At 38.8% G+C, this 72,089-nt stretch overlaps 2 protein-coding genes and 1 pseudogene across 3 annotated transcripts; 2 read left to right on the top strand and 1 right to left on the bottom strand.

Annotated features, from left to right (window-relative positions):
* The first annotated feature begins 20,497 nt into the window (after nt 1-20,497).
* Nucleotides 20,498-34,235, top strand: kars1.L (lysyl-tRNA synthetase 1 L homeolog). Of its 2 annotated transcripts, NM_001087164.1 has the most exon segments (15): nt 20,608-20,661; nt 25,324-25,500; nt 26,031-26,154; nt 26,253-26,415; nt 27,310-27,403; nt 27,805-27,991; nt 28,603-28,728; nt 28,826-28,945; nt 29,024-29,186; nt 29,284-29,457; nt 30,602-30,687; nt 30,770-30,855; nt 32,080-32,206; nt 33,807-33,950; nt 34,035-34,233. In NM_001087164.1, coding segments are annotated over 14 exon segments (1,818 nt in total). In that variant the 5' UTR covers nt 20,608-20,661; nt 25,324-25,363; the 3' UTR covers nt 34,122-34,233.
* A 6,723-nt stretch (nt 34,236-40,958) lies between these two features.
* Nucleotides 40,959-48,382, bottom strand: gabarapl2.L (GABA(A) receptor-associated protein like 2 L homeolog). Its single transcript, NM_001096281.1, is given in 4 exon segments — nt 40,959-41,518; nt 43,142-43,314; nt 45,898-45,953; nt 48,348-48,382. Coding segments are annotated over 4 exon segments (354 nt in total). The 5' UTR covers nt 48,382; the 3' UTR covers nt 40,959-41,427.
* An 8,675-nt stretch (nt 48,383-57,057) lies between these two features.
* Nucleotides 57,058-67,167, top strand: LOC108713646 (annotated as a pseudogene).
* The last annotated feature ends 4,922 nt before the right edge of the window (nt 67,168-72,089 follow it).

The following is a 72,089-nucleotide window of genomic DNA, read 5'->3' as shown; positions in this document are numbered from 1 at the left end:
GCAAATTCATTGATACTCAAACCTCTTTTTCTAATTCTGTACAAGTGTCATGAATATCCTCCAGAAATCATACATGGCGTGGGACAAGTTTTAATATTTCTAATAGAAGTACATTGGCGATGTGTTTATTTATGTGTGGGGACCCAAACAATTATTTTTGTTTTTTGACTATAGCTTCCCTTTAATTACCTTTAAATTAGGAAACGTTTCAATTTGTCTTTATAATTAATTTTTTGTATAGTTATTAAAAATATTTTTCTGCCTTCGCACTCTCTCCAGCTTTTCAAATGGGGGTTACTTTGTAGTCCCAAATTTGCATCCTGATATAATATTTTTAGGAGCACATGACCTCCAAAACTCCATGTACATGTGAATGTTCCAGTATTTTTGAAGATACCACATTACAGGATTATGAAACTGTGTCCCAATTTCCCTTAAATCTACATTTATTGTCCTCCATGACCTTCAAAGTTGTTATATATAGAATCATACATATAGAATCATTCCTGTCACGTGACAGGATTAATTTCCATGCATATGAAAGGTTCAATAACTTTGAGGAAACTGCCATTTGCCTGAGTCCTGCATTGGGTCACCCACAGATTGCAAGTAAAAAAGCAGGTTGGGTAGATATATCAACTAACCCCCATGTCATTTGGGAGATAATGAGCCTGTTCCAAGAAGTGGATCCTAATCACCTTAATGACATAGGACTGGTTGGCGTATTTGCAAAAAATTGTAATTTAGCAAAATGTTATTGCCAATAGATGGGTGTACCTCATTTGTTGGCATTACTAAATGCTAAATACGTGTTAAGTGATGTTGGTGTTATATAGGCCTATACTAGGCTGAGGTCCAAATGTACACAGACACTAACTGTCTTTTAGAACTATAACTCACACACAAAGCTTTTGAGAAAGTGTGATTCCGGATTAAAAACGTGGAGATTTTGAATGAAATCTATCCTTAAACAGAAATTTATAACAACTGCTTGGTTGCCTTGATATATAATATGTGACAATTATTTTTACTACTTCTATGAATTTATATTGATTAATTTGGGGTTCTGGCCAGCCAGGTTTTAAGTTATTAAGTGTTTTATAAGGGGTAATAAAACTATTGTGTATACAGTATATATCAACTCCGTTTTTTAATGACACCTTTTAATTATTTATAAGAGAGCACAGTGCCATGTCTGTGGCAGTCTAATCTTGATTACCACTTCCAGAATTTTCCTCCTCTCATCCAATAGAGTACAGGCCTCTATACTACTGAAGATTTAGCATGGCTTCCCATAAAACATAGAATAAGTTGCATACGCCTTCTCATAACCATCAAGGCCCTTCATTCCTCTGTACCTCTTTACATCTCTTGTGTCTTCATATGATCCTGACAGACTCCTCCACGCTTGGTTGCATCTCCCACTACTACCGTTGTTTCCTACCCTAAACCTTTCTGCCTTGTTGTTCTTTACATTTTGAATGTCATCCCTGAATTCCTCTAGAGAGAATCTTCACTCAGCCTCCTCAAAAAAAAAAACCTCAAGCTCCCTCTTGGAGCTCCTGCATAACATTTGCCTGGGGGACGTTGGGACCAAACAGATGGGCCACTTTCCTCTACAGAAATCCCTCCTCCCCAGTTGCTTTCCTACTTAAAAGCAAACCCTTTACCTGCCAAGCACATAGCTATATTGGCTTGAAAATATATTCTGTGGGGAACTTCTGGTGCAAAATATTCAGATAAGTATGTACTTAGTAAAAAGTGCAATTAACACATCCATGTCAGTATGGTAACCCCACTAATAAAGGTAATATAAAACCTCTCTGGAGAGAAAACCTACTCACCAGATTTAAGAGGTATATAGGCCAAACACAGTAATTTCAATCTTCACAACCTTGGATAAAACAAAGATAGGAACACCATATAGTGAAGTATAGCTTTTTAATTGTTGATAAACTGGGTATACTCACAAGATTCAAAATTAAAACAGCATTGAACAAATGTTCAGTCCAAATCCACAATAATAATTCCTCTACATGTTTCACATGGTGCACCACACTTCCTCAGGAGGACATAGCTACAGTATACTGGCATTTTAAGTAATGAGAGGAGGGTCCTGGGGGACAAAAACTCAGGAAAAACAGACGGCACTTCTGAAAAATTGGATTTATTGGGTCCTGGGGGACAACTCCAGGGGCCTCTGTGATCAATCCTTGGACACGTCCATGCGAGGAATGATCACAACAGCAGACACGTGGCAATGTTTTGTCTGCTGTTTAGTGTTTAGTGAGCTTTCCAAAAATATATTTATTTTTGGTTCTTCTCACTGTTATGACACATAATATTAGGGATGCACCAAATCCAGAATTTGCCCGATTTCAGCAGGATTTGGCCAAATCTTTGTGCCTGGTCGAACCGAATCCTTAAAATCATGTGACTTTTCATTGCCAAACGCGTTTTTCCCTCCACCTTTGCATATGCAAATTAGGATTCAGATTCAATTTGGTTTTCAGCCTAATCTCTCACAAAGGATTTGGGGGTTCAGTCAAATCCAAATTAGTAGATTCGATGCATCCCTACATAATATACATACAGGGTGCTTATTTGACAAAAGCTAGTGTCCATAATGAAAATATTAAATGCACTATTTTGATTATAGCGACCATATATGTTTGTATGCTATGCGCATTGGGCATCAAACTGTTCAATAGAGCACTAGTTTTCATATTTTATGTTGGTACCTAATGATATGTAGGAGATCAGATGCTAAAAAGTGAAAGCTTTGAGGTGATATACAGAAATTTCATCAATAGTGCTAACTTTAGGAAAGCTTTTGCGGTTTGGGAGTTTGTAGGAGAAAGAGATATTTGCCCCTTTTGGATTTGGGAGAATATGTACTTTCCAAAAAATATATGACTTTTTGGGGTGAAAAAAGTGTGGCTTTACCCCACATAAAATGCAGTAAATGTGTTGATTTTTCCGTAGGTGACATGACAACAAAGAGAGAGCATACGGGGATATTTTGATTTTGGGGCTCCTTCGTGCCACATACTCAGGTAAAACTATGCAAAATAACTTTAGTAAAGCATTACAGTTGGGTAGTATGGGGTAGACATATACACCCATTTTGGATTCTTCGGAACGTGTTTTTTCTAAATATATATGCTTTCCTGGAGTAAAACCAATTTTCTGTCACTATAGTTACATAGTTAAGTTGGATTGAAAAAAGACCAGAGTCCATCAAGTTCAACCCCTCCAAATGAAAGCCAGTGCAAACACATAAGCTCAAACGACCTCTCCACACATTCACATAAACTATATTTACCAATATCAATACTATTTGTAGATTTTAGTATCACAATAGCCTTTGATATTATGATTGTCCAAGGAATCATCCAAGCCTCTCTTAAAGGCATTAACTGAATCAGCCATCACAACATCACCCGGCAGTGCATTCCACAACCTCACTGTCCTAACTGTAAAGAACCACCAACACTGTGTCGTGGGAATTCACCAGAAACAGGTAAAGAGTGAAGTTTATTGACATGAGCTGAGTGGATTCTGTACTCGCGAAAGAGGCAGAATACAGAAGAATGAACAAAGTGGAGTTTTTTTTACCCCTTCACACAACATGCTGTTACAAGATAGAAAAACAGTGATGATGAAACAATGGTGTGGGAACTGTACATAGGGACCTTGAGAAAACTTGTAACATGCTTCCAATCTAGCCCACAACCATAAAACAATGAAACCATACACCGTACTGAAAATACCCCACTGAGATGTTACACCAGTGGTGCAGCAATCAAATTTGTAACCGCTTCACTGTGTCCTTGATGATTGACCTGGAACAGTACTGACTACTGCTGGTGGACTCTTCGTATACTGAGTCAGGCCTGCTATACAACTTTAACCCTTAAAGTAAATTTAACCATTACAGCTGATTCAAATGAAAGTCCTTTTCCTCTAGTCTAAAAGTCTGGCCTTTGGTGCAGTGATCCTCTTTATGAAATAAATGTTCCCCTGCTATTTGTCTATAACGTTCACTAATGTACCCCGCTCAAGCAAATTTCTTTCAGAGAAAACAACTCCAGCCTTGACAGTCTACCATCATAATTTAAGTCTTCCATCCCTCTAACCCAGGCATGCCCAGGATGTCAATCGCGGTCTAACAATAGATCCGAGTAATGTTCCTGGTAGACCGCAATCATGCTGGGAGCAGGGCCGTATTTCAATCTGAAGCCCCCTAGGCCACTTGCAGCTCCATCCCCACTGCGTGTGCACTGTGCCTGCAACCCTACATATCTATCTGATGCTCCAAATCACAAGTATGCACGCTTAGTTACTAAGTTCATGCATGAGTGGGAGTTAGAGAGAGTGTAATACTCAGTAAGTCAGGCAGAGGGAAGCCACTTAGGTAAAGCAAGAGAGCGGAGTTTGGCCCAGACTACAGCCTCTAGCCATGCAGGAAAGTCACTTTCTTATGTCGACCCTGCAGCCACACAATGAAATTACCTTGCTGGCTCTCCCCACCTATTCCCAAATGGAATCGGATGCATGAAGAGGGCCTGGTGCTGCGCAATGCGTGGGTGCAAGAACAGGCCTGTATCAAGATGATGCAAAAGACGCAGGTGAGCAGCAACAGCAACAACAACTTCTCTAACTATGGAGGTAAGTGACCTTCCTTCTTCACCTGATGGGTCTCCATCCTGCCAAAACTGCTTTGAAAACCTTTGGAACATTTAAAAAAAAATAGTTTCTTACATTTACTTACAAAACAAAAAGTTATGGGTAGAGTTCCCCTTTATGTGTGTATTATGTCACAAGAAAACCTTTCCTCTCTGCACTGTATACCTGTTTTGGCAGTTAACTCTTTATGCACCTACAGGAACCTGTTATTCCTCCAGCCTCCCCAGCACACACAGGGTTATACTATATTAGCACTGATAGTCTCAATGTATCAGACCTTGCTCCTTACTCACTGTTCCCTCTTTTTACTAAACACAAACAGTCATTCGTGTAAAAAAGGCAAGGTGTGCCAACAGGGCAGGCCTACCAAACCTTAGAAACAGGAGTGCCATCAATAAATGCCTGCTCTTGGTAGTATTATAACCATTTTATGGGCTTTAGGGGCTTGGTACTTGCTCTTGTGCCTTACGGTAGACGCAGGGGCGATCCTGGCCCCTTCGCTGCCTGAGGCAGCAGCAGTTGCTGCTGCCCCCCCTCCCCCAGAAATTCGCTCTTAAAGTACCAGGAGCAGCATTTTTGCTGCCCCTGGTACCTAGTGGGGCGCTGCCGCCTGAGGCGACAGCCTCAACTCGCCTCATTGTCGAAGCACCCCTGGGTAGACGGCCCACTATTTTTATCAAGGTAGATCTCCTGATGGGGGCCAGGTGTTGAGAGTAGATCCCCACTCTAACCAGTTTAGTTGCACGTCTCTGCACTCTCTCCAGCTCACTTATATCCCTCTTGAGGACTGGAGTGCAGGCCCGGATTGGCAACCTGTGGGTTCTGGCAAATGCCAGAGGGGCTGCTATAAGGTGCCATAGAAAATCAGTATTTAGTGGGCTGGTGGGGGCTGTTTGGGCCTCTGTGAGGGCTGATTAGGCCTCTGTGTACCTGAAGTGGCAGAGCCTATTTTAATTCTCAGTCCGGACCTGCTGGAGTGCAAAATGGCACTGCATACTCCAGATGAGGCCTTACCAGGGACCTATAAAGAGGCATAATTATGTTTTCATCCCTTGAGTTAATGCCCTATTTTATGCAAACAGAACTTTATTTTCTTTAGTAGCCACAGAATGACACTGCCCGGAATCAGACAACTTGTTATCTACAAAAACCCCTAGATCCTTCTCAGTTAAGGAAACTCCTAACACACTGCCATTTAGTGTATAGCTCACATTTATATTATTTCTGCCAGGTACAAATACTATGTTTCAGGCGAACATTCCTAAATTTAACCAGTAATCTTCTGTATGGCACTGTATCAAATGTTTTAGCAAATTCTAAATAGATCACAACCACTGTCATCCCAGAGAGAGTCGAGGTCCCTGCTTACCTTCTCATAAAAAGAAGTTAAATTAGTCTGGCAAAATATATTATACATAAAACCATACTGGCACAATCTCATAGTATTATTAGTTGCAATGAAGTCAAGTATATTATACCTTAATACCCCTTTCGAAAAGCTTTCCTACCACTGACGTCAGACTAACCAGCCTATAGCTTGAGGCTGAGAACAGGATACCCTTTTTGAATAGTGTCACAACATAAGCAAGTCACCAATCTCTCTGTACCATGCAAACCTCAATGAATCCTGAAAAATAAAAGAGGTTGTTTACCTTCCAAACACTCTTTTTCAGTTGAGTTGTTTTCAGATTGTTCACCATAAACAAATATTTTTTTCAATTGCTTTCCATCTTTTATTTTTTACCGTTTTCCCAAAATTTATGTTGAAAGTTTAATATTCTTGTCTCTAGTGTTTCAGTGTGGCAGCTCAGTGATTCAGGAGCATCTGAACTGTTACAATTTGCTGCATTAAGTTGATACAATTAGTTGATACATTTATCAGCAGCATCTGTGGAATATTAGCAACTATTGTATCAATTATAACAATTTCAGAGATTCTGCTCAGCAGGGACAAAGAAAACAAATGTATCAATTAAATGTATCCATTTAGAACAGTTAAAGTGTCGGCCATCCACCCATCCCAGAGCTGCTTTAGACAGTGGAAAAATGAAACTTTACACTTCAATATTAGAAAAACAGCCACAAATAGAAAATAGAAAGTAATTGGAAAAAGTCTTTATTTCTTGGGAACTGTCCGAAACCAACTGAACTGAAAAAAGTGTTTGAAGGTGAACAACCCCTTTAAGTAAAGAGTTTTGGCAATTACAATCTAAGGTCGTTTAGAAACCCTGGGATGAAAACCATTTCGGTCCCAGATCTTTATTTAGCTTACATGTTCTGTTCTCTTTTGAATTTCCTCTTGCGTGAACTATGTATCATTTGTTGTATTACTAGAATTGGGACTACTAAGAAGGAAGCCTTCATTAGCTGGTTCCTCATTTGTGTCAGATGAAAAATAGCAGGTCAAAATCTCTGCTTTTTCTCGGTTCTCAGTTAACTGACCCCACTCTGACATTAAGGGGCAGATTTATTAAGGGTCAAATTGCAAATTTGAATTCAAATTATGGTCAAAACTGTCAAATTTGACCAGGGAATTATCCAAACGCGATTCGAGTTTTTTTTAAAAATTTGAATTAGATTTTTCGAGCTTTATCATACTCTGGCTCTTTAAGAATTCAAATTCGACTATTTGTCACCTACAACCTGCAGAATTCATGTATAAGTAAATGGGAGAGGTCCAGTGATCAATTTGGAGATGTTTGTAGCCTTCCTGACATTGAAGGTTTTTTTTTGGATAAAAAACTTGAATCAAGTTATTTCGATTTTTCGGGTCGGTGAAATTCATTCTAGTTTTATATATTTGATTTTTTTTCTTAAATAACCCCCCAGTCAGATTTTGAGTATATTCAAATTTAAGGGAATTTAAAAAAAAAAAAACACCCCATCCTGCTTTAATGTTTTACTATTTACATATTTAAAAATAATTTTAGATTATTTTTAGCTTTTCCATATCAATTTTAGCTTGTCTGACATAAGGAGAGGGAGTATGGTTGCCACCCGGCTAGTATTTGACCAGCCCAGCCAGAAAATCACCAGCTAGAGTTGGGGCTGGAATTACAAATTCACCTACAATATAATTGCTGGAATATTTCTTATCTATCTCTAAATCACTCCCTTCCCTGACCCTCTCCACTGACAGATAACCCCTTATATGGATATGCCCGCCCATTTCTCCATCCACCCCACCCTGCTCAGTGATGTTGTAGCCGCACCCCATATGACATCACCGTCTACACCAGCCTTAAGGCCAGTTTTATACATGGAAAATAGTGGCAACCCTACACAGGAGGGGGGCGTCTAAGTGCCTCCTTTTGCCAACCCTTCTTGAATACAGTGTTGCTGAACGCAGATAACAATGTATTCACAGGGAAGACGCAAGAAAAACTAAGGAGGCTCAAGCAGATGCGAGACCATTTGATCACAATTACCTATAAAAATACTGAATCTGAACCACCTTTTCAAAATGATTTTGTTGTCCCTAGCTGTTCACGTGATACTAAATGGCAAATTCACTAACCTCCGAAAATTCACAGCGCAACACTTCGCCAGGCGTAGATTCTCCAGGATAACGCTAATTCACTAAAATCCGAAGTTGCGTCCAGGGCTCCAAACGCTGGCGAAGTTGCGCTAGTGTTACTGCGCCAAGCGAAGCGAAGTTTCGCTAGCATTGCCTAATTTGCATACAGAGGGAAGTTAAAGTTCAATGGACGTATATGTTGCAGCAAATACATTACACTACACAAGCCCAGGAAACCTTAATAAAATAAAGTTGTTATAATGCCCTACACACAAGCCCAGTGTATAGTTTATGTGCCATATGTTAGGAAATGTAGGGGGAAGCCGGTTACCCCCCCCAAAAAGTACACTCTTTTTCAGCCGGTTACCTTGAAAAAGGAAAAGACGCCAGCGTTTTTTGGGACTTAGAAAAATTTTCAACAATTTTTTGAGGAACTCCTATCTACTCTATTGCACTTCGCCTGATCTGAGGTGGCTAAGGCAAGTCTGGCACAAGAGGTAAAATTCAGTAAAATCCGCATCTTAGTGAATTTGCGTAGTTAAGTCCATTCGCCAGAGCGCAACTTCGCCAGGCGCTAGGGAGTGAAGTACCGCTAGAGTCTATCTCCTACGCTAGTGAAGTTACACCAGCGACCGTTAGTAAATCGGTGAAGTACCAAAATGATGTCACGTTGGCCGAATTTCCACCTACGTTAGTCACTTCGCCCTCTAGTAAATTTGCCCCCAAGCGTTTGCTGTTTGTCCATCTACATATCTAGCACTATATACAAAGTTCATGAAATCAACGAAAAATGTAAGGAAATTTTTAAAAAACAAATTAGATGTAACAAGTCCCCACTCACCAGATAAAAGCCTACTAAATAAAAGCCTACTTAGAATGTAGTGTTCTGACTAGGAATGGATCTCAAGTTGGAGATATTGTTTCAACCATACTTTATACTTATTATACAATTAGCAAATATATAATTATGGATGGCGCTGTTAAGAATTTGAGTATCTGATTAATCGGCTGAAGTTATGTCAGCACAATTCTTTGCTTGTCATTGCACAGCTATATATCCTTTCTCATATTACTTGCCATAAAATTAAAAGGGTGCGTAATACTAGATAACTACATGCTATAGCTTTCTATTTGTTGTTTTATCTACAAGCAGCTATTTAATCAGCAGGAAATGCTCATTAAACTCCCGATAGTAGATCCAGAGATCTACATAATTATCATCCATATCTTTCATCAGATGAGAGGTTGTTCACCCAGAGCTACTTTAGAATCTGAACTATGAAACTTTATACGTCAATATTAGAAAAACATTCACAAATAGAAAATACAAAGTAATTAGAAAAAGGCTTTATTTCTGAACTATCTGAAAACAGCTGAACTGAAAAAAGTGTTTTAAGGTGAACAGCCCTTAATTGCTCTTCTCTTGCAATAATGTCTCTTAAAACCAAAAGTGCTTTTTCTAGATGTGGCTTTATCAGTATTCGGTGGAAAACATATTCTCTCTCCTCTCTTATATGAATATAAGGACTAAGGACTAAGGATGTGATCTCTTAAAGCTTTGTAAAGTTTACAAAGCAGTAACACTAGTTTTAGCTCAGCAACACTTCGCGAAGCCTTTTAGAGTGATCAATTTACTTTCCGAGTTGGAACAATTTCCAGTACCGCACATAATTGTCTGAATCCTCTTTTCCTGACATGAAATGGATCTGAAGTAGGGAGAGAGGGGTGCCCTGTGAAATGGAGGCCCAGCAAAGACAGATGGGAGAGTTTTCTGCTAGTGTGCGTCACAGGTTTTGTATGGAGCATTTAGCACCAATGGATCATTTTGAAATTATTGTACTATATTAACAGACCAGTTTGAACCTAATGCTGGATGTCTGTGCATCGAACCTTAAAGTGGCCATACACAAGCTGACCTCATACAGTATGTGACCAAGTAAATTCTAAATGTACAGTAAGTTCAGCCCAGTCCTTTGCATGCCATTGCATCATTCTACAGTCTCTTCCATATTACTAGGTATGCAATTAGAAAAGTAGTGGATGTAATAACTCTTTATTGTTTTATCTACAAGCAGTGGTGCAATCAGAAGGAAATGCTTATAACACTGCTGATAGCAGTTTTTTTTATGATAGCAATTTTATTTCACTAAGGAAACCTAAGATGTCAGATTAGTGGTAGATTATTTTAGAGAATTCGCTCACTTCAGCTCACTGTTGTGCATTGTCCTATTAGAAATGGGATGCCAATTACTCCCCCCCCCACCCTGTTGCCCACCTCTGTGGATGCCTATCCTGCCATTAAAAAAAAACTTTTTTATTTTGGCTGCCATATAAATGTAATTCATACAGCACTATATATTAATGTTTGGTGTAATGCCCCCAGTAATGACTGTAATGTTACAGTTGTACTGCCTGTACCCCCCCTCCCAATCGCTGTCCTCAATTGGGTCCTGATGAAACTGACTCTAGCGTTTGTTGTGCTAATGTTATAGAGAACCTTAGATCGTAAGTTCCACTGAGGCACAAAATTTGCAATACCCTCTCTCTCTCTATATATATAATATATACATAGCGGCTAATAATCTGTGGTTAAGTGGTTGTTGCATTTGCATTTGTTGTTGCAAGCACAGTATATTTGTGTATACAGGTTGCAGCTACAGTATACATGCTTGATGAGAGATATTTAGAGAGATCCAAGTCACATACATTACCGATCAGCCCCTTCTCGTACACCATCTGCAAGGGGGACTTAGGAGGTGTCCTTCATTTTTTACTTCATACATCATGCGATTCAACCAATCCATGCAAAATGTCTGTTTTACTTACAATATGTGGTATTAAAGGACATCTAAACCCCCCACACAAAAAATGTAATCACTAAAGAGCCTCTTTGAAATCTCTAAATACCTGCCACTCGGGTTGTTCAATGGTTAACAGTAAGTCTGCAGCTTCCTCTTAAAGGAGAATTCAACCCCTAGGCACAAAAATCCCTCCCCCCTCCCCTGCGTAGGCCACCCTCCCTCCTCCCCCCAGGCAAATGCCCCTAACTTCTTACTTACCCCTCCATCTAGGTCCTCTCCAGTGGAGTTCACGGCAGTCATCTTCTCCCGAGCGCTCTTCTTCCTGTATTCAGTGGCGCATGCGCAATAGGAGGCATTTACCTGTAAGGATCTACTGCGCATGTGCCGAAAGTCGCAAAGTTTCCGAAAAAAGAAATCGGAAACTTCGTGACTTTCAGCGCAGTAGATCCGTACCGGCAAATGCCTCCAACTGCGCATGCGCCCGAAAGTGTGCCTAGGGGGTTGAATTCTAGGATTCCTTCTACTCCTCTAACCCACTCAGCCCCCTCCCTCAGGAATTTACTTTGGCTGTTGGCTCATGAGCATGCTCAGTTCTTCTCAATGCAGATTAATAAACACACCCTCCAGTCTAGCAGCCAATGAAGAGATGGCATTGCTGGTTCCCATAGAACTTTTGATATGAAGCATAACAAAAGTGGTGTAAATGTGATACCTTTATTGGCTAACTAAGATGATAATCACAGCAAGCTTTCAGAACATTGCATCAGCTTTGAAGAAGGAACTGCAATGTTCTGAAAGTTTGCTGTTAGCCAATAAGCATCTTAGTTAGCCAATAAAGGTATCACCTTAACACCACTTTTGTTCTGCTTCATATCAAAAGTTCTACCCTATAACTTGCTCTATATGTCTGCTCCTATTTTTAAATCCTAACCCCTTCTCCTGAGCTTGGCTTAACCATTACAGTGCTCAATCCAAGCAGAACTTGTCATCATAGTAAATTATGCATGTGCACGCATTCTTCAATTGCGTGCACTTTACATCACATATGTGCTGTTGGCAGATATAAATGCACTGATGATGTGTTGAAGGGAAAATGGCCCCCGGGTGAAAGCTGCTGTGATGGCGCTGGAAAATGGAGGGGATGTATGCAGTAAAAATAATGCCATTTTGGTGGGGAAGATGTGCCCAACTTACATACATGGTAGGAAAATGTAGACTTTACATGTCCTTTAATAAAATGCATATGTGCAAATTGTTTACGTGTTTATAATCTGAACAATGTTTAAACAAAACTTTCCTGTGCAATAGGTTAAAGGAAAACTATACCCCCCAAACAATGTAGGTCTCTATTAAAAGATATTGAGTAAAACAGCTCAAGTGTAAAACCCTGCTTCATGTAAATGAACCATTATCATAATAATATACTTTTTTAGTAGTATGTGCCATTGGGTAATCATAAATAGAAAATTGCCATTTTAAAAAATAAGGGCCGCCCCCTGAGTTCGTAAGATTCACTGTGTACACATACAAACCACATGTAAGGTCACATGAGCCAATTAACAGACAGAGTTCTGCCTTTTGCTTCAACACTACTTGCTGTTACAGTTAGTGTTGTAGTATTTCTGGTCAGGTGATCTCTGAGGCAGCACAGATAGAGTCAAGAAATGGTGGTTCAAGGCAAGAGATGTAAAAGGGCAATATTTATGTAAATATATATGCCAGTTTGGTAAGATTCTTTACTATGTCATTCAATTTGATATAAACTATCTGTTGCTTAAGTATTCATTTTGGGGGTATAGTTTTCCTTTAATCAGTGAATTGGGGTCCCTCTGGAGGAAGGCCCTGATAATGCAGCGTGTGTCGGCGCACCACGTTTGTGCACATGCACGAATGCAAAGAAGCCTTCATATCGTGGATGTGGGTGCGTATCTGGGCCCACCAGGTTTTTTCCTGGTGTCCCGCCAGCCCAGTACTGTTCACACCTGAGATCCAGACTGCTTGCCCTATGCTACCTGTGGAATGTAAGCCTGTTAGGGGTTTATTCTTGGGGTTTGTTAGCATTTGGAAATTGTTGTAAAGGGCCCCTAAGGTGTTTAATCATGTGTTGCGGGGTTGCTGTATTATCCGCAGGGGAGGATGAGGCATATGGATTAAGGGTATGTTTAACCATGACTTACATTTTTCACATATGAGTGATGAGGGATTTCCCTGCAGTGAGCACCAACCATTTGGTTTTTTGGTGTGCTACCACCGTTAATGTGGATATGATCTTAAAAGTTATCGTGGTAACATGGGTGTGGTTTACAGTGGGTGTGGCTTAAAAGGGGGAGTGGCCAACACTGACTTCCATTATCGGCCCTCCACCACACATGCCAGTAAAATTTTGGCCCTCGGTACCACAGAATTTGGACAGAACTTCTGTAGGCCATAGTGCAGACCAGGAAGGAGGCAGATACTGGGGAAGGGACTGAGGGGACAAAATCTGATGGTATGGTATCAAATGGGTTAAGAGGGATTGTAGTCAAATGGTTGATTACCACAAAGCCAACTCAGTCTCCTTCTATTATAATCTGCCACTCAGGCAGGAGGGCGGATCACATGATGAATTTCCTTTCCAGCTCCGCTTTCTCTTCTGGCAGTTACACAGACGCTCAGCTGGCAGGACATAGAGGAGCTGTAACCAAATAAATACTATAAACACTATTTTATATTTACTTGCCAGTGTCTCTTCTTCACTCAGTGAATGGAGTACTTTTCTATACACACAATTGAGCTGCAGTGATAGGACAACATATCAAAAGGATGAAAATCTTCATAGTCATATCAAAAGGATCCAATCGCTTTGCAGCTTCAGTGGAAAGTGCGCTCATTGCTGAAGAGAGACCAGCAAGTAAAGATACGTCATACTTCTATAAATGTTGAGGGGGTAACTGGCATTGCAATGGATGATTTATTGGTTAAAAGTAAGAAAAAGCAGGATTTGAGGCTGAGGGTACCATTTCTATGCTGTTACATGATGCTTTGAACCTGAGGTGTTGTGTAAAGAAAACCTTTCTATAATTTGGATCACCATACCTCGAAGAAAGGTCTATATAAATACACCAGGAAACCCTCAAAGTAATGTTCCTCTGCCAAAAGAAACACTGCACAGACTTCCTGTTTTCAACATAAACCTCCAGGGCTAGGGCTTGAGCATGCTCAGTTTGCTCCTCTCTCCTTATCTTTCTCCCTTTTCCCTCCTCCCCTCCCTGCTGTAATCTGAATTCAGGGCTATGAGCAAGCAGGGAGAGACTCGGAAGTGATGTCACACCAAGCTAATATGGCAGCTGCTATCCTAAACAAACAGAGAGGGTTTCTACAGCTGTTTACTCAGGTATGGTAAAGCATTCTGCAGAATAAATATAGTATTCTAGCTTGCACTATTGTTGCTAATCTATTGGCAATAAACTGCCTCAGTAGCTTTCCTTCTCCAAAAATTATTTAAACATTAAATAAACCCAATACAATGGTTTTGACATCAATATGGATTTATGCAGCTTAGTTACCATCAAGTACAAAGTAATTTTGTGATTACAGAGAAAGCGGAATCATTTATAAAAAATGTAATTATTTTCTTAAAATGGACTTCGAAGCTTTCTGGATAGTGAGTTTTTGGATAAAGGATCCAGTACCTACAGTTCTCGGAATATTCATTGCTACCACAGTGTTATATGTAGATACCATGCTCTCATATATTATGTGCTAACATACTAAAAATTAATAATAGCCAAGGAAAGTTGTTTTTTTGTTGAAGTTTGGTGGAATTCCCTGGATAATATAACATCCTTAATTTTTCTACTTAATATTCTTGTTGCCCATCCAATATAACAGGGGCAGGAGGTTGAAGATTAAAATTTGATTATGATTTGGTTGGACAAAATAGACACCACAGGATTAACCAAAGAAACATGATCATCAATTACCTTTGTGCACACTAGGCCTCCTGCACATGTTTACAATACTGGAGGTGGAGAGTACATACCTTTCTTAACTCCATTAAGACCTACAAATTCAGGGAGTTGTATACTTGAAAGTAGAGAGAGAGAGAAGCTAGGGAGGAGGTTTTTTATTAATGTTTATTAATGACCTAGAGGTGGGCAATGAAAGTACTGTTTCTATTTTTGCAGATGATACTAAATTGTGCAGAACTATAGGTTCCATGCAAGATGCTGCCACTTTGCAGAGTGATTTGTCTAAACTGGAAAACTGGGAACCAAACTGGAAAATGAGGTTCAATGTTGATAAATGCAGGTTATGCACTTTGGCAAAAATAATATAAATGCAAGTTATACACTAAATGGCAGTGTGTTGGGAGTTTCCTTAAATGAGAAGGATCTAGGGGTCTTTGTAGATAACAAGTTGTCTAATTCTGGGCAGTGTCATTCTGTGGCTGCTAAAGCAAATAAAGTTCTGTCTTGCATAAAAAAGGGCATTAACTCAAGGGATGAAAACATAATTATGCCTCTTTATAGGTCCCTGGTAAGGCCTCATCTGGAGTATGCAGTGCAGTTTTGGACTCCAGTCCTTAAGAGGGATATAAATGAGCTGGAGAGAGTGCAGAGACGTGCAACTAAACTGGTTAGAGAGATGGAAGATTTAAATTATGAGGGTAAACTGTCAAGGTTGGGGTTGTTTTCTCTGGGAAAAAGGCGCTTGCGAGAGGACATGATTACACTTTACAAGTACATTAGAGGACATTATAGACAAATAGCAGGGGACCTTTTTACCCATAAAGTGGATCACCGCACCAGAGGCCACCCCTTCAGACTAGAAGAAAAGAACTTTCATTTGAAGCAACGTAGGGGGTTCTTCACAGTCAGGACAGTGAGGTTGTGGAATGCACTGCCGGGTGATGTTGTGATGCTGATTTAGTTAATGCCTTTAAGAGTGGCTTGGATGATTTCTTGGACAGACATAATATCAAAAGCTATTGTGATACTAAACTCTATAGTTAGTATAGGTATGGGTATATAGAATTTATGTGAAAGTAGGAGGGGTGTGTGTATAACCCAATTTAACTATGTAACTATGTAAGAAAGCAGTTTTCTAGTGCAGCACTGGCTTTTTCTGAAAGCACAGACCAGGCAAAATGACCTGAGATGGTTGCCTACACACCAAAATTGCGACTAAAAATAAAATACACTTATTAGTTCAGGAATTGAATTTTATTTGGTAGAGTGAATTCAGTGAAGTAAAAATATTGGGCAAATACCGGGTGGAGTTTTGTTTTAGCAACAGATTCTTTTAAGGGACAGAGATTATAGTAAAGTGAAACTATAGTAAAGCGAAAATGAAAATGCAGAATTGTCTCTTGAAGAATATTTGCTACAGTTTTAATCTTGAATATGTAGATGCAGTTTAGCAATCACCTCCTGTTCTTGCCTTCCCCTATTTTCAGCTGTAAAAAAGGAAGTGAATTGACGTGTGTCAGGAGTTTTACGCATGTTAGCAGGCAGGGCCCTGGAGATGAAGGAGCAGGCAGTGGGTGCCCTATAGCTCAGGCTCGGCACTGGGTGCCAGTAATTTGATGGTCGTTGCAAGTCCAGTTGTGTTTCACAGTGGGGTTCAGGGAAATAAAAAAGCAGGCAAGCAAAAATCAAAGTAATATATTGAAAAATGTATTTTAAACACTCTATTTTTTGTTTTTCCCTCCTTTTATATTGTTTACTTGTGGTCACACCAATATGTAATACATAAAACATTTAGATTAGTCTGCTAGGGACAAAAGCATATTGTCTGCATAAAGCAATACTATTTTCATTTCTCCTTGCATGTATGTGTGGTAAATTTTTACTGTTATTACACCGATCACTGCCTAGATGTTACTGGGCCCCACAGCAAATTCTATTTAGGCCTCAAAAAGTTGACCTATTTTAACAAGATATATTGAAACTACTCATTATTTAGGGCCTTACTTAGCCATCTGCAATCGAGTGCCCCCCCCTGCAATAGCAAGGTCGGCTTCATCTGTAGTTATGCCCGACACTAACCTAGTGGTGTAAGAAGTTACTTGATCCCACTGAACAATCATTTTAAGCCTCCAAAACTATGAAAATGAGACAGTTTTCACAAATAATAAAGTGTTGGATTGGGCCTCCTGGAACCATCAGAGAAATTGCCAATCAAGGCCCACGGTCACAAAATTGAAATGTATTGCAACATGTTACTGGTTTTATACAGGCCTGTGGTTAGAATAAGAAAGGTTTGCCAGCCATTGCCTAGGGGGCCTGTTGCCCACTGATCCTCTCCACAGGCCAGTCCTGCACACATAGTGAAAATATTAAATACAGTGAAACCTCGATTTTAAGTCCCCTGATTTTAAGTTTTCCTGCATTTTACATTTTATATATTTTGCTAAATATATCAGATATTTACCAGTTGCAATGTATACAGAAAATTGCACATGCTTATATCACACACACACTAGCTTTTTGCTTTTCTACACAAGACCCATGAGTGCAGACTTTTTCTTTATTGATTTTATACATATACTGTATATATATATATATATATGTCATCAATTACCTTTGTGAACACTAGGCCTCCTGCACGTTTACAATACTGGAGGTGGAGAGTACATACCTTTCTTAACACCATTAAGACCTACAAATTCAGGTTGTTGTATACTTGAAAGTAGAGAGAGAGAGCCGCTAGGGAGGAGGTTTTTTTTTATTATCTATAGAGGAAACAGACCCCACAGTGAGGGCCCCCCTGTTCCCCGGGCCCCCCTGCGACTGCAGGGTCTGCTTCCTATATAGTTACACCACTATTAAAATGAATACAGAACTATTTCTAATCAACACACATTTAGTAAAATCTCTCTTCTTTATTTTGTTTTTTTTAAACTAAAACTATTAACAAATAATAAAAGTAAGCATGAAAAAGTTTCATCTTACGGTTATAAGGGTATGAAAATCCAACCAGTTTTTTTATTTGCACAAACTATAGTTCTATCCACACCTACTGGAACATGTCTAAGACAACATCACTATGCCAACTCCATTCTTACTTTCTCATAAATATATTTGTCAATGCATGCTGCTAGGCAACTGTCACCAGTGCCATTGGTATCTGTCAGAGTTCATACAAAGAGCAGCCAAATACACAACCATATACACCTTCTCTATATAACAACCTATTTTTATAAGGAGACACAATTAATAATTCAAACATGAACGATTCACATCTAAAGGTGGACAAGGGCTGCATATAACATATGGGAGAATCGAGCCTGCCCTATCAGTCGAGCCTAACCTGCAGACTTGATCATGTGGGACAGAGTTGGCAGCTTTTATAGGCTCCTGTATGGCCACCTTAATTTATTATTATTTCAGTTTAGATTCAAAAAGTTTATCCATTACCTGTCCTACAACTTATTTATATGTGATGGACTCTTCTGTGATGCTGGGAGAAGGAGAGTTAAACTATAGTTGGCAGGAATTATAAAAACTTGTAGTGCTTCTACATATTCCTCCATTGAAATTTGAATTTGGCGCCGTATGCAAATTAACCATCGCTAGCGTAACTTCGCTTCGCTTAGCAAATTAACGCTAGCGCAACTTCGCAACCTTACGCTACCCCTGAGCGCAAATTCGGATTTTAGCGAATTTGCGGAGCGCTGGCGAAACTACGCCTGGCTAAGTGCGGCGAAGTTACGCCTGGCGCAACTACGAATCTTAGTGAATGTCCCACATAGTGCATTGGGCTATCAATAATTAACACTGATATGAAAACAAGCCTAGGGTGACATTTTTTTTATACAAATACCCTACTTTCAAGTATACAGTGCCCTGAATTTGTAGGTCTTACTGGAGTTAAGAAAGGTATGTACTCTCTGTATTCATATATACATAGGTCTGCATATGATACTTGGATATATCTATAAAATACACAACACTCTTCACCTCCAGTATTGTAAACATGTGCAGGAGGCCTAAGTCTTAAGCTAGGAAGATGTGATCAGTGTGCACAAAGGTAATAGATGACGTTTGTTCTTTTAGAAAGTTATTTAACAGTTTTCAATTCTACCATACATACATCAATACAATAGTAGACAGAAGAAGGAACAAAGTGTAAGAATTGAAGACAAAATTAGCACAGTTGGCCCCAGTTTATATTTAGTCTAGATTTATTTATTTTATTTATATATATTTATATATATATACTAAATGGCAGTGTGTTGGGAGCTTCCTTAAATAAAAAGGATCTAGGGGTCTTTGTAGATAACACGTTGTCTAATTCTGGGCAGTGTCATTCTGTGGCTGCTAAAGCAAATAAAGTTCTGTCTTGCATAAAAAAGGGCATTAACTCAAGGGATAAAAACATAATTATGCCTCTTTATAAGTCCCTAAAGTGGATCACCATACCAGAGGCCACCCCTTTAAACATTATAGACAAATACCGGGTGGAGTTTTGTTTTAGCAACAGATTCTTTTAAGGCACAGAGATTATAGTAAAGCGAAACTATAGTAAAGCGAAAATGAAAATGCAGAATTGTCTCTTGAAAAATATTTGCTACAGTTTTAATCTTGAATATGTAGATGCAGTTTAGCAATCACCTCCTGTTCTTGCCTTCCCCTATTTTCAGCTGTAAAAAATGAAGTGAATTGACGTGTGTCAGGAGTTTTACGCATGTTAGCAGGCAGGGCCCTGGAGATGAAGGAGCAGGCAGTGGGTGCCCTATAGCTCAGGCTCGGCACTGGGTGCCAGTAATTTGATGGTCGTTGCAAGTCCAGTTGTGTTTCACAGTGGGGTTCAGGGAAATAAAAAAGCAGGCAAGCAAAAATCAAAGTAATATATTGAAAAATGTATTTTAAACACTCTATTTTTTGTTTTTCCCTCCTTTTATATTGTTTACTTGTGGTCACACCAATATGTAAAACATAAAACATTTAGATTAGTCTGCTAGGGACAAAAGCATATTGTCTGCATAAAGCAATACTTTTTGCGCCACCAAAAAGCCGGGGGAATCCAGAAAGAAGACAACATTGGAGAAGAGGGCGCATGTGAACTCCATGGGAGAGGCCGAGAGGACCAGCGCCAAGGGGTAAGTAGCAACTTAGGGGCATTTGCTCGGGGGGGGGGGGAGGTAGGCCAGGGGGAGGAGGGCCTACTGGGGGGAGGTATTTTGCGCCAAAAGAGTTTCCTTCTCCTTTAAGGTGCCCCCCATAGTGTAACATCAACACTGCAATGTTTCACCCTTCATATTAACACAGTAAACATTGTATCTCAAAGTAAAAGCCGACACCTTTGTTTATATCCTTTCAGTACTTTAAGAAAAAGTTACTTTAACACATTTCCCTGATTTTACATAATTTTTTTCCTGGTCTCCTGAAAAAACGTAAAATGGGGGTTCTACTGTATATTCAGCAGACACAAAACAAACTGAACCCAGCCCATTAGTACTTCCCAGCACCGCCCATTCCAGTCACGTGCCTGCTTGATATCAACCAAAACTGCTTCTCCCAGCCAGCCCTTGTCATTTTCGTCTTGTTTTCAGCCGCTGCTTTTGCTTGCTTGCTGCCCCGGAAGTGTTCCTTTCTGTTCCCATCTAGCGACCATGGCTGATGTACAGGCAGGCGCTCCCGGTGACTCTGAAGCCAAACTGAGCAAGAAGTGAGTGAAATGGTCATTTTGATGGGGTGGGCAGAGGGATAATCTTAGGACGGGTCTCAAAGCAAAAGTAAAACGCTATAATCATTTGTAATCTGCGTGTTGGCTATAGCTGCACATGTGCCTCGCACTGCGCTCTGGGGAATTGTGGGTAGTGTAGTTTTTTGCTTAAAGCCAGTCACGTACTTATAAATGTATGAGCAAGTTTTGGTGACTACAACTCCCGGTAGAGCATTCCGGCTGATGTAACTGCAGGACATTTATAGCTCTTTATTGCATGTCTATACACTCAGACAGGATTTTATAACTGCATTCTGTGCCCAAGAGAACGAAAACTACTTCTTTGTTATTTTGCATGCGGTCCAGTGAAGTAGGAACATATATGTATTTATTATTGTCCCCATTTAACAATCTTTTCTCTTAAATTATCATTGTTTTTATATTCGTGGGGTGTTCCTAGTTTTCGATCAGTCTTGGGCTTCTTTTAGTGGCTGGGTTGTTATTTAATGTGGCTTGACAGTGTCCCAAAAGAGCTCCATATGTCATCTGCCAGGCCATTGTACATGGGGTGTTTTGACTGCCACTTCACTTAGTCCACTCAGGATTTGGCTGATGGTACAAGGGGCATTTTGTATCTGAAATTGCATCACTTTCAACTGACCTGAAAGTAAAATACCTTATAGCACCACTGTCGGTGTTTTTCAACCTGATAATGGTTTGGTGAGAGCCAAGAACCTCTGCCTATTTCCTAAACACAGTAGTCTATACTAATGTGTTCTAAAACGTTTTATCATCGTTTTTCATGCAGTGGGTGAGTTCTGTATCTAGCGCTGAGTTTAATTTGGGCAAACAAGCCAACCAGAAAAGAGCTGGCAAAGAACAGATTTACTGAGGTTCTACCCACTTCTGATGTGATCATTCCTTTTTTTTAAAAATAATAATTTACCAAAATATTTCATAGTACTTTTTAGAAAATGAGTAATTCCTCATCAGTCCTTTCCCAAGGGAGCAAACACACTTGGCTAATGGTTACATTTATCTCAAGTAACAGGGAAAGTGAAAATGCCCTGAATTCCAGCTTTTCACTTTACAAAATTATGGGACAGTTCTGCTATATCTTAAGGGATATCCACTGTTTGTCTCTTTGCAATTGAAAGGGGGAAGTTGTGTATTTATGGTTTCATAATTATTGGATTTTTGCAAAATATAGTCGTGTGGTTCTTCTCCATTCGTTGAAGCACTGAAATTTTCATTACACGAGATCTGTCATGTAAATGGAAAGTATGCAATAGGTCTCTTACACAAGATTTGGGCAAACAAGTTTAGGGTTCAGCCCATTGTTTGTAAAGCTACCACTTGTCATGGATATTCTATCAATCTACATTTATTGTCCTCCACTATTAATAAGTGTAACAAAGCATATTCAGAATCTATAATTTATTACAAATGTTTATTTTGTGCTGTATAGTTTTTGTTGCACAGAACCCACTGTGGAACACAAGTGGACTTGCAAATTATGAACACCTTGAGACTTGTATGATTAAGAATGAGAGTGTAACAAATATATTGTGCAAGAGGCTGTTCTGAGCTTTTAGTTTAATTTTCCTATCATCTATGTCCCTTCAAACAAATCTGTTGCTAAAACAAATCCCCACCCAGTATTCACTTCCCTGAAACTTTAGTCAATGCAATTCTGTAAACAGTTACACAAAGAAGGCGAACATATTTTCATTACATGAGGTCTGTCGTGTAAAATGAAAGTATGCAATAGGTCTCCTATACCAGATTTGGGCAAACAAGCGTATGGTTCAGCCCATTGTTTGTGAAGGTGCAGAATGTCATGGATATTCTATCTATCTACATTTATTGTCCTGCACTAGTAATACGTGTAGCAACAAAGCTTATCCAGAATCTATAATTTATTACAATGTTTATTTTGTGCTGTATAGTTTTTGTCGCACAAAACCCACTGTGGAACACAAGTGGATTTGAAATGACCAACAAATTAATAACACCTTGAGATTTGTGTAATTGAGATTGAGAGGGTAGCAAATGTATTGTGCAAGAGGCTGTTCAAAGTTTTTAGTTTCATTTTGCTATAATCTCTATCCCTTCAAACATTTAGCAACACTTGTTGCTAAAACAAAGCCCCACACAGTATTTTCACTTCCCTGAAACCTTAGTTAATACAAATCTGTAAACAGTTACAGAAAGAAGGCAAACCTATTCTCAAACAAAGACATTATACTTCTTGGTACAATGCAGATTTGTTTAAAAGTGCACACTAGCTGGCCATGCTAAAATAGCAAATCTGGGCTCCATTTGACCACCAACACACAGAACATATATATTTTATGGTGTTCCTGACCTTTAAAGGAGAAGGAAAGGCATCGTACACTTGGGGGTGCCAAATGTTAGCCACCCCCAAGTGATTGTATTTACTTAACTGAAACCCCGGGCCGGTGCTCCTATCAGCAGAAATCTGCACCGGGCCGGGGTTATACCAGTGAGCACCACGGAGCGATCTTCTTCAGTCTTCCTCCATCTTCGTGCGGCTGTGCATGCACAGTGGAACTGAAAGCCGGACGTTAACAAAAAAGTCGGCTATTTCGTTAAACTGCACATGCGTTTGCCCTGGGAAATTCAAAAAAAGAAGACGGAAGTGTATCGTGCCGTGGTGCCCAATGGTATAACCCCGGGCTGGTGCAGTTTTCTGCTGATAGGAGCACTGGCCCGGGGTTTCAGGTAAGTCAGTACAATCGCTTGGGGGGGTGAATAACATTTGGCACACCCAAGTGTACGATGCCTTTCCTTCTCCTTTAAAAAGATACTGACATAGTCCAGGTTTTTACCAAAACATATTAGAATTATATGAAACTTCCTGGCTTTAATCGAATGCGTTCAAACTGTCACCTGGCCTTCTCCAACACCCACATTACTTTACTTTGTCAAACTTCCAACACCTTCTGCCATGGCTCCTCTAGCAGCAAAGAAAGGCAAAGACTCAATAGGCTGCACTACTACAGCAGCCAAATCTCAAAAATTCTGATGCAGATATGTAATGGGGTACTGACACAATTCTGTAAACCTGAAACATTGATTATTCTTTTAAGGGCATGTAACAACAGAAATTGTAAATCTACTGTATTCATTTACATTAATAATTAATTAGTTTGCAGTTTTTTTTAAAAAAAAAAAATCAGCATTGCAGTAGAGAGTATTATTTCTTTAAAATACTCTTACCTGCCTACTTTTTGTAGGGTGCTCTAAGTCAGATGTGTATTATCTTTATGTTCAATGAACTGAAAATACCATATGATGGTTTATTTAAGCGGCAGATGCGTTTGACCCTCAGATCTGATGAAATCAAAAGATCACATTGCATCTTGCACAATACATCTTTCACTTTCGTTTTTAGTTATACAAGTCAATCTACATTTATTGGTCATTGCAAAACTGGTTGTGTTTCACAAGTGGGTCAGGTTAGCACTGACATAATACTTTATATATTTTGCCAAACTTTTTCTGGAGTACAGAGACCTATGGCATGCCCCTTGGATTGCCCCCAAGAGGAGTGGGATAGGAGGCACATAGGTACCACCCTACTAATGTGCTTGTCATTTAGCCACCCAAGTTAGGAAACATCAAGAGGCACAGCCCCTATTGGGGCTCTGTCCTTACCATCTGCCTTAAGGCAAGTACTCTAGCATTTCAGTCCTAGGGTATAGTTTATTCACATATAGAGTTACATTTAGAGAGCTAGTTCTGCATGAGGCCTTTCCATTTCCAATTGTCTTTTTAGTGCAGAGTATTCAGTTTGTTATTTCCAGGAGTAAAAATTGATTTGTTCCTTGATTTTATAATGCTACTGTGCTGTAGCTATGTGTTTTTATTACTGAAAAAAGTGTGATCTCTGCCTTCTGGTACATTTTAAAGCTTCAGCCCATGCCTGGAGGTGTCATAATCCTCGTTGAATTGCCTTTTATTACAGCTTGCCACCTTTCTGAAGTTGACAGTTGTGAAAGCTAATCAATTCTACAATATAATATACAATTCTATTGGCCTTATCTTAGAAAATATCAGAACCCATATCCCTCAGTTTTGATATGTTGTCCACATGGGCAGCTTAACTAACGCTGCAAAGATGGCTCCAGCTGAAACCCACTGATGTATTTCGAGGAAGCTATAATTCCTATTTCATTAATTCTGTGAAAAGGGGGAGGTGATGTTGGGTAAGTAAAAATCCTTTTGGTGTAGGCAATTTATACAGTGCCCTACACTCGGATATAGAAATGTTGGGGAGCCAAAAAATTGTGAAAAAATGTCTTGGGGGTCACAACTGTGATTACCTGTTTTTTAGCCCTGTAGATGCTGCCGGCCCCAAGCAGTGTATTTTTGGCCCCAAAACTAGGTATTCAAAACAAGCACCTTATTGCTGGCCGCTGTGAGCAGCAACAAGGATGTATCAAGCAACATGTTTTAATGCTACTAGTTGAGGTTTACTGGTGTAGTGGTTTTATGTTTGGTTCAGCCCATGTTCATATTGAAGTAAACAGGTTAGTCCACCAGATGGTGTATTTTTTCTTCTAAGATATTTTTTGTATTTTGATGATTCTATCCAGGATTCTGTTTTCAGACTCCATGCTTTGCTATTTTTCTTGTTAGGTGGTAATCCTCAGATTCTTGTCAAGTTCAGTTGTGGGCAATGTTGGTACCAGCACTGCTCAGGCTGGTTAGATGCCCAGTCTGGGCACAGAGTGTTCTAAAGGTGGATTTTCTTGGAAAGCATCTGTCTACTTTCTGTGTTCTCTACAAGGACCAGGCATTTCATGGGAAAAAAAGGTTGGTGCAAGCTGTCTTATTGCTATTTGTGCCACCAACTTTTTTTCTTCATGAATCTCCTGCTTCTTTAAATCTGAAAATATATATATGGCTACAAACTACCTGCAATTCAGATTGCAATGTACACATTAAGGGCCCTCCTTGGCCATTAATTAGTAATAATATCAATATTTTAATTGCACTAAGGGCACCTTAATCACAGCAGGAACATGTCTAGTAAAAGTTGGTTTTTTCTCTCTATCTGAAAAGTTGTTCAGCAGTGCCTAAAAGATGTGTTGCTATGAAATTCTGTTTTGGGGATGCGGTTCCCTTAAATGAATTGCTAGATATATATTAATTGCACTTACCACGGTTCTAGTTTAACACATTACATTTGCCAGTGATTTCTAATGTAACTGTTGCATATTTGGCTAGGCTGTAGCTGGGAGCAGTATTTGCACCTACCATTACAAATTAATTATTTTCTTTGATTACAACAGGTAATCATTTTTCTTACCACATTTTCATTCACCTTCTGTACTTGCTTTCAGTGAGCAAAAGAGGAGATTGAAAGCCGAAAAGAAAGCCACTGATAAGGAAGCCAAACACAAAGAACAGAATGAGAAGCTGCTCACAGAAGAAGCTGCCATTGATGAGGAAACCTTGGATCCCAATGTACGTTTTAGTGCCTGCACCACTGTACTGTTCTCCTAAAGTCTAGAGTTGCTTAAAACACCTTTATATTTACTCTTTGAATTGTGTGTTTTTTCTAGCAATATTTCAAGATTCGTACGCAGGCGATTCAGCAGCTGAAAGGCACAAAGGATGACCCTTATCCTCACAAGTACCATGTTGATATGTCCCTCACAGAATTCATTGAGAAATACAACAATATTCAGACTGGAGAGCAGTTATCAGAAATTGTCAGCGTAGCAGGTGGGTTTGCTTTAACTTACTCATTTGACCACTGAAAGACTGTTTTTCAGCCAGTTGTTCACAAAATAATTCAGCTGTATTAGCTTTAAAACAAGTCAACCAACATTTGGCTATTGTTTGTCCAAAATAATCACAAGCCAGCACACTATACAGTTATCATCTTGTGTGCCCCCACAGTAGACTACACATCAGTTGAAAACCCCCTTATTTGGGAAACTGCATTAAATAGTATTTTTTTTTCTCAGCAGTGAATCAAATATTGCCTGCCCTCCTTTACGCCTAAGGCATAGAGGTGGGGCAGGTAATTACTTTCACTTTCCATTCAGCACTTACTACATGTCGCTGCACTCCTCGTATTCCCCCTCTCTCTTTGTCATTAAATTTTAAAAGCACTGCGTATCTAATCGGCACTATATAAATAAATTATGATAATGATGATTGTGTATTCAGTGCATGGGGATGGACATCAGGTCTCCATTGTGGTGCACAAACAAGATTTTGAGATGATGCCCACAAAATGGTTCCTGCCTACTTGCTATAATTATGAATTCCCCAATATTCAAATAATTTATATAGTACGATTACATTTTATTTTGCTTGATTAACGTGATAAAATAGGATTTGGAATAATTTTTCAGGTGACAGATTTGCTTTGTATGCAAAGGTTTTTTTTTGGCAATCACCGTATACTTCACTTACTGCTGTAAATCCAGACTTTCTGGGCAAGGCCATAGCATACCAACGCCTAGAAAAGTATGTCAAATATTGCAAAGGTAAAATGGGAGCATTAAATAGCTTTCTGGAAATGTCTCCAGCTCCATTCCGCCTCATTCAGATTGTTAATGTGAGAATCTGTGTTTCATGACAGTAACAGTGCTATTATTTGAAACACAGGTCGAATCCATGCCAAGCGTATTTCTGGAGCTAAACTGATTTTCTATGATTTGCGAGGTGAAGGCACAAAATTGCAAGTGATGGCCAATTCAAGGTAAGTTAAAGTACATGAACATACTGCATATACAAGCATTACAACCATTTCAATATTCTGATTTATCGTCAAGCCATAGATGCAATGAAGTCTATAAGGGACATTGAGTCTCAGATCTGTTCCCTTTAATTGATCATTCTGAACTTTACTTGGATTATTGTTTTGCCACAATTGTTACTTTATTGCTATTTTGCCTTTATTCCCATGAGTCTATGGCTAGGTTTTCCTAATGGGGAAAACATCATATTGGTCTTGTGGATTAAAAACAATGCACAGACAACTGCTGTGTGACATGTCCCTAAAATCTGATTCATTTGATAAAGTGGTGGTCACTACATTAGATAGGAAAAACCCAATTTTATTTTAATATACAGAACTAATGTGACATTTTGTGTTCATAGATTTTACAAATCTGAGGAAGAATTTACAGCAATTAATAACAAGCTCCGTAGGGGCGATTTGATTGGAGTGAAAGGGAATCCTGGAAAAACTAAAAAAGGTGAACTGAGTATCCTACCACATGAGATGACTCTGCTTTCTCCATGTCTCCATATGCTGCCACACCTCCACTTCGGCTTGAAAGACAAGGTAAAGCTAGCAAACCCACCCTATATGTATATGTACGTTTGTACCAGGTCTAGTAACTTGCCACCCAATCCGATATTTGCTTTAAAAGAGGCTGGCCAGCAAATTTTATCTGCTGACAAGCTTTTTATGTTTAATGTATTGATGCATACTATGTACATTTTGATAATTGACCCGTGTCATGTATAATAATTTGCAATAATTTTGTTCTTCAGAACTATCTTCTATGAGTCAAACTACTAGACACTGTATTTAGGAAAGAGTGCTGCAAAATGTCTGACACACATTTATTCTTATATGTGCCTGCCTATGCTTCTTCAAGAGAATAATAAGCACAAGAAAAGCTTGGTTGTATGCCAGACAGTGTTAGAGTAACCGTTTAACAACCTAGGAGTAAATATTTGTTAGAAATCAAATGATGCCATTCGTTTTGTATGGTTATGCCTGAAAATCTCTTCTAGCTGTATTTCAGCTTTAGTAAGTGTAACAGTGTGTTCAAAAGTATTACATTGTGGTTGCAAAGGCCTAATTATTTTTTAGGAAAAGTAAGCAATAGTATATGCTTAAAGCTACAGTGGTCAGGTTAAAAATGTACTTTTGTTTTTTTTTTCCAGGAAACTAGATATCGACAGCGATACCTGGATCTTATCTTGAATGATTATGTGCGACAGAAATTCATTGTTCGTGCCAAGCTTATAACATATCTTCGGAAATTCCTTGATAATTTAGGCTTCCTTGAGGTAAATTAATAAATTTTTTTGGTTCGTTGAATCCATTACTGGCATCAAGTACACACTCAGAAATGTAACTTTGCAAATGTATTGTTTTATTTTTTAGATTGAAACTCCAATGATGAATATTATTCCAGGAGGCGCAGTAGCAAAACCATTCATTACCTATCACAATGACTTGGACATGAAGCTGTATATGAGAATAGCACCTGAGCTGTACCACAAGGTAACAAAGAGAGACTGTAGTGTCGGATGCAGAGAGCTATGGTAGAAACAAATGCTGACAAATGTTTTCTCTGTACAGATGCTTGTGGTTGGTGGAATTGACAGGGTCTATGAAATAGGCAGACAGTTCCGAAACGAGGGAATAGATCTGACCCACAATCCAGAGTTCACAACATGTGAATTTTACATGGCATATGCAGACTACAATGATCTCATGGAAATCACAGAAAAATTGCTCTCAGGTGGGGTGTAAAACTGCCGAAATAAATTTTTTAAGGAAACTATGGCTGCCCCGAAGATAGCATTCTTCTCAGTGCTTATGGTCTGCTCTTGTTGTAGGTATGGTTAAACATATTACTGGTGGTTACAAAGTAACCTACCACCCTGAAGGGCCAGAAGGCCCAGAATATGAGATTGACTTCACTCCACCCTTCAGAAGAATAAGTATGGTACATGAGCTGGAAAAAGCCTTGGGGAAAAAACTGCCTCCAACAGACCAGTTTGAAACCGAAGGTAAGGACAGAGCATTAACATAGCTTTATTTACAGTTATAACTACATATTAAACAAGTGTTAAAGGGGTTGGCCACCTTTTAAATTAACTAGTATGATGTAGAGAGTGATTTTCTGAGACAATTTGCAATTGGTTTTCATTTTTTATCATTTGTGGTTTTTTGAGTTATTTAGCTTTTTATTCAGCAGCTCTCCAGTTTGCAGTTTCAGCAGTCTGGATGCTAGGATCCTAATTACCCTAGCAACCATGCATTGATTTGAATTAGAGACTGGAATATGAATAGGATAGGCCTGAATAGAAAGATGAGTGATAAAAAGTAGCAATAACAATACATTTGTAGCCTCATAGATCATTTGTTTTTAGATGGGGTCAGTGACCCCCATTTGAAAGCTGGAAAGAATCCGAAGAAGAAGGCAAATAATCAAAAATAAATAATGAAGACCAGTTGAAGTTGCTTAGTATTGGCCATTCTATAATTTACTTAAAGTTAACTTGAAGGTGAACCACCCCTTTAAGGTGTTTGAAAAGATTTCTGTATGGTGGCCACTCACAGGCCCAATGGACAGAGAGCTTATAAAAGGCCACTCACAGTATGACAGACTTTTTATCTGATTGTTTGTGCAAAGAGCAAGAATGATTGGTCAGGAAGTGAAAATGAGCCACAGCTCCTCCTCAATTCCTTGTCCAGTGAATAGTGCATCAGCAGATATGTTTCATCAGCATATTTAGAGGTTCAAACCAACTCAATTTGAAACCAAAATAGATATCCGTTGGGATCAGTAGGTCACCATACACTTACCTATAATGATATGAAACTTCATTGCATACAATATATTCAGTATGTGTATGGCCAGCCTGTGTGGGTTACCTGCTGCTTGCTTCTAAATGCTAGTATAATACTTGCCTTGAGTGGTTTGTTGCTTGAGTGGTTTGTTTGTTCTCTCTCTCTCTCTTCTCTCTTCTCTCTCTCTTCTCTCTCTCTCTCTCTCATATATTTAGTGGGTGAACAAAGTAACCGGAAATGTGCTTGGTATTAAATGACCCTAAAGGTCCTTCATAAAGTAGTTATTTCAGAATCCCTATGTTCATTCCAAACATTTGCTTTTGATTTGTAAATTCTAAGTTTATTGCTATTTTTAAACAGAGACCCGCAAACTACTTGATGACATTTGTGTGGAAAAAGAGGTTGAGTGCCCAGCACCGAGAACCACTGCCAGGCTGCTAGACAAGGTCAGAATTTAGAGAATTTGTGATTTTTCTAGTTGCGTTCTTTCTGTTTCTTCGCTGGCTAACGGCTCCTTTTGCATTGTAGCTGGTTGGAGATTTCCTGGAGATAACCTGTATTAATCCAACATTTATATGCGACCATCCGCAAATTATGAGCCCTCTTGCGAAATGGTAAGTCTTCAATTGGTTACAGAAAAACTACACAGCCCTGTCAGATGTGTGTGTTCTACAATTCATGTACAGGTATGGGACCTGTTATCCAGAATGCTTTGTACCTGGAGTTTTCCAGGTAACTGATATTTCCATAAGTCTACTAGAAAATCATGTAAACATTAATAAACCCAATAGGCTGACTTTGCTTCCACAAAGGGTTAATTATATCTTCATTTGGATCCAGTACAAGGGTACTGTTTTAATATTGCAGAGAAAAGGGAAATCATTTTTCAAAATTTGGATAAAATGGAATCTATGGGAGACAGCTTTTCTGTAATTTGAAATCTTATAGCTTTAGTCAGGTTAAAATGACCCATGGGAGCACAAGTTATTGCATTGTATAGTTTATATAGTGAATAAAGTGCAACTTATTGTAAAATATAAGGATCTTATAAGTTACCGAGGAGTTCCATGACCATATAAAAGCAAGAGGCCAAATGTCGAGTGCTTTTATACAGGTCATGGAACTCCGAGGTTACTTCTAATATCCTCATATTTTCCAACAAGGGGTTCTTTATTTATTGTAATACACAAGTTTCAGTGAGTATGTGACAAAAATGACGTCACTAAGCTCCGTTTATAACTGATGACTGTTTAAAAGGATATAATTTACAGGATATTCATGGCTTTTGTGTATTATATGTATATAATACACAAAAGCCATGAATATATTGTAAATGATATCCTTCTAAACGGTGACTAGTGATGTCATCAGTTATAAATGGTGAGTAGTGATGTCATTTTTGTCACATGACTAACTTAAACTTGTGAATTATAATAAATAAAGTACCCCTTGTTGGAAAATGAAGATATTAGAAGTAACCTCGGAGTTCCATGACCGGAACACTCGGCTATCTTTCTTGTGTTTTTATATGGTCATGAAACTCCTCGGTAACTTGTAATATTCCTATATTTTACAATAGGGGGTACTTTATTCACTATATATTTTAGCTGAATTCAAGCTCCACAAATTTCAGAAAAGCTGCACTAAATATCAATCAATTTCGCCATTTTCTAGAGCTCCATGGTCGCATGAATTAAAGGGTTCGTATTTGGTTCAGCAGAGCAGTTAGGCCTAATCCCATGGATTTGTGTGTCTCCATGCAATACATTCACTCTTTTATATTCTGGATGTATTATGAAGAAATTAAAAGCTTCTGTTATTTCATTTCTTTCCATAAGGCACCGATCTGAAAAGGGACTCACAGAGAGGTTTGAGCTTTTTGTCATGAAAAAGGAGATCTGCAACGCCTATACAGAGTTGAATGATCCATTCAGACAAAGGGAGCTGTTTGAGGATCAAGCTAAGGTGACTTAGAAACTGTTCATTTTATAAAGCACCAGCAGGCTAAGTGGCTCTACAATTGTATCATCTAAAGAGCTTTTATAAAATATTAGTCCTAGATGAAACCTCACAATGTAAAGGGCTTGTATAACTGTTAAGTAGAACAGCTTCCAATATACTAAATTCAGATTGTGTCAGAAACACATCTCTAAAATACTTAAAGGTCTTGTAAATGTATTTGCTACCGAAATTTCTTTCCTCTGATTCCTCACGCCGCTAAAAAACATTGTATCAGTATTTTTACTCTCCTCTAGCCAAGACTTGTGCAAAAAAATTTCTATATTGGGGTGGACATACTGCCTTACTTATAGGGGTTGTTCACCTTCCAAACACTTTTTCAGTTCAGTTATTTTCAGATTGTTCTCCAGCAATAATGACTTTTTTCCAGTTGCTTGCTGTTTTTTACAGTTTTTCCAAAAAATAATTCTAAGTGACCCTTCCCCCAAGCTACTTTAGAACAACAAACTTTACACTTCAACATTAGAAAAACAGTCACACGTAGAAAGTGATTGAAAAAAGTCTCTATTTCTGGTAAACTGTCTGAAACCTACTGAACTTAAAAAAAGTGTTGGCAGGTGAGCAACCCCTTTAATGGACAAGGAAAATGAAATTGAAATTCACTTTGGGTGTCAGTTTATTTTATTAAAGGGATTCTGTCATGATTTTTATGATGCAGTATTTATTTGTAAATTACACTGTTTACACTGAAAATAATTCACTCTGCAATGTAAAATTTAATTCCCCAACCAGCTAGTGTATTTTTTTTTTTTTTTAGTTGTAATATTGGTGTGTAGGCAGCCATCTCGGGTCATTTTGCCTGGTCTTGTGCTTTGAGAAAGAGCCAGAGCTGCACCATGGAACTGCTTTCAGGCAGGCTGTTGTTTCTCCTACTCAATGAATGTGTCACAGTGGGACCTGGATTTTACTATTGATTGTTGCAAATAAAGCAGCAGCACTCCGGTATCTTTGAAAAATAGAAAAACTTTACTCAAATGCCATAGGCAACGTTTCGGGCTACGCAGGCCCTTTGTCAAGCCATGGCTTTGTTGTTGGGCTGCTGGGGGGGGATGATAACACTCCAACTTGCAGTAAAGAGGGACTGAAGTTTATCAGAGCACAAGTCACATGACTGGGGGCAGCTGGGAAACTGACAATATGTCAAATTTCAAAATTAAAGTAAAAACAATGAATGTAGCAATTTTATTGGTTGCCATGGTTACTGCCTGTGGGCAAATGTGCCCAGTGTTGATAAATGACCCCCATAGTGTGCCACTTTCCTAAAGTCTATTGTATTATAAATGGCTTATGTAAAGTTGGCACTTCGCGCTATAAAATAGCTTACACATTTTAAACATAACATAAGATTCGTGCGATTCATATATGTTTAGCAATCCCTTTCGTGTTTAGTTTTACTACATTTTATTAATTACATAATGTTACATGAATTAAATGTTAACTTTTTTTTTTTTACTTGGTTATGTACTTTTTCTATATTCACTCACTTTAAAGGCATCTCTGTGTTCGAAATGTTGACTGTGTTCCCTCTTTGCTTTTTCAAATACAGGCCAAAGCAGCAGGTGATGATGAGGCAATGTTCATTGATGAGACTTTCTGCACTGCACTAGAGTATGGCCTTCCACCAACTGCTGGATGGGGAATGGGAATTGATCGAGTGGCCATGTTCCTTACTGATTCCAATAACATAAAGGTATGAAAAAAATCTCAGTGGTTTGTAACACTCATTCGACTCGACGCTTGGGTTTCGTGGTTTAATAATCGCTCTTTTTTACAGGAGGTTTTACTCTTCCCTGCCATGAAGCCTGAAGATAATAAGAAAGATCCTAATGCTAACCCAAATTCTGATGGGACGTCTGTGTAACTGCTTCAATTTTCTGTTTTTATCATGATTGCAATATTTGTCTAGGAAATCTGTCCTGTTTGGAAATCAATATTACCTCATTTGTAATGCAGATAATAAATGAAACAAACTGAATTCTTTGTCTCCATGTAATATATTTAAGACCGTGAATGACATGCCAGTGGCTATATTACATATATCTAGTGTGGCCCAAAGATTACATGAAGAGAATATCCCTCAAGAATAGATCCAAGATCGCTGTTTGATGATATGGGAAATGGCAGCTGGTGGTGGCTCTTCCTAAAACAGATGATCAGTCTAATAAACCAGGACAATCACTAAAAGGCACAGGTATGGGATCAGTTATCCGGAAACTCGTTAATAAGAAAGCTCAGAATTATGGAAAGGCCATCTCCCATAGACTCCATTTAGTCCAAATAATCCACATTTTTAAAAAGTATTTCCTTTTTCTCTGTAATAATAAATCAGTACCTTTTAATGATCCAAACTAAGATGTAATCAATCCTTACTGGAAGCAAATCCTGTCTATTGGGTTTATATAATGTTTACATCATTTTCATGTAGAATTAAGGTATGAAGATCCAAATTATGGAAAGATCCGTAATCCGGAAAACCCCAGGTCCCCATACCTGTAGAAGGAAAAAAGGAACACATGGGTATTATAAGAAAGAATGTACAACATGGCAGTAAGAAACAGTCTTGTGAAGTCAATGCAAAATGATCATGTTTTGGGAACAGCCTTCCTCTAGGATAATTGCTATTAATAAAGGCAACATTAAGGGGCAGATTTTTTATGGGTGGAATATCAAGGTAATGGGAGTTTTTCTAAAAAAAAAGAAATTTATTAAAAAAAAAAAATCAGTTTTTAACTTCGGGTGAATAGGCTGTATTAGAATCGCATTTTTAACGCATTCGATCGAATTCGAATCAATGGATTTGCCCTAGAAAACTTTGGGGCAAAACATGATAAATTTCAATATTCAAATAGTCAATTTTTTTTTTCAATTCGAATAGCATTTCGGACTATTCGATATTCGAAGTACACTAAAAATAACTCGAAAATCTAATTTTTAAATTAGATTTTTCAATTCGACCTTTAGTAAATCTGTCCCTAAGTGCAAAGGATGTTGCATCCATTCAGTTGTTACGCCTGGACGCAAACAGATTTTTTGCTGCAGCTTTGGAACATGCTTTTATTGCATTGGGCTTGTGGCTCAGATACCCACTGTTAATATATTGGAGGAGGTTCGGGTATTCGGGTAATAGCTTAGTTTAAAAACATCCTGGATATCTTACTAGGACATATGCAGGGACAAGAACAAATGGAAATAAAAAAATAAGTTGTCAGTGAAGACAGGGGCAAATGCACTTATGCTTTAAGTCAGGGATCGCTAACCTTTTGAACCCGTGAGCAACATACAGAAGTAAAAGGATTTGGGGAGCATGAAAAATTTCTTGGGGTGCCAAGTGCTGTGATTGGCCATTTTGGTAGCACCTATGTGGACCTACATTGAGGCTCTGTTTGGCAGTACACCAAAATACAACCAAAACTTGCCTCCAAGCCTGGAATTTGAAAATAAGCAGCTGCTTTGAGGCCACTGGGAGCAACATCCAAGGGGTTGGAGAGCAATATGTTGCTCACGAGCCACTGGTTGGGGATCACTGCTTTAAGCAATGCCTTACTATTTGGTGTCATAAGAAATAGTCAAGGAAACATTTTTTTAGAATAGATCTTCAAATACCTTCCTTCACATTATTCTTACCTCTACATGGATTTTCCTGACTTAAAGGAACAGTAACACAAAACATGTGTTTTAAAGTAATGCATAAATAATGTACTGTTGCCCTACACTGGTAAAAAAAAAAGGAACAGATTAATATTAGATAATTCACTTCATGTTGACACAATGTCAGTATTGTCTAAAATACTTCACGTGTAACTTAGTCCTACTATTTAAAACAAACGACCTCCGTCCCCAGCCCTCCCTACAAACTCTCTCCATCCTCGGCCCTCCCTCCTCAGTCATCAGCCTGGCTTAGGAGCTGATGGCTGAGGATGGAGAGCGTTTGTACTGAGGGCTGAGCCATGAGAGGGGGTGATTGCAACAGGATATGTGGACAGCAAGGATGTGTGACTGCAGCCTCTTTGGATCAGTCAGTAAAATAAGAGGCGAGTCTGCGTACTTGTTCGTTAGTAGAGCGCACATTCACAATGATGTCCTAAAATGCGTTCCTTACTGCTGCATTTTGATGCCTTAGTGTAGTGATTTCTCCTGAGGATGTCCTAAAATGCTTTACTTATGTACATGGCACTCCCCCAAGCATTACCATACCGATCACTCTAGCTGCTCTCACCCCCCCCACCCTCCAATTTGACATGTGTAGGAGGGTAAAGGTTTTTCTAACTTTTAGGTTCTTTGGTTTCCTTTTTTCATTTGTGAATGTATTGTGCTGGCAGTTCAGTGACTGGCCAGTAGATGTCACTATATAAAAGGGTAAAGGTTTTCCTATACCCCAGTGAAAGTGTTAACCAGCTAGGCTGGGTCTTTTTTCCCATAAGGGAGGGGGGAGTAGTTCCCAAAAGTTAAAAAAAGGCATGTTCTGTCTCTTTCAGGGTTGCCAGGTTGGTGTTTTTCCAGCCAAAGTGGGCTACTTATTATTAAAGCCCAGGTGGGTTTTAATAGTACAAACCAGCCAATGTACAGATTTTAGCTACTTTCGGGGCCTTTGGCTGGTTTGTACTTTGGAAACCAGCCAAAGTTTTTTCTTGCCTTAATGTGCCAAGCTTGTGTCGGGTAATGTAGTTTTTGTTTAACAATTTGCCGACTGCCAAGTTTAATGTAAGACTACAATACCCAGCATGCAGTGGGACTGACTTGTGTAGAAGTCAGGCGTTACCATATTTTGGAATCTGTACCCAAGTCTCCCGTTCTTGCATTTTCTGGTGACTTTACTCAATTTCAGACAATTTTGGGGCAAAAATCTGCTGGCCCCAAAATGTATAGAGGGATAACCTGTTTTACCAATATTTATTGAAATTTTATATTTATTAGGGCCTTAGGGGCCCCTATACCTCCTGGGCCCCCCCCTCCAATCTGTCCCATTTTGCTTCATGGAAAAGTTTGGAAAAAGGCATATTTTCATATATATTCATTTATTTTTTAGACTTTTTCACTGCACATAGTGTGCTATTTTTGGGCTACTTTTGAAGTGCCTCTTGACTAGTTTTGGGCTGGTTTTGTAGGTGACTTTGGCTGTTTTTGAAAATTAGACCTGGCAACCCTGGTCTCTTTCCAATGCACCCATTTGAAGTGGAGTGTTGCTGCTAGGGCCTCAGTATAGAAATAAGTAAGTGTGAGGTCAGAAAATGTAATAGGTCACTATAGGAGTGACATAAGTTCAGGAATGTTAGTGAGCAGCTAAGGCTCCAACTTGGAGTTTGTGAAGGGTTAGTGCCCTGCGGTGATAATGCTGCCAAGTTAGGAACTGAAGTGGTTAAGCTCAGGTATAGAGAGATCATTGGAGTGTAAAACCAGCTGTGAGACTCACCTTCAATGGGGATTGTGCACCAAAGGAAGGAAAGGCGGCTCAATTCACAAAACTGACTAACAAAGGATCAGACAGTATCTGTGAGTAATACTGTTGTGTGAATGACCTGCTGCCACTACTTGCTTTATGAAGTGTACCATCTGAACACACATCTTGAATATGTGACAGACTATTGAGAAGTGTACCATCAGTTCAATAAATGTTCTGCTGTTTTAAAGAACCCACTGGTGCCCAATGTGCATTGTTAATGTGCATGTTATTTTAAAGGCTCCATATCTCAGTGTTTCTTTCTTTTCTCCTTCTCCCTCCTTCTCCTCTGTCACCTGCCCTTTATCCTGCAGGTCAGTACTTTGGGCTCTCAAAATTGCCACAGGGGGGCTGAGCATTTTCCTTTAAATCAGCTAAATCCTATATAAGGGTTTTTTACTCACTACATTGCTCAACACCATGTCTGTGGGCGCCAGCGACAGCCTTTTTTCCAGAGCAGCTCCTTCTGCTTCAGTAAAATTTCTGGCCTGCGCCAAATCCAGCAAACATTTGCCTTCGGGCAATAAAGATTAATTTTGCTCATCTTCTAAGCCTCAGGAGTCAGGGACCGAGATCCCAGGACCTACTCATACTCAGGTTAGTCCTCCCGCACAGACTAATCCTCCAGTTCTAGCAAAAGCCACTGCCCCACCAGGACCACAACCAGCTCCTGAATGGGCAGCTTATTTGGCAACTGGTATTCCTAAACTAGCCCTCTCACTAGGTAGACTTTTGGCCCGCCTAGACAACCCTAGGGAAGTCAGATCCAAACCTTCTAAGTGTAGGGCACCCTCCCCTTCTGATAATGTGAAAGTGAAGAACACTCCCCTAATCCATCACCTCTGTGTCCTGACTCAGCGGTTGAGCGGACACTTTCAGATGGTGAGATATTTCACATCTTAGATCAAGAAGACGAGGAACCTGCTAAATTCTCCTCTGAGACAATTGTAGCCTTAATCCTATCTGTTATGGAAACCTTGCTCCTTCAGGAGCCGGATTCCAGCGCCAATTCCTCTACCCTATTCCTCAACCCGTCAACCGAGATGGCGGAAATGCTCCGTCATTTTGCCCATGTATGGCTGACCATGACTCAAGACTCTCCTGGGTACACGTGGTTGTGACACAAGGATATCATCTAGAATTCACTTCGCATCCACCCCACTGCTTCTTTATGTCCAGGCTCCCCCGGGAATTTAAACAAAGAGCATTCCAGCATGTGATCACCAATCTTCCCGACTCAGATGTCATTATTCCAGTACCTCCAGGAGAAAGGTTCAAGGGGTTCTATTCAAACTTATTTGTAGTACCCAAAAAGGACAGTTCCGTCCTTCCAATCCTGGATCTCAAAGAGCTCAACAAGCTTATCCGCCCTCGAAGATTCAAGATGGAATCCCTCAGGTCTGTAATTGCGGCAATGTCTCCAAACCAGTTCCTTGCTTCCCTGGACATAAAGATGCCTACCTGCAAGTACTCATTTTCCCTCCCCATCAGAAATACTTGCGATTTGCATTCCAAAATCGCCACTTCCAGTTCACAGCCCTACCATTCGGACTCACCTCCGCTTCCAGCGTCTTCACCAAGGTCTGAATGAAGAATTTAATAGGTTATGTTTTTTGTGAATTACTTGTATAAAGGCCAACACGTTTTCTGCTTAAAGGGGTTGTTCACCTTTAAATGAACTTTTAGTATGATGTAGAGAGTGATATTCTGAGACAATTTCCAATTGGTTTTCATTTTTTATGGTTTTTGAGTTATTTCGTTTTTTTATTCAGCAGCTCTTCAATTTGCATCTTAACTGGTAATCTGGTAACTAGGGTCTAAATTACCATAGCAACCACACATTGATTTGAATAAAAGACTGGAATATGAATTGGAGAGGCCTGAATAGAAGGATCAGTAATAAAAAGTAACAATACATTTGTAGCCTTACAGAGCATTTTTTTTTTTAGAAGGGAGTTAGTGACGCCCATTTGAAAGCTGCAAAGAGTCAGAAGAAAAAGGCAAATAACTATAAAACTATAAAAAATAAATAATGAAAACCAAATGAAAAGTTGCTTAGAATTGGCTGTTCTGTGAAATAATAAAAGTTACCTTAAAGGTGAACCACCCCTTTAACAGATATTCAATTTGAATGAATATACCATAGGGACAGGTGCTTGATCCTCCATCCCTTATATACGTTGAAATTTGATACTGTTGCCTTTTAGGGGTTTCCTTTTTACCCAGATTAATATTCATGGATTTTTTATGAACTGTCTGATATTGCCATTGATTGATACACTGACAAATATCCATTTGAATGTTTTCTAAGTATTCCCATTAGCTCCTAGGTTTGTTTTTGGACCTCTATTATTATCTGGACACTTTTTGGTTAAAAGGACTTTTGTAAAAATACATTTATAATGGTGGGTTGGGTTCTAATTTGTTATGCTATTTTTTTTGTATTAACTATGCTTATTTTTGGGTTTAAATGTATACACTCACATGGTACCCGTATGCTTGAAACTTTAGGCAGCAAATACGTGAGAGCTGATATAGAACCGAGGACAACACTACAGAAACACTACATTGTCAAGAAGAAAAAATGGCACATATCCATATCCATAATGTGGAAATGTTGTTAAAAGGTGAGTGCCATACCATCCAATAACCCAAATGGGGGTTTCTATACATCCAAGTCTACGTTTGTGATCTATGGCATAAAATGTCTGTGTGGTAAAAACCAAATGGCCAAATAGGGACAGCAAATTGAAACACAAATCAACCACCAGAAGGAATGAGAATCTGCCAGTGGCTATATACAGGGGCGTATCAAAAGGGTGCTGGGCCACCCGCCAGAACATTTTTTTGAGGGTCCGGTTCACATAAGCCTCCTGCTCACTCCTCTCTGCAATCCCCCTCCCCTGCTGTGTTGTTGCTCCGATATGAGCTATTAAAAGAAAAAGAAAGCGGCGTGGAGGTGAATTTGAAAGGGCAAATACTTATTCAGCTTTACCATGGAATAAATAACCTTGGAATTAAGCATCGTACATGCATGGAAGTACAGCATTCTAATCAAAAAGAAAGTCATATGATGCCTATATTCTTTTCAATAACTGGTCAGTATTACAATTAAACACGTACAGGTGAAAATAAAGAGATGAAGAGCATCCCTTGTATATCCAATCCACCATGCCCAGCTAACTATTCAATAAACCCTTGCTTTTGTCATTTAAATGTCTTGCAACATCTCACACAGATATGCAACAGAACACTTTATTATATGATAATATTGTAATTTTATTTGATGGATTTTGTAAAGTTGGATTGTTACATACCAGTAAGAGGACAGTTATGGATTAATGGTATAATTCATCCATGAGTTTATGAGCTATATATATATATCTTATGAAAGCGGGCCTAAAATAAATCCAGGAGTATTCTGAATAAAACAATGTTCATTTACTCAAAATCACACTTTCTGTTATGTGTAAATGGCATCACATAATTGCTACTAAAGGACTGTTGCAATACCCTTTTAAAGCAGCAATGTTAAATGACAAACAGAAAAAGAAAAAAAAATAATAATAATTAAATTACATTAAGTTACTAGCCTAAACACAAACATGAATATCAAGACATAGGCATCACTAAATTGTATCCAGTTTTAGTGTTTCCTAATGGATGGGAGTATATGTGTGGTGTTAAAACAAAACCACCTATTTACAAGATTCACAGGCTGCACTTAGTCTCAAACGCCAAATGTGTTCTCTCCACTGTAGGCCACATATAAGAATCCATCCTCGTCTTTTTCTTTCTCATAGAGTTGTCCCATTGTTAGGCTACAAAAAGAAGACAGTAAAGTCAAAACATATTTATTTAAAAGGAATGCCTTGGATGATTTCTTGAACAAGCATAATATCCAACACTATTGGGATCTTAAGATCTAGTAGTATGGATATACCAAGGTGAGTTGACAGCACTCCAAGTAAGTTTTGTGAAAAAGAGATAAAAGTTTATTTGTTATTCCAACGTTTCGGTCTTCCTTGAGACAAAGGTCTCAAGGAAGACCGGAACGTTGGAATAACAAATAAACTTTATCTCATTTTCACCATATTTTAAGACCTGTGAGTGCCTTGCTTTACATGATATTTTTCCTTTTTCTATATAAAAGGGTATCATTTGGAAGGCTTGAATTTGATGGACTTTGCTCTTTTTTCAACCCAACTTAACTATGTAATAATGGATACTATAACATTTTAATATGTCACTTAATTTTACATAAAATATTATAGTAAACAAAAAACAAATATATACAAAGTCTGACCTTGAATAGAATATATATTTCTAAGCAACTTTTCAATATACTTAAATTACAAATGGTTTGTAGTATATTTTATCTGTAAATGTAATGGATAACTGAAAGCAGTATGTGTTTAGTTTAATTATATTCACTGCACTGTAGGTTCCGACAAACCTGGAGGAAAACTGAATTCTGATACATTGTTTCAAGACCCAGAACCAGAGAACAGAATGGGACAAATGAAAACTATTTAAATTAAAGCTCTCATTACAAATTATTTTAAAACAAACTTGATTTTTTTAATTAGTGTATAATGGAAACTTTCTCAGAATTACACTTTCCTTTATGATGTGGAGGTCCCCTTTAAAGGAGTTGTTCACCTTTAGGTTAATTTTTAGTATGTTATAGAATGACAATGCTAAGCAACTTCTAATACGGTCTTCATTGTTTATATTTTATAGTCTAGTTTTAATTATTTGCCTTTTTCTTCTGCCTTTTTTCAGATTTCAAATGGGGGTCACTGACCCCATCTAAAAAATAAATGCTATGTAAGGCTACAAATGTATTGTTATTGTTGCTTTTTTTACTCATCCTTCTATTCAGGCCCTCTCCCTCAGACCCTTTTTTTTGGTCAAAACTCACAAATTCAAAAATTGGGCATAATCCAAACTCAATTCGAATTTCGAGATTTATCAAACCTTTACCCTGGGAATAATTCTAATTCGAGTACTGGCCACCTAAAACCTGCCGAGTTTATGTATAAGTCAGTTAGAAAGCGGTCCAGTGACCCATTTGAAGATGTTAATAGCCTTCCTGATATTCAAGTTTTTTTTCAGAGAAAAAAATAGATTCCAGTTTAGTAGAATCAAATTTGATTAGAGTTTTTGAGTCTGTAAAATTAGTTAGAGTTTTAGACGTTTCTCAAATAACCTCCCAATCGAATTTCGAGTATATTCGAATTTATTACAGAAAAAAAATTCAAACCTTTGATAAATGGGCCTCTATGTAATGCTAAGGAAATTATTTACAGATAGACATTATTGTAAGAAAATGTAATACTTTTTTTTCAAGACATGTCTTAGAATTCCTTAACAATTTCCCAGGGAGTATGTTTAACCTCAGATATTTTGGTGCCAGGATCAAAAAAAATAATCCCACTTACCTAGACTGTGGCACAGTCTTGTCTACAAACAAGAAAATTGCTTTCTCTGATGGCAACTGAATCCGTTTTCTGATTATCCACATGAACTGGGCCACAGTAATGTCGGATGGAACCAGGTACTTCCGTTTATCGATATCTACAATCTGGGAGCCTGAAACCTTTTCCACAATGACCTGCAAAGTACAATAAATGTTACAACATGTATAAAAACCTATAAAGATTGCCAGATATAAGGCTTATGAAGCTAAAATACATATATATATATATATATATATATATATATATATATATATATATATATATATATATATATATATACACAGAAAGAGAAGAAACAGGAAAGGCTTTCGCTATTTCAGTTATGTTAAAACTGTTGTTCATAAATGCTTTTAAAACAATTTAAGTCAATGCGTCAAATGCTTCATAAATTCTCTGGAATGTATTTACTATTTGCCCATTCCTGTCTAATGCTGCCATTTTTTTGTACTCTAATAAATTCACAACTAGAAAGGGAGGTTATTTTAGAAATAATTTAGAATAAACATCTAATATTCGATCGAATAGGAACGATCGGAAAATTCAATTCGTATTTGGTACAAGTTTTTCCCTCCGACAAAAACTCGAACATCATGAAGGCTATTAACATCTCCAAATGGCTCAACAGACCTCTGCCACTGACTTATATATGAACTCGGCAGATTTTAGGTGGCGAATATACAAATTAGGATTAAAATTCAAATCTGTGAATGACACCAAGATAAAAATCGAAAATTCTAATTTAAAATTAATATTCGACCCTTAATTAATCTGCCCCTTGGTGTTTACCTGCTTAAAACTAACTGTTAATTTGCTGTGGTTGTATGACTTTTCCAATTGTCAGGGCCCCTTTAGCTCATAACAAGGTTACAGATATAGGAAAAAAATCTGTGTAATAATCATTCGGCCAAAATTTTAAGAATATCTTAAAATATCAATTAATACATTTTAACCTCAAATCTCACCCTAATTGGCAGCAAATACTCTTTCTCACCAAGTCTCACCCCACTGTCAGTTCTCCAAGTTCCCTGAGGGGGTTGGTACCTTTGTTTGGGAACCACTGCTGCAGTCAGAAGTATTCTGTGAAATTGCAATTAGTCTTTATATTGTGGACTTTAAATGATTTACCATTTTTGGGGAAGCACCTCTCAGACTTATGGTTCTAGGCCAGAAAGTGGTTAATAGGAAGTCTAATAGTATGAAGATTAAAAAATAAAATAAAGAATGTAGATCAGTTTAAATGTTTCATAAAACTGGTCCATCTGTAAAATTCCTTTTTACAACTGGCCTCACTCCCCACACTAACTTGCGTGTAAATATTAGATGGTTCTGCGTCTTGGATGCCTGACTCATATCCTACCTTAATATTGAAAACATGAGCTGCACACCAAAGGTCTTTGCACACACCAAAGATCCAGACAAAGGGAGATGGAGACCCCAAAATGTTAGTTGGTTATGACAATACAAGGGTTAATAACCCACAAAGGCCTTTGGTGTGTGCACCTTCTGTTTTCAATATTGAAATCTGTAACATACCAAACATTTATTTAAAGGTGAACTTCTCATTTGAAGATGTAAAGGTGGATAAAAACAATGATAAGTTACTTTTTATGCATTGTATAAATAATAATCCAATATAATTTATATTATTTTCTCAAATGGATAAAAGTGGCTACATCAGAAAGCACAGCCATCTTTGTGGGAGCTGAGCATTCATTTGTCCAATGTAATAAGGAGTTGAGATTCTTGAAGATTATTTTTGTTTTTTTAAATTTGACTTAAAACTTTGCAGATAGAGATAAATATTTTATTATATGAAAATAAACATTGTGGAAGTGCAGAACTTTGTACCAATTATGCTTGCCTTGGACACTGTATGGTTATACACAGCAAACACTGAACACAGACAAAGGATATAATAAACCCATTCCTTAGAAAAAAAAGAGCTTTGTGAAAACACTGAAAAGGAAACGCTACATAAAGGCAAAGAGTGCAGTGTACTGATGTGACTCATTTCGAATGTACTCCTTATTAACAAGACAGCTTGATGAATAATAAATAACCAGCACTAAAAGCAGTAGAGATTGATGAGTGAAAAATGTACATGGCAGCATTTCTTCAAACGAAATCAATCACATCTGTATGCTTTAAAGCTGTGCATTGCCTAAAACTGTAACAGACCTGTTGGAAGAATACGGATGATATACTGTATTTTTTCACAGCAATACACAGAACTGTACCCATTTCTTATGCCACTGAAGTCCAGTAAAGCATTTCTGCCTTATCATATTTAGGGCATAAGCAGTCAGGCTTTTTACTAGCTACAGGCTGCCAGACAGCAGTTCAGTAAAGTACAGATTTCAACTGATATCAGTATATATCCCACCTACACACCTTAGTGTTCAAATGGAATGGAGAGAATATATCTCCTACATGAAGAGCTGTCACTGTGAACTGGAAGTGGCATCACACCACAGACTAATCAGATGGGTAAGGGGACAAATTGTGCAATAAATTTAGGGGCGTGAGGGAGGTACCCAGTTACCCGCAGACTAAACTAAATATTAAAACAATCACAATAAAGTGAAGTATGCATTACCATGGAGGACTCAAACTATGGTGTATACCACACTCCACTAATGTGCGACTGTTTGTAGCTCCTTTCCAACAACAATTATAATTAATCATTCATTATAACAAAGAAAGCTAAAAATAGTTACCGGAACCCGATCTGGATACTTGGCTCTGATTTTTGCCGACTCCACACACCTGTGTTCTGAAATGGCAAGATTAAGTAACATTATTAAGTGTGTACTTTTAAAAAAGTATTTGTGCTTATGATATTCATTTTACTTTGTTTACTTCCTTAGTGTGATACAAACAACAGCCCATTTATGTGCTATGAGTAAGATACCACATATCTATATAATGAGCTACTTGTTGTACTATTTATAGCGGAGTACGAATACGCTTCAGGGCCTTCTGTACAAAAGAAATCGACATAACTTCTTGCAGATCATGTGGTAGGCCATATTTACAGCAAACAGACCTATTTCTAGCAAGGCACATACAGTTCAAACAATGACAGACAGCTCTCACCAATGACATGTTTCAGTCTGGTGCGGAACCAAAAAGAATTGTGTTGCTGAGAAATAATAGGTATTGCACGAAAGTACTGACAATTTACTACAACCAAGGTCATGCTATGCTATTACAAAAATGGTGCACACAAAAAACAAACAACAATAATCTGATCCTTCGTGGATAAACTGAACTTAAGTGAACATAATTATACTTTATGCTTATGGTCTAAAAGCCAGTCCTTTGCCAGGATACTTTTTTGCTTTGGTGCTCCACAATTTAAAAAGAAAACTACATTTTCCTCCATTCCCTCAACAGCTGAGCTGGAGGAACAATGCCGTTAGTTGTAGTTTGTAAAAAATGTAGTACCAGTGGTTGTAAACAGCAAAATAAGGGATGTGTGGACAGGAAAGTTAAGAGAAAAATAAACAAGCATATGAGCAAGAGGAGGAGCATTCTTTCTACCGTGAAGCAAAAGTACCATAACCATTAGTGACCAGTTATGCATTCGTGTTTATTATTGTTAAACTGTACATTGAAGGTATTTAGTGAATAAAATACCCCTTATTGTAAAAAAAACAAGGATAGTATAAGTTACCGAGGAGTTTTTTATGCAGGTTATGTAAATTCCTAATATCAACATATTTTGCAACAGGGGGTACTTTATTCATCATAATTATAATATACACGTTTCAGTGAGTCATGTGACAGAAATGACATCACTAAGTTCCGATGAGAACTGATAACATCACTAAGCACGGTTTATAAGGATATCATTTACAGGATATTCACGGCTCTTGGGTATTATATACATTTATCATTTTTGAATATACAGTAACTGCATCTACTTCATATAAAGTAGCGCAGAAACAAAAAAAAAATCTGTTTTTGTTCAGACTGACCTTCCCCTCCCCCCAATTTCTGACATTTTATTCATCCTCTGTAACGAACAGTAACACCAAAAAATGAAAGTGTTTTAAAGTAATGAAAATATCATGTAGTGTTGCCCTGCACTGGTGAAACTGATCTGTTTGCTTCAGAAACACTACTATAGTTCATATAAACAAGCTGCTGTGTAGCAATGGTGGAGATTAAAACAAAGGCTATATGGCACAGGTTAAAGGCAGTGGCACACGCTGGAGATTAGTTGTCTAGCGACAAATCGCCTCTTCTTCGGGCGACCAATCTCTCCTAAGGCTTTCCCACCGGCTAGAATGTAAATCGCCGGCGGAATGGCACTCAGAATGCTTCAGCTTTCTGAGGTCGCCTGAAGTTTCCTCGTGAGGCAATTTCGGAAAACGAAGCGCTGCAAGTGCCATCCCGCCGGCAATTTATATTCTAGCCGGCAGGAAGGCATTTATGGGAGATTAGACGCCCGAAGAAGAGGCGATTTGTCGCTGGGCGACTAATCTCCCCCAGTAGCAGCCTAAATAGTGGATAACAGATAACACAGTGTATCTGCTGTGCTTATCTGCTGTAGAACACCATTATGTTCTACAGAGCCTTTTCACAGCAGTTTATTAATATAAACAATAGTAGTGTTTCTGAAGCAAACACATCAGTTTTACCAGTGCAGGGCAACACTACATTATATTTTAATTACTTTAAAACACTTTCATTTTTTGATGATACTGTTCTTTTAAGATCACGCAGGGTTTAATTACAGGGAAAGAATAGGGGCCCATAGACAATTAGAAAACAAAATGCAGTGTTTGGGGTCCAAAGATCAAATCCATGAGATGTAGGCAATGGGTTAAAGGGGTAGGTGTTATTATAGGAGCGGGTGCGACTATGGTGGGAGACAAAAACAAGGGTCACTTATGGGGTAGGAGTGTTTTAAGTTGAGGTGAGAGGACAAAGACAGAGTCGGGAGGGTACAGTCAATAACAACAAACAGCGGGGGATGGTAATAGGAGAGACCAGATGGAAGGGGCAGCTGTACGAGGTGTAACCCGTGCCTGTAGGGCGGGGGCGACTGAAGGTGGCTTGCAGCGGCCGGTTCAGGGCATACAGCCTCAACTTCGGATAACGTTGCCTGATTAGTAACCTAATGGTAACGGGTCGCCCCCATAACTTTCCCCGGTCTCACCCAGCGAATGGTCTTCCTTGAACATCCACTTCATGGTACCGACCGATGACAGCGACGACAATAACAATAGGGCGGAGCCTCCTTCTGACGACACTTCCGGGTCAGGACGGCTGGGTTCTCCAGCGACTCCCATTATGATTATCAATCATCACTTGGGCGGGGCGTCGCCGGTTGACACTCTCAAAACAAAAAGTCCTTTCTCTGTAAAATACCCTGTGGGGATCCGGGGGCTATAGGAGCAGCTGCTGTTTGTGTGATGGTGCGCTCAGTAATGTTCTGAGGCAGTCTGCTCTTGTTTGGTAAAATATCGACCCTAGAAGTTCTTGTAGTTAGATTTTTATGGGGCAAATTTACTTACCTTCAAAGTTGCGCCAGCATTGCCTTTGCCGCAGTTTGCTAGGCTTAGATTCGCCAGGGCTGCGCAAATTCACGAAGATCCAAAGTTGCGCACAAGTTACCAATAGGGTTGCCACCATGCTGGTATTTTAGTAAAAATGATACTTGATGCCAATGTTATTAATAGGAAAAAACAGCAAGAATATAGGAAGGCCGGTATTTTTTCCAGAAAAGGTGGCAACCCTAGTTACCGATCGTTTGCGAAGTTGCGCTGGCAATGTTACGATTAGGGTTGCCACCTTTTCTGGAAAAAAATACCGGCCTTCCTATATATTTATCTTTTTTCCGTATTAATAACATTGGGATCAACCCATCAGGTGGCGACTCTAGTTACGATCAACGGTTCGAAGTTACGCTAGCGATGCCTAATTTGCATACGGCGCTAAGTTAAAGTACAATGGACGTATATGTAGCAGCAAATACATTACACTACACAAGCCTGGGAAAGCTTCATAACATAAAATACAGTTGTTATTTTGCCCTATACATGTGCCCACTGTATAGTTTAGGTGCCATATGTTAGGAAATGTAGGGAGGAAGTACCCCAAAAAAATTTACGATCTTTTTCAGCCCACCCCTTAAAAAAGTAAAATACGCCAGAGTTTTTTTTTAACCAAATGCTATCTACTCTATTGCACTTCGCCTGGTCTGAGGTGGCGAAGTAAAGTCTGTCGCAAGAGGTAACGTTCACGAAAATCCGCAACTTAGTGAATTAGCCTAGTTGCGTCCCTTCGCCTGAACACAACTTCGTCTGGCGTAAGGGTGCAAAGTAGCGCTACAGTAGGTTCACTTCACTAGCAAATTTACGCCAGCAAACGTTAGTAAATCGGCGAAGTGGCAAACCGACGTAACGCTGGTAAATTTTCGCTAGTGTTAGCCATTTTGCCCTTTAGTAAATTTGCCCCTGTGTGTGTAGTAAGTATTTGTTTATTAAGTCAGCTCTTAACCTTAGCAGAGATGTCTACTAGCCCCCCAGTCATTAGGGTAATAAGGTTCCAATCCTGGATTTAAAACAAAAATGCATTTCACTGTAATGGTGACAAAAAAATAAAGCCTCAAAAAATACCAAGGATGTATTATTATCACCCTAGTGCATTGGTCTCCTCCAACCAGTGGCTTCTGAACAACATGCTGCTCTTCAACCCCTTGGATGTTGCTCTCAGTGGTCTCAAAGCAGCTGCTTACTCTTGAATTCCTGGCTTGGAGGCAAGTTTTGGTTTGGAGTTACAGGTAGGGTTGCCATCAGGCTGTTAAAAATGATGGTTGATCCCAATGTTATTAATAGGGAAAAAAGGTAAATATATAGGAAGGCCGGTATTTATATCCAGAAAAGATGGCAACCCAAGTTACAGGAGAGCAAGAGTAGTAGATAGAAGATGGTTTTCGTGTTTTATTATTTGTGTTTTATTATTGGCAATTGCTTCTTGCTGCCATTCAGCCTTTAAAGGGGTTGTGCACCTTTAAGTTAAATTTTAGTAAAGCATCAAAACGACTCAGTGTACGCTGATAGGTTTATTCTGTCCCCGCCAGCACACAAAAGTTTAGCATGCAGGATCGAAATTTCCAAAGTGATGGAACAGCGCTCAAGGAAAGACAGCAAGAAAAATTATATGTATATAGTGCAGTATTTTTTACTTTCTCTGTAACACACAACTTTTTGTGCTCCCCTTTCATTAATTACTGACAATTAAAAAATGTAAAATATATAAAATATATTTAAAATATTTTTTCTTTCACCCGTGTCTTTTTTGTGAATGTTGTATTATAAGGCCTGTATTATAAGGCCTATTATAAGGGTCTGAACTTTCTGTTTGGTTTTTGGACTTGAGAAACCCGAACAATAATCTGGCCATTTTCAATACTAAGATACTGACCGTAACATGGCTTAGTTATTATCAAGTGCAGTTAATTTCTTATTACAGAAACAAAAAAAGCAAACACAAAAATAAAAAATAGTTTTTCTAAATTAGCATTGATGTATTTCAGTGCTTTCTGGATAACTAGTTACTGTATAACTGATCCCATACCTGTAATTAAAGGATTGGGTTTACTCATCATGAAGAATATATATAGAAATAGGGTTGCTATCATGTGTTTTTCAATTGAAAATCTACATTTTTCAAAGGTCTGTCCATTCAAAACTTTCTGTCTAGTTCAAAACTTTGAGAAAACTGGACATAACTCCACCAACATCACTGTACCAACTTTTGATGTCATCATACCCACCCCAACATCACTTTCCCACCCCCCAATGTTATCTTCCCCGTCCCCTTTGTTCGGGTTTAGCCGCCGGTAAAAGTGGTAACCCTATGCAGGAGGCAAGTATTGGCTTTTGAAACAACTCATCTGCCATTAGCCTTATGCGCCTTGCTGCCATTCAGCCTTTAAAGGGGTTCTGAATATTTAAGTTAGATGTAAAGTATGATGTAAAGAGTGATATTCAGAGACAATTTGCAATTGGTTTTCATTTTTTATTATTTGTGGTTTTCGAGTTATTGGCTTTTTATTCAGGAGCTCTCCAGTTTGCAATCTGGTCACTAGGGTCTAAATTACCCTAGCGACCATGCATTGATTTGAATAAGAGACTGCAATATGAAAAGGAAAGGGACTGGGTAGAAAGATGAGTAATAAAAATGAGCAATAATAATAAATGTGTAGCCTTACAGAGCAATTTTTAAGTGGGGTCAGTGACCCCTATTTGAAAATTGAAAGGAGTCAGAAAAAAGGCAAGTAATTAAAAAAACTATAAAAAATAAATAACGAAGTTTAGAAATGGCCATTTTATAACATACTTGGGGGCACATTTACTTAGCTCAAGTGAAGGAGTAGAATAAAAAATAATTTGAATTTCGAAGTATTTTTTTGTCGACTTTGACCATCGAATTGGCTACTTCGACCTTCGACTACGACTTCGAATCGAACTAAAATTCGTTCCACTATTCGACCATTCGATAGTCGAAGTACTGTCTCTTTAAAAAAAACTTCGACCACCTACTTCGCCACCTAAAACCTAGCGAGCACCAATGTTACTATGGCAAGGCCCCCATAGGCTTTCCTAGCTTTTTTTGATCAAAGGAAAATCGATCGATTAATGGATTAAAATCCTTCGAATCGTTTGATTTTTTCCTTAGATCGTTCGAACGATGGAAATCCGGTAAATCCTTCGACTTCGTTATTCAAAGTCGAAGGATTTGACTTCGACGGTCGAATATCGAGGGTTAATTAATTGCATGACTGAACTGATGATTGTTGGAAATAGGCACAAATGTTAGGCACCCCAAATGATTATATTTGCATACCCGATACCCCTGGGCCAGTTCTCCTATTAGCTGAAAACTGCACCAGCCCAGGCAATTTCACTCTACCGTGCATGTGTCTGCCTCGGCAACAGAAGAAAAAAAGAGACAGATACTCCATGGTACTAGCACAGAAATATCTGGGGCTGGTGCATTTGGCATCCTCCAGTGATTTTAACTTTCCCTCACTTTTAAGTGCGTGGTTACGCAAGCATACATGTGATTATATTTCAGAATTAAGTAAATAAGAAGCAAATACTTCTCAAATTACTATGCACAATAACAACCCATTTAAATGATCATTTAAAGAAGAGAATAAACAGATCATAGCTGCTCCTTATGTACTAACTAGACCATCCAGTTTGGTCATTTTGGGGCTAACTAGTAGACATTTGTGGCAAAATGAACTGAAGTGTAGTAAACTGAAATTGGCACAAAGAATATTATTAGAGTGAAATTGAATTTAAAAGAACATCCCATTTACAAAAGCCTTAATCAGCTAATTGCGAATGTGTTGTTAACTAACAAAAATGCTGTATTTTGGCTAAAACAGGCCTTCCAAGCTATTGAACAGTAGAACATAGGTCACTCTCGACTATCTCCCCCAGATTGGCCTTTGCTAACTGGAAGAGGAAGGTGAGTTGCTACAGCTCACTTGCCGTTATGTAAAAATGAAGTTAGTAGGGTTGCCACCCGGCCGGTATTTTACCGGCCTAGCCAGTAAAATAACTGCCGGGGCCGGTATTACAAATTTACCGGCAATGTAGCTGCCGGTAAATTTGTAATACGATTAAAAAGAGCCCTCGGCCTGCCCCCAATCCCCTGGAACTTAGCTTTTCTTTTCCTTCTTGTAACGTCCGTGGCGTGGCCCCGCCCTCTTTGGCATCACGGCCCGCCCATTTTGACATCACAGCCCGTCCCTTTGTGTCCCCGCCCCCCACCAGCCGGTAAAGAAGTTTAAAAAAAGGTGGCAACCCTAGAAGTTAGAGGCTTCCAAAGGTTCTTGCAAGCAAAACAGAACTGGTTTTATATGTCCAATACAATCCACAGGGACAGGTTATGCTCACAGATAAAATTAGGTAGTATTTGTAAGATAATGATGTCAGATAATGTCATAGGTGGAATAGGGTTCTGTGACACCACTGGGAAGACACTGTGCTTGGTAAGTTTTGCACTCAAACCATTATCAATTTATTTAAGACAGTAGGACTGGCCAGATATGGGATGACTTTGACGTAGTTGGCCAGCTTAAATATATTGCAATATATGGACAAACAATCCCTGTGTTGCTTAAAGGGTAAAGCATTTCAGTAGCAGTATGCACAAAATGTCTCTGTCTTAAATATATTGATAATGGGTTGAGTGCAGAGGACTCTTGTATTTGACTATATCTATTTTGTGGTCACAGCCTCATTGCACCCCCGCCTAATGGTTTTAAAAATTTGTGGTGGGCACAACTTTCCCTTGTTTATCTTTTCTTAACTATCTTATGTTCCTAGAACATGCTATAATAAATGTTAGTCCCGTAGCTGACTTTACCTCATTTAAGGAACCCTGTTCCCTGACTTTCGCTAGAAGGGTTGTCCCTCTAGAGCTGAATTCTTTTCTGAGCCTTGTTAATCGGCTCCCCAGACACATGACAATCTCTCCATATATCTCCATCTGGGTTAGCAGAGGAAGTGCCACCCCTTTTCCAGTCACTATATTGATGTGTGACAGGATCACTTCTGTCTGTATCAAAGACCCATTTTGTGTTTTGCTTTGATAGTGGTTGTCAGTTAAATAACAATGAAAGTGTCACACTTTAAAATCTAAATTAGAAAAATATTTTCTTTCCTTAGGTGCCTAGCCAGAAGAGAATTTTGCTGAACACATTTGTAAGACATGGCTACGGGTATTTATAATATAACCACATTGGGATAGTTTGTTTTTTTTGCTTTGATATTGGTTGTCAGTTAAACAGCAAAGTCTCACACTTTAAAATCTAAAAAAGGAAATTATTTGCATTCCTTAAGCATGCTTATACCCAGCCCAGAATGTTTTTTCCCCACAACTCATCACTTTTCTTTAAACAATTCCGGTATCCTTGGGCCCACCAGAAATCACTGCAGAGTGTTGCAGTTAGTCAGAAACTGTTTTTTTATTTGTAAATGGCATGGAATCTGTATCCCAATCATTTTTGGTATGGGAGAAATACATGCAAGTGCTTTATTTACAGCATTTTTATACAAGTTTGCGTTGGTTTAGTTGTCTAACACCGTACAAACTAAATGTGGCAATAACCAGACCACTAAAAGATGCAGACTCAGCCCTTTCACATTGAGTCAGCAGACTAGCCACTGCCAGTGCATATCACATCAACTTGAAAACACAGGGGCTTTCTAATGTATGCAAGTTGCAGGGCTGCACTGATTGAATTTAAAATAATCTGCAGTCAGTACATCCCTTCTAGCTGGATAATCAATGCATGGCTGCATTTACAAGTGATCTAGTAACGTCATTTTAGGGCTTGTTCACCTTCAAATTAACTTTTAGTATGACATGGAGAGTTCTATTCTGAGACCATTTGCAATCAGTTTTCATTTTTATTATTTGTGGTCTTTGAGTTGTTTTAGATTTTTTTTAATAACTCTTTATTTGTGAGGTATAAGCATGTATCAACAAATGAATACAATCACAAAGATACATAAAGCAAATGAAAGGTACAGAAATAACCTAATTAAAATCAAATCAAATGAATTCGGTGCGTAGTTTGATCACATTTACATTATGAGCATTATCATTCCTATAGTCTACTGAGAATTTTTTCCCATGGAGTTATTTAGCTTTTTATTCAGCAGCTCTCCAGTTTTCAGTTTCAGAAATCTGGTTGCTAGGGTCCTACTTACCCTAGCAACCATGAATTGACCTCAATATGAGACTGGAATAGGAGAGGACCTGAATAGAAAGATGAGTAACAAAAAGTAGCAATAACGATACATTTGTAGCTTTACAGAACATTTGTTTGTAGATGGGGTCAGTGAAATATGAAAGCTGGAAAGAGTAGAAAGAAGGCAAATCATTTATTAAAAAAATGAAGACCAATTGAAAAGTTGCTTAGAATTAGCCATTCTATAACATACTTAAACGTGAACCACCCCTTTAATATGGTAAGAACTGCAAACTGTTTTGGACAGAACTTATCATTAATAAAATGCGCAAAGTATGCTGTTTGTCACCTAGGGTTGCCACCTGTCCGGTTTTGACCTGGACTGCCCGGTATTTTGAGGGGCTGCCCGGGTCTATACTTCCTGCCCGGTTTTCCAAGTAAGGAAAACCGGGCGGCATTCCCTTGATTGCCTTTGTATGCAGAACAGCACCAGACTGTGAAACTTTATATTTAAAAAGCCTTTATTTCAGCTTTGGGCATCACCACAACGTTTCAGGCCATGCGGCCTTTTGTCAAGCTTACTGACACTCCATTAATCGTGCAATTTACACTCTCCAACACCATCTAGTGGTCATTTACAAATTGGAACTATAATTCTCATAACAATCAGAGTAGTGTAACAATACAAAACGAACACAATGTCCATATAAATATTATAAGTAGGGGCATTTTATTGAGTGTGCACATAGGGTAAACCAACTAAAATTTCAGATAGTTGAGACTATGGAAACTAAACAACGCAGAGGTAATAAATTAAAGGAATTGTTGTATAGAGAGGCATTCTGGATCCGCAAATTGGAGACCTTGGAGCCATGGGGTCTCAATAAAGAATATGACTTGAGCCCTATTTTTAGATAATTATATTTACCTCATTTGTTCATTTCAAAAAAACAATAACCTGTATTTTATTATAGAAATGTTTTTTTAATGTGTTTTTATTCACTTATGTTTTACAGATGTTTGTTATATACACATGCTGTCGAATATTCACCCTTAGGTTTGAGCACCTACTTATAATATTTATATTGACATTGTGTTCGTTTTGTATTGTTACACTACTCTGATTGTTATGAGAGTTATAGTACCATTTTGTAAATAGTTCCATTTTGTAAAATGCACGATTAATGGAGTGTCAGTAAGCTTGACAAAAGGCCGCATGGCATGAAACGTTGCGGTGATGCCCAAAGCTGAAATAAAGGCTTTTTAAATATAAAGTTTCACAGTCTGGTGCTGTTCTGCATACAAAGGTTGTCGTGATATCAGTGGAAAGTGGCCACTGAGGAACGTGCACCAAGTCTCTATAGGAGAGATAATCGATGTGCTGACTGCTTTTCCAAGATTCGGCATTCCCTTGATTGAGACGGCGATCGGCCAATCGCTGATCGCACCGTCATAGCCCCACCCACTGATGTCACAGGTCCGCCCACTGATGCCATAGCCCGCCCACTGGCATCACATGTCCGCCCACTGACGTCACAGACACGCCCGCTGACGTCACGGACCAGCCCCCCCACCCGGTCTCAGCCAGACATAAAGGTGGCAACCCTATTTTCGCCTATAGCAGGTAGCCTTTATTTATCATATGAAAGCAGGCTGCTATGGTAGACGATACCAGGGCAACGTTTCTGTTACATTATTACATTCTCCAGGTATATTGGGATTCCAACATACAAGTTCGCAAGTTACTTTATACACATCAGGAGAAGGCGGGGCTTGTAAACATTTCCGGCGTGTTCTAAGGTCTTCCGGGTGATGGCATACGTTGCCATAGCTACCTTGCTGATGGAGACAAGTGCGCGCGAATGTTCTTTGAGTTCCTTCCAGTGTGGTTTTGTCTTAAAGAGAAGTCGGGAGTTTGTGCCATTGGCTTGTACTCAGGGGAACTGGGGATTATAGAGGAAATATATTGCACATATAGAAGCTTCTTCGTGTTCTTGTTTATGCTTGTCTCTGTAGTGGAAATAAGAAACTAAACGTGGAGATCTACAGTCAGCAACTCAAAGCTGTATAAAGGGACCATAACAGCTCTTGCTTTAAATAGGCATAAGATTTTTAGAGCTTATTCTGCCCCTGCCTCAGCAAATTCACCATGGCTCTGTATGAAGTTTACTCTCACACTGCCCTCCTTAGATACATAACTAGTATCTGTTCCAAAGCCACACTCTTTCTGCTAATAGTCCTGGCACTGACCTACATCCCTCCGTTACTGGTTGCTTTTTGCAGCTATGGTACTTTTTTGATTTCTTGCTGAACCCTTTTCCTGCAGACACTGTACTTCATTTTCTCTTTCATTTCATGTCTCTACAGGGTTCTGGTTAAAGCAAAGTACCTACAAAGAACAGGCCAAAATTCGCTTCCAAGACAACATCTTGTTAGTTGCTTCGAGTAGCACCACTAGGGATTACCTGACTTGGAGCACATATCCAGGGTTTAATAACTTAGTAGGAGACAAACTTAGATTACCCCAGATATCCGTAAGTCTCATTCTTCAACCCCAAGTTAGTTAATTCATTTCTCAGCAACATTACATGATTGGCAATAACTAGTGTATTTATTATCACTGGGGTACTATTTAAAAACAGATTTGGAAGGTTGACTACCCCTATAATTTACAATTTAACTATGACTGTTTTTTTATGCATGCCTATGCCATACACTTCCACAGGGTTCTCTTAAAATGCTTCAGTCAAGCATAAAACTGTTCATAAACAATAAAGCACTTCCCAAGAATATACAATTGGCATAATTAACTACATTAGCATGCTAAAAAATGTCAGGATAACACTAAAACTATAAAAAGGAGGATTTATTAAGACCCTCATTTAGGCCTTGTACCAATTTGGGGGTACATAGGCCAGTCTGCAATAAATGACTTTGCTAGATTGTATTCAGTTCAAATGCAAGCAGACGACTCCAGTTGTTTCTTCTGTTTGTTTTAACTTGTAATATGTCAAAAACAAGTACAACATTTTGCTTGGTTTGAAGTAAGATTTATTTGACATATATAAAAATTACATCTGCTTAGTCCAATATTAATCCACACGCCCTATGGCAGTTAGAAGCCTCAGCAGCCCAAGGACCAATAAAATGTGTAATGTCTCAGGCATTTAGGATAGGGAAAATAAAAATCTGAAATATTGAGAGGACCATCCAGATGCATAATATACACAGTAATATTTGCACTTTTCCCCATGACCTGCAAGGTAAGTGTTATGTATGATGTGCATGTCACATTGTTGCATAATTGCACTTCTAATATGTTTGTACAGCATACTTACGTGTACTTTTGTGCAATATGAGCTTTCATATCTGATATAGTAAAGGTCCCTGTTTATATTTTTGGTTTCATAATCAATTATTAACCAGCTGCAATGGTCCCTTTCTTAGGGCTCTTACTGACGAGCGTTTTTACCTGCGCTCCCCTGCGTTCCGTTTTTCTGCATTCAGCCGCAGGGGAGCGCAGGAATAGATGCATTACATTTTTTCCAATGGGGCTGTACTCACGCAGGCGCGTGTTGGCGCCAAACGCAGGAAAAATGCAGCATGTTGCGTCTCAACCTGCGTTCGGCGCCTACACGCGCCTGTGTGAGTACAGCCCCATTGGAAAAAATGTTATGCGTGTATTCCTGCACTCCCCTGCGGCTGAACGCAGAAAAACGGAACGCAGGGGAGCGCAGGTAAAAACGCTCGTCAGTAAGAGCCCATAGTGGTGTCTCATGCATCATTAGGTTGTGCTTACATAGAACATAGAACCTCTGATATGGGAAGGGTTGTGCTTTATGTTTATGTAAGGCCTATTACTATGCTCTTACATGCCACCGTCACACCACTGCTGTACTCACACAGGCGCGTGTAGGCGCCGAACGCAGGTTGAGACGCAACATGCTGCATTTTTCCTGCGTTTGGCGCCAACACGCGCCTGCGTGAGTACAGCCCCATTGGAAAAAATGTAATGCATCTATTCCTGCGCTCCCCTGCGGCTGAATGCAGAAAAACGGAACGCAGGGGAGCGCAGGTAAAAACGCTGGTCAGTAAGAGCCCATAGTGGTGTCTCATGCATCATTTGGTTGTGCTTACATAGAACATAGAACCTCTGATATGGGAAGGGTTGTGCTTTATGTTTATGTAAGGCCTATTACTATGCTCTTACATGCCACCGTCACACCACTGCTTTAACCAGTAAAGTGAAAAACTCATTCACTGAATACTTAAGTAAACAGGATATTTAGGTTTTTTATCAAAAATTATTTTCTAATAATCAATATTGTATTAAAAAAAAACTTTTCTGTTTTGGTGCTTTGAAATGGAAAAATCACTGAACATAAAATTAGTTGGTAATTGGTTACATGATGGTGTTTATTTACAGGCAAGAGAGGAAGACAAAAATCAGGATGGTAAAATGGATGTATTGAACTTCCAGCTGTAGTTTCGCACATATTCTAGCACCCACGCGACATTTCAGGAAATACTCCTTCCCCTTTTCAAGCATTTTTATTGTGCAGCAGCGCCAAAGACTCCATGATTGAATTCAAATCACCTCCATGTAGGGCGGAAGAGACATAGCCGATCACTGTGATGATGCGTCCTCCTAATAGGGATGGGTCTGCACGTCAGCGGACACATCTCCCCACCTCCTGGTTGATATCAAAAACACATAGCTACAAACCAGTCTCATGAATAGTTAATATCAAGAGCATTTCTCACTACACACAACTAACTCAGCCAGGCTGAGTTAGTTATGTGTATTGAGAAATGTTCTTGATATTTAGCCAACATTTACAACACAATGCAATAGTGATTGTAAAAATGATGCCATTAAGATTTTATATCATAGTCTATTTACATGAATTTAGCTTGTAAATTGTTTGTACATAGGATCATAAAGTGTAAATGTTAAAGGAGTTGTTCAACAACTAGTTGTTTCAGATAGATCACCAGAAATAACAACTTTTTCCAATTACTTTATATTTTCTATGTATCACCGTTTTTCTAACATTGCAAAGTGTCCTAATATTCCTAAAGTGTCATTTTTTTCCTTCTAAAGCAGCTCGGGGGGGGGGTCGCTGACCCTGTAAACTGTTATAAATTGATAAATTGAGCTGATACATTTCTTATCTTTGTCCCTGCTGAGCAGAATCCCTGAGTTTCATTACAGGCAGCTGTTAGAATTGATACAATTGTTGCAAATACTCCAGAGATGCTGCTGAGAAATGTATCAACTAAATGTTGCAAAATTGTAACAGTTTAGAGTCTGCGCCTGAATTACGGAGCTGCCAGACTCAAACACCAGAGACAGGGACATTCAACTTTAAACTTGGATTTTGGAAAAACAGTAAAAAATAAATAATGGAAAGTAATTGAAAAAAGTCTTTATTTGTGGGGAACAATCTGTAAACAACTGAACTGAAAAAAGTGTTTGGAAGGGGAACAACCCCTTTAAAGAAAAAAAAAAAGCAGCCAGGAAAGTTGAAGGATGAAGGCCTGACGTCTTGATTCATATCTTAAAATAATAAAATCGTTTAAAAGGCAGCTCAAATATGTGATATTGGAGATATCAGTGTAGTAAACCTTACACTCCCTATCACTGGATAAATAGCACAAATGACAATGAAATTGAATCAACCAATAATATTGGCATGTTGTCAGCTATTACATCCAGGATAGTATCTATTTTGACAGTCTATTCATGCCAAGAAACCAATTTCTCCTTCAACAAGGTAGTTGGTCATATATTAGTAGTCAGAAATGTGTCTGGTTTAGACAAGGATATTATGCTACATATGTTGCTGGGCAAATAATTGATTTCTATGTGCTTTTCACATAGGCTTGAAATTACAGTTGGACAGATCAGGCAAAGATACATAGGCCAGCATGCCCTGGGCTCTGGAAAAGGGATGGGTTGAGATTATGTTACTGTACTGTTATGTTAAAGAGGTTGTTCACCTTTAAATGAACTGGGAGTATGATGCAGAGAGTGATATTCTGAGACAATTTGCAATTGGTTTTCATTTTTTATTATTTGTGTTTTTTGCATTTTTCAGCTTTTTGTTTAAAGGAGAAGGAAAGGAAAAGGAAACCCTTTCGGTGCAAAACCCCTCCACCCCGTAGGCCCCCCTCCCTCCTCTCCCCATGTTAAAGGAGAAGGAAACCCTTTCGGCGCAAAACCCCTCCCCCCCTCGTAGGCCCTCCTCTCCCCCAGTGGAGTTTGCAGGCACCATCTTCACCCGTGCGGTCTTCATCCTGGATTCCCTGGCGTTTGGTGGCGCATGCGCAGTAGGGGCATTTGCCAGTTGGAATCTACTGCGCATGTGCCAAAAGTCACGAAGTTGCCGAAAAAAGAAATCTGAAAACTTTGTGACTTTCGGCGCATGTGCAGTAGAGCTGAACCGGCAAATGCTCCTACTGCCGGGGAATCCAGGAAGAAGACTGCATGGGAGAAGATGGCGCCTGCGAACTCCGCGGGAGAGGACCTGCGCCGAGGTGTAAGTAGCAATTTAGGGGCATTTGCCCAGGGGGAAGTAGGCCAGGGGGGGAGGAGGGAGGGGGGCCTAAGAGGTGGGAGGGGTTTTGCACAGAAAGGGTTCCCTCCAGTTTGCAATTTCAGCACTCTGGTTGCTAGCGTCCGAATTACCCTAGCAACCATACATTGATTTGAATGAGAGACTGGAATGTGAATTGGAAAGGGCCTGAATAGAAAGGTAAGTGATAAAAATTAGCAATAACAATAAATGGTTAGCCTTACAGAGCATTTGTTTTTTTAGAAGGGGTCATTGACCCCCATTTGAAAGCTGGAAAGAGTCTGAAGAAGAAGGCAAATAATTCAATTACTATAAAAAAAATAATGAAGACCATTTTAAAAGTTGCTTAGAATTAGCCATTCTATAACACACTAAAAGTTAACTTAAAAGTGAACCACCCCTTTAATGTTTGGTACATTTTTGCAGTAATGTAATAGGGGAAGAGAGTGGGCTACCTATTGATCAACTTGTCCCCTCATTATCAGGCGTATACACATGGAGAATGTAGTGGGAAAAATCAGGAATAGTGCACATATTAATAGAGTAAGCCATAAATATTGTTACTTGGGCTGGGAGCCCCAGGCAGGTTAAATTACATCCCTGCATTTCTGCAAATTGTGGTTCTTTTTCAGAGGATGTCGACATTTATAATGCAGAGCATGGCCTTGATCCAGTATTCCTCTCCAATTCCTGGATCTCAGCTTTATATCAATGGAGATTTGAAATTGCAACAAAGGCAGCCTCTGAGTCACAGAGGCTTGGACACTACATACAACATTTCCCTTACTTTTATTATATGGATATGGTTTTGTTAGAATGAAGAGTTCATATACTGTAGATCAGGTGCAATTGCCAGTTTAATAAGGGGTGGAATGGAAAATTGGCATTAAGTTAGCACTTGTGAGAGAGCTCCCTTTAGCAAGCAGTAATTACAGGGGATATACATTTTACACACACACATATGCACCCCACAAATGACAAAAAGGGAGGGGTACTCATGTGGGCGGCAATGGGCTGCATATGTGGCACTTATTGTAATATGCCATTCTATGCTTGGCAATACACAGAATTGGACTTGACAGAGCTGGGTGAAAAAAGCAAGAGCAAGGTGATTTGTAGGCAACCCCCAAGAGCTTTGTACCCCCCTTTTTTTCTTTGTGCTTTCCAAATTTACTAAATGAGCCCTCATATCTTTTAGCAGCTAACAGACAGATGAATTGGTTGTCCTTTATATAGTGAATGGCACTAACATACGCTGATGTTTACAATTTTTCAATTACATGACAGGTATCTGGGATAAACCGAAGCAGCCCTTTTGCAAGTAGCTATGCACTCACACACATCATATCGTCTTACCAGGAAAGAAATGGTAATGTGGAAAAAGTTGAGCAAGACAAACAGTCATTTTGGTCTTTATTGCATTTATAGACTGTGATCTATCACTTGAAGGAGTTTGTATGCTCCTGATAAATAGACCATAGTGTGTGTGAATGCGCTGGGAACCTTAGAATGTAAGCACTGCAGGGGCTGGGACTGATGTGTACGTAAGACCTCTGTAAAGCACCGCAGGAATATGTCAGCACTATCTAAATAATGGATAATAATTAACAAGTCTATGATGTAGCAAGGACTGTATCTCTCCAGTCTTCTAATGAACTATTTAAAGCATTCATTTGGTATTATCGTGTGATTTGAGATCGGTCCAAAGTATGCCTACAGTTAACATTTCAAGTTTATGTTTAATATAATATCAGGAATTTGCTGTGCGATGTGTCTCCATCTAGAATATTGATTCCTGCTATATTGTGGAATCACTGGGAAACTCATTTAGTGAGTAGTAGTTGCGTCAGTGCTGCACACAAAAGATATGGAGGGGGGGGCAGCGGCAAAGGGAACACATTTTGGAAACCATGCACTGCTAATGTACTTTATGTATTACACAGATTGCAAATGTGTTTGTATAAAAACAAATTCACCGCATCTCATATTATACAAGGAGCTGGTACAGGTATGGGATCTGATATCTGTAAACCTGTTATCCAGAAGGCTCAGAAATATTTTTACTTTTTTTGACTGATTTCATTTTTCTCTCTAATAATACAGTTTTTAGTTACTGAAGCTAGCATAAACCTCCGCTGATGTCTTCTTTAAGGCCTGGCTTCTTTAAGGCATGGTACTTAAAGGAAAACTAAAGCTTAAAGGGATACTGTCATGGGAAAACATGTTTTTTTTTCCAAAACACATCAGTTAATAGCGCTGCTCCAGCAGAATTCTGCACTGAAATCTATTTTTCAAAAGAGCAAACAGATTTTTTTATGTTCAATTTTGAAATCTGACATGGGGCTAGACATATTGTCAGTTTTCCAGCTGCCCCCAGTCATGTGACTCTGATAAACTTCATCCACTCTTTACTGCTGTACTGCAAGTTGGAGTGATATCACCCCCAGCAGCCTAACAAAAGAATAACAATGGTACGCTAACCAGATAGCAGCTCCCTAAAGTTGGCCATAGATGTTGAGATTTTTAAAAGATCCGGTCCTCATCGTGAGACCACGATTTTCTCTGAATGATCGTACGATCATACGAATTGACTAAAAAGATCAATTTGCCAGGAAAACAAAGGGGAGCTGCCTGCTTGGCCCTGCAAACATAGATAGATTGCACTGGGACCGACAAAGATTTTTTGACCTGGCCGATCAATTTCCTGACAGATGTTGGCCGAAAAATCATAAGATGTACGATCGTTCGAATCCCACTAACCGCACGATAATTTCGAAGGATTGGTCGGACTTCCCTATAATCGGTCATTCGGCAAGAAGAATTGTCGCGTCTATGGGGAGCTTAACACAAGATAACAGCTGCCTGGTAGATCTAAGAACAACACTCAGTAGTAAAAGCCAAGTCCCACTGAGACTGATTCAGTTACATTAAGTAGGAGAGATAACAGCCTGCCAGAAAGCAGTTCCATTCTAAAGTGCAGGCACAAGTCACATGACTGGGGGCAGCTGGGAAACTGACAATATGTGTAGCCCCATGTCAGATTTCAAAATTAAATATAAAAAAATCTGTTTGCTCTTTTGAGGATTGGATTTCATTGCAGAAGTCTGCTGGAGTAGCACTATTAACTGATGCGTTTTGAAAAAAAACATGTTTTCCCATGACAGTATCCCTAAAGAAGTAGCTAAAAATGTTGCAAACTATGTTTTGAGCTTCTGTACCAGCCCAAAGTAACCACAGCCCTTTAGCAGTAAAGATCCGTGTCTCCAAAGATGCCCCAGTAGCTCGCCATTGTCATCACTTACTGAGTTTAGGGACCGACTCACAATATACAGTACACATAGGGGAAAATTTACTAACTGTGGATGTGAGAATGAATTGCTGTGAAATATTTTAAAATATGTTTTAAATTTGTCCTAACCCACTGGGCATTAGAAGCACTAAGGTACATGCTGATCCAGTCTCAGCTGACAATGTAAGCTATAGGTCATAGTTTTAGTGTAATAATGCATGTATACAGGAGTATCTGGTAGAGTAAGTATTTATACACTGTGTGTGTATAATTTTGTATCGTTTCATATTCTAACGTGTGTGTAGTGTCGGCATACAGGCCTGTCCAACCAATATCTGCCCAAAAATGTCAATTGGGTAGGTTTGAATTTGTTGGATCAGCCTAATACTGCCCACCTTGCCAAATGAGCAGCTTTTTACATGTATGGCCATCTTTAGGTAATATACAGGTATGGGACCTATTATCCAGAATGGGACCTGGGGCTTTCTGGATAAGGGGCCTTTTTGTAATTTGGATCACCATATTTTGAGTCTACTAAAAATTTAAACATTAAATAAACCTAATACAAGTATGGGATCTGTTATTCAGAATGCTTGGGACCTGGTGCTTTCCAGATAAACGGATCTTTCCATAATTTGGATCTTCATAACTTAAGTCTACTAGAAAATCATTTAATTATTAAATGAACCCAATAGTCTGACTTTACCTCCAATAAGGATTACTTAAGGATTACTGTTTTATTATTACAGAGAAAAAGAAAATAATTTTTTAAAATTTTGATTATTTGGATAAAATGGAGTCTACGGGAAACAGCCTTTCCATAATTTGGAACTTTCTGGATAACGGGTTTCCGGATAATGAGTTCCATACCTGTATGGTTTTTCAATATATTTTATTTGTACAAGGTACTGTTTTATTATGACAGAGAAAAGGAATTTTTAAAAAATGTGAAATATTTGATTAAAATAGAGTCTATTGGGCAGATTCCCTAAAGGGTGAAGTGGCTAACGCTAGCGTCAATTCTCTAGCGTTACTGCCTGCAGGGACTTTGCCGATTTACTAATGGGCACATGCATCACTTCGCTAGCGAAAGTGATAGACGCTAGCGTTGCTTTGCACTATGACTCCAGGTGAATTTTCGCTCTGGCGAAAATAACATTACCTCATTCGCCAGACTTGCATTCGCCAGCTCAGACCAGGTGAAGTGCAATGGAGTGCATAGATGTTCTTCAATTTTTAGTGCAAAAAGTCCCAAAAAACGCTAGCGTCTTTTCCTTTTTTCAGAGTGATAGCCTGCAAAGGTCCGTAAATTTTTTTTGGGGTAACCGGCTTCCCCCCTCCATTTTTAACATATGGAACATAAACTATAGACTGGGCTCATGATGGCAATATAACAACTCTATTGGGTAATCATAAATAGAAAATTGCAATTTTAAAAAATAAAGGCCACCCCCTGGAATCCTACGATTCACTGTGCACACAAACAAAGCATACAGTTAGGTCACACGAGCAAATTACTGGACAAAGATCTGTATTTTGCTTCCTGTTAGAGTTGTAGTATTTCTGGTCAGGTGATCTCTGAGGCAGCACACAGACCATCACGAAATGGAGACTCAAGGCAAGAGATGTAAAAGGGAAAGATTTACTTAAATATATATATTCCAGTTTGATAAGATTCTTTAATATGCCACTTAATTTGATATAAACTATCTGTTGCTTAAGTATTCATTTTGGGGGTATAGTACAATTTTTTTTATATATTATTATATTACCTTAAAGTATTACTATGTCGTGTGTATTTGTTTCCTTATGTTCTCTGGTTGCAGTGACCACAGTCCTGAATGCCACAAGCCCCCTGTGGATTGTTGGAAGATCTGCTACTGATCCATTTGTAATAAATGCTCTTATCCGCTATCCTGTGGAATCAATATAATATCATTTAGCTCTTGTTCAAATCTGACAAGTATAATTCTATGTGCATATGCACCATTTCTAGTGTATTTTTTTCCAGGCTACAAGTATAGTGTTCACATGTACAGTTTTATCATTCTATTTTTTTTTTTTAATAAATATGATTGTTATTTCTGGTGCTTGGGATTTTCCTGCTATCTATTTCCTGAGATTTTGTTCAGTGTTTGTTCAATTACAGTGCCACATGTTTCTTTTGAAGATTCCTTAACATTCTCCGCATAAGTGCCTGGATTCTGGGAAATGCTGAAATACAGTATGCATGGATTCAATATGTCAGCATCCTTCTAATTTTCCTTTGGGTATTTGAGAGAGTTAAAATTTTTGTTTTTCAAAATCAAGTGCTGACTACAATAACAGGCCCAATACCATCATTGTATAAAAGTCACCAAAGCTGATAACCAACCCCATGTGATATAAACTAGATCATCCATTTGAGGCCTTACGACTGCTGCAAAAACATTTGTTCTGAGAATCTAATAAGAAGGCAGATCCAACATTATTCAGGGTGTTTTTCAGGAGCATGAAAGGAAACTTTCTTTCTATATTGTATTTGTTACAGCAGTAATATCAGATATTTGGCCATCAAATTGCTGATAAACCCCAACATCCACAAAACAAACAAATAATCCTGATCAAAGAGTTGAGGCTGCATCCCTCCAGCTCTTGTTGTACTACAACAGCCCTACATAATACTTTTTAATGCTCTTACATTTTCAAAAATGAACCAAAATGTATAATGAAAAGTAGCCTGCACTAAAGCACACGCGGCACTTCGTTTTCCGAAGTTCCCTCACAAGGAAACTTCGGGTGACTTCGGAAAACAAAGTGCCGCGTGCGCTTTAGCGCAATCGACTTTTCATTATATCGGACGGGAAGACACGAGAAGGCAGTTCGGGGAGATTGTCGCCCAGAAGAAGAAGAGTCGATTAGTCGCCAGGCGACTAAATCTCCCAGAATCTGCTCATGTGGACTGACCCTAAAGGACCAGTAACGGCAAAGATTTTCTAAAAGAAATTTGTTAGTATGCTACGAAAAAAATATGCAACACATATTAAACTTATAATTGCTAAGTCTTTATTATGAAATTACTTACCGAAACTCCGCTTGCGCTCCTCTTCAGAAACATCGACAGGGTGACGATCCATCGTTCGTTGCTTGATTTCTCCTCCCTGGCTATCTCCTATAAGGAAGGCAGGGAGGAGAAATGGAGTGCCGCACGATGAATCTCCGATCACCTTTTCTGTAGAGGAGTGCAAGCAGAGTTATTTCTTAACAAAGACTTAGCGACTTTAAAGTTTAATATGTCTTGCTGTCTTTTTATCGTAGCATACTAACTAAAAATTTTTTTTGCTGTTACTGGGACTTTGGGACTGAATAGGCATATTGTATCTGAAAATGACATTTTTTCCAAAGAAGCTTTTTTAAAATTCTGCAACAAATGATGTTGTTTTTTTTCAAGCAAATGCAAATTATGATATGATTGTTTTGTTGCAACTGATCCTTATAACAAATCTTTCTTGTGGTTGTAAATCAGAACCAGAATTGTCAGCAAATCATTTTGTGTATCTTAGTAAAGGGAAATCAATTCCTATTCTCCTTTAAGAAAGTGCTTGACTACAACATGCTGTTATTGGCCCTTGGGGCTTTTCAATGAGGGCTTGCAAGGAGGAACTTAAATGTATGAATGACAGCAGGAACCATGGAGTTGTTGGCTTATCCCAAGTGACCACACTGGGTCAGAGTTTGCTTATAAAGTTCTGCCACTTCCTTTCATGTTTAGGTATGTAAAAAAAAAGAAGTGCAGAGCAGTGCAGGAGAGCATTGTTTCAGAAAGAGGAGTTGGCATGAGCTAAGAGAGATTGAAAGAAGCCCTACAAGTGATATCCTTCTCCATATGAGGAAGTGGAGTGTTTTTTTACAACAATATATTTTACTAATTTGGTGGGTTTACGTTAGTAATTTTGAGATTAAAAGTTAGTATTGCTATCAAAGAAAATAACTAGACAAAATACTGTCACTTTAAAGGGATTCTGTCATGATTTTCTGTCATGATTTTCATGATGTCGTTTTTATTTCTAAATTACACTGTTTACACTGCAAATAATTCACTCTACAATATAAATTTTCATTCCTGAACCAACAAGTGTATTTATTTGTGTGTAGGCAGCCATCTCAGGTCATTTTGCCTGGTCATGTGCTTTCAGAAAAAGCCAGTGCTGCACTAGGAAACTGCTTTATTGACAAGCTATTGTTTCTCCTACTCAATGTAACTGAATGTGTCGTAGAGGGAACCTGGATTTTACTGTTTTACTGTTCTTAGCCCGGCAGCTGTTAGGGAGCTGCTATCTGGTCACTTTCCCATTGTTCTGTTGTTAGGCTGCTGGGGGGAAGGGAGGGGTGATATCACTCAAACTTGCAGTAAGAGTGACTTAGTTTCCACACACAAAAATAGACAATGGGACACTAACTCAAAGAAACTTGTCTTAGACATATATAAAGCACTAGAAGCCACACTGGGAAACCCGTTGGAAAAAGCCAGGACCAAATGGGTGATAGATATTCCCTCCTAGTACAAAGATATGTGGGAAGAGGTTACAACGATCTCTACAGTTTCTTAATCTCCACTAGGGACAAACTGGTCCAGTTCAAAATTATTCATAGAACATTTATTACCCGCTATGGCTTAAAGCCATGGGTAGAAACCCTAGTGCAAGCTGCCCTAGATGTCAAGGCCCCAACGCAAACTTTTTTCACATGCTATGGGCATATCCAGTAATCTATAAGTACTGGACCAATTTGGTCAAATATGTAACAGATCAGGTACTTTTACCAGGAGCCCTAACCCCTGAGATCTGTCTAATAGGATTGGTGGATGACCTAGCCCCTCACACAGGCCCGGATTTGCGGCAAGGCCGCATAGGCCCGGGCCTAGGGCAGCAAAAAATAGGGGCGGCATGACGCCCAGCCGCATTATGGGGACGTGTGCGTCCCCATTCAATTACACCAGCTGCGCCGGCGTTTTTTTGCCGGCGCGCTGGGAAGGGGAAGTGTGGGTGGGCGCTAGGAACATGCCCCTCCTACAGTAAAGGCATGGATCACATTGGTGAATAGCAGACTCCCCATGATAAAACTTACATACATGGCTAGACAATGCCCCAAAAATTTTGAGGCAGTGTGGGGCCTTTGGCTTGAGGCCTGACCAGAGGCAGAACCTAATGGATGAGCCAATTCCCAGGTGCCTATAATGATATACTTTTCTGATACCAGATCAGCCCTCTACACTTCACAACTTTTCTACCAGGCTAAATATGTGGCTTTTCAATACCCACAATGTTACTACTAGGTGATCTGTATTACTGCTGTAGCTCAAACATGTCAAATGAAATATCCTGATTTGAATTAACTGTTTTGTTCTGTTTTGTTTGCTTTTAAAATGTACACATAAAAATCTTTTAAAAAAAAAAAGAGTGACTTAGTTTTTCAGAGCACAAGTCACAGGACTGGGGGAAGCTGGGAAACTGACAATATGTCGAGCCCCATGTCAGATTTCAAAATTTCAAAATTAAATATAAGAAAATCAGTTTGCTCTTTTGAGAAACAGATTTCAGTGCAGAATTCTGCTGGAGCAGCACTATTAACTGATGTGATTTTTTTCCCATGACAGTATCCCTTTAAGCAGTTTTAAACAGATAGCCTGGGAACCTATACAGTCACCAAAACAGACTTCATGCTATCAGGATTGCACACTTTAAGGGCTAATGATCAGTTGTATGGCATGAATGTTGCAGAAAACTCCACATATACCAGTTACAGTCGCTGGTGTCTAGGTATATTATAACTTAGAGAAAAATGATATCTGACAGTGATGGGTAATGAAAATTATCCATAGATGCAAATAGCATAATAGATACAAAATCATCACAGCTAATGTCTCATGCACAATGGTTTTCTTTTGATGTCAGTCAGACAAACTTGCAGGAGAACTGAATCTTCCTGCTCATATAGAGTATGTAGAGACAAGTGCTTGTGAACCCCGCAAAAGTTAAGACCACCACATAAAAAAAAAGTGGAGCATGCATGCAAACTTTAATACTTGTTTGGCACCACCAAGTGCACACAACAGTTTTTTGCACACACTGCCTATAAAAGTTAAAAGGAGTTTTGCTGTATATGGTAGATTGTAAGCTCCACAGGGACTGGTACTGATCTAAAACATCCGTGCTTAAAGGAAGCACACAAAATGTAAAATTATGCCACCACTTTTGTGATTTGGATTTCTGCAAATGTACTCCTTGTGGTTCAAATACAAATAGATACAATAGTTATTTTTTATTGCTTTCCATTCGTAAGCATTTATATACACCAACAGTGTTTAGTGTTCCGTGTAAAAACAGAATCTTAAACGATTTTCTTTTTAAACAGATTAACAAAAATCATTAATGTAAGTTTGTCCCCCTGAATATGCCCCTCACCCTTATATACAAAGAAGCACCTGCCAACCCCATTGTGCTACTCTGCTTTTTTTGGAACAGTAAAGGCAATTGGGATACTATTAGAGGGGCACAGTGGTGCGGTTTGTGGAGGTACTAAACTAAAGTACATCTTAAAATTATTGAAATTTATTGAAAAATAAAAACCCTGTCTCTGCATCTGAATAATATGTCTATTTGTTAACCTGGAAATGTGAACATATAGAGGCATGTTTACTAAGGGTCGAAACTTCGAAATTCAACCATAGAATTGCAATAGTTCGATATTCGAGGTCAAAGTTTTTAGTGATCGAATATGGCCATATGCGATCAAAGTAAAATCATTCGATTCAAACGAATTAATCGATCGTTCAAACGATTTAAAAAAAAAACCTTTGACTTCTAAAAACGTAGCCAAATGTTGGCTATGGGTTCTAGGAGGTTCCCATAGGCTAATATAGCAATTCGGCAGGTTTAACTGTTTTTTAAAGAGACAGTACTTCGATTTTCAAATGGTCGAATATTCAAAGTTTTTCCAATTCGAATCTAAAAACGTAGCCAAATGTTGGCTATAGGTTCTCGGAGGTTCCCATAGGCTAACATAGCAATTCGGCAGGTTTAACTGTTTTTTAAAGAGACAGTACTTTGATTTTCAAATGGTCGAATATTCAAAGTTTTTCCAATTCGAATCAAAGTCGAATTTGGCCTATCTGATGGTCGAAGTACCCAAAAATTACTTAGAAATTTTAAATTTCTGAATTCGAAAATTCACTTTGAATTCACTTTGACCCTTAGTAAATGTGCCCCATAATGTGATATCATGCTATTTGGACTTTATTTTGGTAGACTATGTACTGGGGGGAGGGCCTTCATC

Source organism: Xenopus laevis, chromosome 4L (genome assembly GCF_017654675.1).
Source record: "Xenopus laevis strain J_2021 chromosome 4L, Xenopus_laevis_v10.1, whole genome shotgun sequence".
NCBI lineage: Eukaryota > Metazoa > Chordata > Amphibia > Anura > Pipidae > Xenopus > Xenopus laevis.
Note: the sequence above shows the minus strand (reverse complement) of the source record. Positions and strands in the feature narration are given on the sequence as shown.

What these genes read in the sequence shown, in the direction of transcription:
- kars1.L (XM_018256496.2), top strand. Translation starts at nt 20,606, where the DNA reads ATGGCTGATGTACAGGCAGGCGCTCCCGGTGACTCTGAAGCCAAACTG. An exon ending in AGACCAGTTTGAAACCGAAG is followed by an intron (nt 29,458 to 30,601) that starts GTAAGGACAGAG and finishes ATTTTTAAACAG; the next exon opens with AGACCCGCAAACTACTTGAT. An exon ending in ATGAGCCCTCTTGCGAAATG is followed by an intron (nt 30,856 to 32,079) that starts GTAAGTCTTCAA and finishes TCTTTCCATAAG; the next exon opens with GCACCGATCTGAAAAGGGAC.